Source organism: Lampetra fluviatilis, chromosome 60 (genome assembly GCF_964198595.1).
Source record: "Lampetra fluviatilis chromosome 60, kcLamFluv1.1, whole genome shotgun sequence".
Lineage (NCBI taxonomy): Eukaryota > Metazoa > Chordata > Hyperoartia > Petromyzontiformes > Petromyzontidae > Lampetra > Lampetra fluviatilis.
In genome coordinates, this window is record NC_136334.1 from 3277351 (window position 1) to 3349439 (window position 72089).

General features: G+C 48.5%; 1 protein-coding gene across 1 annotated transcript; it reads left to right on the plus strand.

The window, feature by feature from the left end:
* The first annotated feature begins 2609 nt into the window (after window positions 1-2609).
* On the plus strand, window positions 2610-37709 carry DIS3 (DIS3 exosome endoribonuclease and 3'-5' exoribonuclease). Its single transcript, XM_078881177.1, has 21 exons — window positions 2610-2928; window positions 8523-8680; window positions 9421-9635; window positions 10901-10971; window positions 11620-11784; window positions 15928-16089; window positions 17734-17844; window positions 18200-18337; window positions 19842-19988; window positions 21103-21219; window positions 22809-22910; window positions 23573-23637; window positions 24281-24365; window positions 25535-25662; window positions 27130-27216; window positions 27978-28134; window positions 29410-29627; window positions 30586-30754; window positions 31276-31431; window positions 32621-32743; window positions 34972-37709. The coding sequence occupies exons 1-21, from the start codon at window positions 2656-2658 to the stop codon at window positions 35047-35049; spliced, it is 2925 nt and encodes a 974-aa protein (XP_078737303.1). The 5' UTR covers window positions 2610-2655; the 3' UTR covers window positions 35050-37709.
* Window positions 37710-72089: the final 34380 nt, after the last annotated feature.

Here is a 72089-nt window from a genome sequence, read left to right on the forward strand (position 1 = left end):
GTCATCATTTTCCTCTTTACAGTGTATATGTCTTACTATGTTTCCTGTTGTACTTGGATGGGTTTAGGGATGCACCAACTCCATCGAGTTGTGAAAGGAGGTGCACAGAAAAAAGAGTGTGGCACGGCCCATGTCAGGGGGGCCTTGGCTGGAATCTACTGGTATATGGGGGGTCTTGTCATGGTAAAGTTTGGGAACCCCTGCTTTATAGTTCACTCTCTCCTGCACACCAGATTCCATGGTGCCTTGCTGCATCACACAGCAATTGCAGGTCTACTGCTGCCTCATTCATTGTTTAATTGTGATAGTTTATGTCTTCAGCGACAGTTCAGCTTAGTTGTGATTAACCAAAATTACATAAACGACCTCAATGAGGCAGCACACCAGCCACTCTGAAACTGAACGATTGAAAGAGTAAAACTGGAAGGCCTGTTTTTGTCTCATGTGTGTTGGAGAGACTGAGATATACATTTGTGTTTATCCGTCTAGCAGCAAGGTAGAAATGATACTTTAAAACGGACGTTGACATGATGTTGAAGAGGTTTTCCATCTGAGTGTGCTACACTCATGTACCTCATATAATCGGGGTTCAAAAATCCCTATTTTTGTAAGCATTAACCAGCAAGGGAGACGTGCGTTTACTGTCTCGTTGATACAGTAAATATGCAGCAGCTAGTAAGTTACGGTACATCCGATGAGGTGCTTAGCATTCGTTCAAAACTTACCTTTCTTTGTGCAACTTCAGGTGTCGAACAAAGTTAGACGTTGTGGCAGCACCGTCTGTAATCTTCGACCCGCATGTTTTGCAAATTGCAACTCGTTTTTTGTCGACTACATCGTAATTTTTATAGCCAAACGAAACTATCTTCGGTATCATTTTGCCAACTGGCGCGTTGTTGCTTGTTGCGCTTCATTGGTTGTCTTGCAATGTGCCTGCTTAGATGCTGTCCAATCAAAACAACGTGGGACTACAGTGATTGGATGTCGTGCAGGCAGCGCGCGTGCTCTCTGCATGCATACAGGTGGTGCACATTTTTTTCACAGATGCAGATAAACTGAGAGCGGCGCGGCCGTGTGAACATTTTTCCCCCCAGTTTTCATGGGAAGTAGCAAGTCTTCTCGAGTCAAAAGGCGCAAGTCCAAGTGAAGTCACGAGTCATTGATGTTAAAGTCCAAGTCGAGTTGCAAGTCTTTGTACATTTTGTCGAGTCGAGTCTGAAGTCATCAAATTCATGACTCGAGTCTGACTCGAGTCCAAGTCACATGACTCGAGTCCACACCTCTGGTACATACTACCACGGTGAGTAGCTACTAGAGTCAGTAGATACTATTATAGAGTGAGTAGATACTGCTATAGATTTTGTAGTTACTACTATAGTCAGTTGATACAACTATAGAGTCAGCAGATACTATACAGTTAGTCGTTACGAGTATATAGTCGGTAGATACTACTGTAGGCCCAGTAAATACTACTATGGTCAGTAGTTATTACAGTCACTAAATACTACTACACAGTCAGTAGCTACTACTGGCTCAGTAGATACTACGGTACAGTCAGTAGATACTACTACAGAGTCAATAGATACCACTTCCTCTGTTGTATGTAATATATACCTACGAGGGGTAAAGATATTTTTTGAGGGGGGGGGGGAGACCACAATTTTCGGAAACCTTTTGACATCAACTATTACCCCACACTTTCTAAAACTTTTTGGACTTGTGAAAGCCTCTTATATATTTGTTGGTGGAGAAATGTACAAACAGCCCACCGGGCTTTGACAATACCTTAGTATCTGTGTATATATATGTAAGGTTTTTAAGAAATATATTTTTCACCCGGGCAAAGCCGGGTACTTCCGCTAGTTGTCTATATTTATTTAAAGTTGCGCATTTTGATGTGACGTCACATTTCTCACCCCCCCCTCCCCGTCACACATCGTCACAAATGTATGACCCCCCCTCCCCCCCTAGGTGCGTGACGTCATTTATGGACGGCCCCTAAGCTGTGGCCACGACGGGAGGGCTTCAGGAGAGAATAATTTTTGTGATTGTATATCTGCTAGTTAATACGTTGTTATTATGATTACATACCTGTCAACCCATAGGGTTTACCCATATTATTGTACAGGGCGTACAGCCGTTTAAATACATGCGAAAATAAATATTATTTTTTGTCTATTCTAGATTTATTTTTGTCTATGCTAGATTTATTTTTTTCTATTCTAGATGTATTTTTGTCTATTCTAGATTTATTTTTGTCTATTCTAGATTTATTTTTGTCTATTTGTTTTTATTTCTCCCTTGTGATGGAAGTTGTAGGATGAACGTTGAGATTTATAAGGACACCGGGTGATCAATAATGTCTGAGTTGGTCTGTAATAAGGTAGGGCACTGATAGGGGCTTGACATGTATGTTATTATGGATTGATAAAGCAGACAAACAAATGTCAACATTTTTTTTCTAACTCATTAAATAAATAATTATTTTTGGTTATCAAATCGATTCCCCGAATCTACATGTGTTATTATATCTGCGCTTCGATTAGCGTAGGGCTCTGTAGCAGAATCGACGACGCTGCGATTCCTTCACGGAATCGATTCTTCCACCCACCACCACACACGAGGTCGTTTTGTGTGGCCCCGCAAAAAACCGCGATGCTCAAGTCCAGGACTTTCGTGAAGAAGAACCGCTCCGGCGGGGTCATGAAGGTGGTGAGGGAGCACTACCTGAGGGACGACATCGGCTGTGGCTGGGCCCTTTGCGTCGAGTGCGCGGCCTTAGCCGCTAAGACCGCGCCGCGGGCCCAGGAGCCGGCGGAAGGAGCAGGCCCCGCCGGGTTGTTGCAGGCCCGGCCCGGGGCGCGCAGCGGCCTCTGTGACGGTGGGGCCCACGTCGTGATTCCGGACAGCAACGTGGTGCTGCACCAGGTGAGGGCGAGGTGGCAGCGGGCGTTAAACGCTCACCCATTCACTCACGCGTTCACTCACCCATTCACTCACCCGTTCACTCACCCATTCACTCACCCATTCACTCAAACCACCAACTCACTCAAACCACCAACTCACTCAAACCACCATCTCACTCAAACCACCATCTCACTCAAACCACCAACTCACTCAAACCACCATCTCACTCAAACCACCATCTCACTCAAACCACCAACTCACTCAAACCACCATCTCACTCAAACCACCAACTCACTCAAACCACCATCTCACTCAAACCACCATCTCACTCAAACCACCAACTCACTCAAACCACCATCTCACTCAAACCACCAACTCACTCAAACCACCATCTCACTCAAACCACCAACTCACTCAAACCACCAACTCACTCAAACCACCATCTCACTCAAACCACCATCTCACTCAAACCACCAACTCACTCAAACCACCATCTCACTCAAACCACCAACTCACTCAAACCACCATCTCACTCAAACCACCATCTCACTCAAACCACCATCTCACTCAAACCACCATCTCACTCAAACCACCAACTAACTCAAACCACCATCTCACTCAAACCACCATCTCACTCAAACCACCATCTCACTCAAACCACCACCTCGCTCAAACCACCAACTCACTCAAACCACCAACTCACTCAAACCACCAACTCACTCAAACCACCATCTCACTCAAACCACCAACTCACCCAAACCACAATCTCACTCAAACCACCGACTCACTCAAACCACCAACTCACTCAAACCACCATCTCACTCAAACGACCAAATCACTCAAACCACCAACTCACTCAAACGACCAAATCACTCAAACCACCAACTCACCCAAACCACCATCTCACTCAAACCACCAACTCACTCAAACCACCAACTCACTCAAACCACCAACTCACTCAAACCACCAACTCACTCAAACCACCAACTCACTCAAACCACCAACTCACTCAAACCACCATCACTCAAACCACCAACTCACTCAAACCACCAACTCACTCAAACCACCATCTCACTCAAACCACCACTCACTCAAACCACCATCTCACTCAAACCACCAACTCACTCAAACCACCATCTCACTCAAACCACAAACTCACTCAAACCGCCAACTCACCCAAACCACCATCTCATTCAAACCACCAACTCACTCAAACCACCAACTCACTCAAACCACCATCACTCAAACCACCAACTCACTCAAACCACCATCTCACTCAAACCACCACTCACTCAAACCACCATCTCACTCAAACCACCACTCACTCAAACCACCAACTCACTCAAACCACCAACTCGCTCAAACCACCAACTCACTCAAACCACCAACTCACTCAAACCACCAACTCACCCAAACCACCATCTCACTCAAACCACCAACTCACTCAAACCACCATCTCACTCAAACCACCACTCACTCAAACCACCAACTCACTCAAACTACCAACTCGCTCAAACCACCAACTCACTCAAACCACCAACTCGCTCAAACCACCAACTCACTCAAACCACCAACTCGCTCAAACCACCAACTCACTCAAACCACCAACTCACTCAAAACACCAACTCACCCAAACCACCAACTCACTCAAACCACCAACTCACTCAAACCACCAACTCACTCAAACCACCATCTCACCCAAACCACCAACTCACTCAAACCACCAACTCACTCAAACCACCATCTCACCCAAACCACCAACTCACTCAAACCACCATCTCACTCAAATCACCATCTCACTCAAACCACCATCTCACTCAAACCACCATCTCACTCAAACCACCAACTCACTCAAACCACCATCTCACTCAAACCACCAACTCACTCAAACCACCATCTCACTCAAACCACCATCTCACTTAAACCACCAACTCACTCAAACCACCAACTCACTCAAACCACCATCTCACTCAAACCACCAACTCACTCAAACCACCAACTCACTCAAACCACCAACTCACTCAAACCACCAACTCACTCAAACCACCAACTCACTCAAACCACCATCTCACTCAAACCACCAACTCACTCAAACCACCAACTCACTCAAACCACCAACTCACTCAAACCACCATCTCACTCAAACCACCAACTCACTCAAACCACCAACTCGCTCAAACCACCAACTCACTCAAACCACCATCTCACTCAAACCACCAACTCACCCAAACCACCAACTCACTCAAACCACCATCTCACTCAAACCACCAACTCACTCAAACCACCAACTCACTCAAACCACCATCTCACCCAAACCACCAACTCACTCAAACCACCAACTCACTCAAACCACCATCTCACCGAAACCACCAACTCACTCAAACCACCAACTCACTCAAACCACTAACTCACTCAAACTACCAACTCACTCAAACCACCAACTCACTCAAACCACCAACTCACTCAAACCACCATCTCACCCAAACCACCAACTCACCCAAACCACCAACTCACTCAAACCACCATCTCACTCAAATCACCATCTCACTCAAACCACCAACTCTCTCAAACCACCATCTCACTCAAACCACCAACTCACTCAAACCACCATCTCACTCAAACCACCAACTCACTCAAACCACCATCTCACTTAAACCACCATCTCACTCAAACCACCATCTCACTTAAACCACCAACTCACTCAAACCACCATCTCACTCAAACCACCATCTCACTCAAACCACCAACTCACTCAAACCACCAACTCACTCAAACCACCAACTCACTCAAACCACCAACTCACTCAAACCACCATCTCACTTAAACCACCATCTCACTCAAACCACAACTCACTCAAACCACCAACTCACTCAAACCACCAACTCACTCAAACCACCAACTCACTCAAACCACCAACTCATTCAAACCACCATCTCACTCAAACCACCATCTCACTCAAACCACAACTCACTCAAACCACCAACTCACTCAAACCACCAACTCACTCAAACCACCATCTCACTCAAACCACCATCTCACTCAAACCACCATCTCACTCAAACCACCATCTCACTCAAACCACCAACTCACTCAAACCACCAACTCACTCAAACCACCATCTCACTCAAACCACCATCTCACTCAAACCACCAACTCACTCAAACCACCATCTCACTCAAACCACCATCTCACTCAAACCACCAACTCACTCAAACCACCAACTCACTCAAACCACCAACTCACTCAAACCACCAACTCACTCAAACCACCATCTCACTCAAACCACCATCTCACTCAAACCACCAACTCACTCAAACCACCAACTCACTCAAACCACCAACTCACTCAAACCACCAACTCACTCAAACCACCAACTCACTCAAACCACCAACTCACTCAAACCACCATCTCACTCAAACCACCAACTCACTCAAACCACCAACTCACTCAAACCACCATCTCACTCACACCACCATCTCACTCAAACCACCAACTCACTCAAACCACCATCTCACTCACACCACCATCTCACTCAAACCACCAACTCACTCAAACCACCAACTCGCTCAAACCACAAACTCGCTCAAACCACCATCTCACTGAAACCACCAACTCACTCAAACCACCATCTCACTCAAACCACCATCTCACTCAAACCACCATCTCACTCAAACCACAACTCACTCAAACCACCAACTCACTCAAACCACCAACTCACTCAAACCACCAACTCACTCAAACCATCAACTCACTCAAACCACCAACTCACTCAAACCACCATCTCACTCAAACCACAACTCACTCAAACCACCAACTCACTCAAACCACCAACTCACTCAAACCACCAACTCACTCAAACCACCAACTCACTCAATCCACCATCTCACTCAAACCACCATCTCACTCAAACAACCAAATCACTCAAACCACTATTTCACTCAAACCACCAACTCACTTAAACCACCATCTCACTCAAACCACCAACTCACTTAAACCACCATCACTCAAACCACCAACTCACTCACACCACCATCTCACTCAAACCACCAACTCACTTAAACCACCATCACTCAAACCACCAACTCACTCACACCACCATCTCACTCAAACCACCAACTCACTCACACCACCATCTCACTCAAACCACCATCTCACTCAAACCACCATCTCACTCAAACCACCATCTCACTCAAACCACCATCTCACTCAAACCACCATCTCACGCACTCACCCGATGAGCGACTCACTCGGCTGAGTGCACTTGCACGCTCACCAGGGGTTTGCTCATCAGATGTAAAAGGTTGAAGGTTAAGGTGCAGACAGCCCTGAAAATGTCTTGGCTCACGCCACTGCAAGTGGAAGGGACTCAAACTAGAGGGAAGCTCCCTTCTGGAGGATATGTTGTTGAGCCAGATGAATTGCCGATGGACTACCCATTGACACTGCTGAGTGAACAACGGCAGGGCCTGTGACGGGGGGATTTAAGAAACGGTTCAATCACCTGCCGCGCTTGGAGGACGAACCGGCGGCATTAGGGTTGCAAGCCCAGTGTTATAACCGTCACATTCTGGCAGCATCATAATCTGAATATTTTTCCTGGATCAATCCGATGAGCTATAAAGCTCTTTTTCACAGATGTCCAGCACCACTTAATTCATCATTTGGATGAGGGGTTCCTGAACCAGGTGAGAGACAGATTTGTCCTCTACCAGGTGAGGTCGGGCAATTTTACTTCTCACTTCACCTACCTCACCTCAACAGGTAAGGTAGGAAAATCATTGCTCCTGAACTAGGTGAGAGCCCAACCAGGTGTGACCTGTGGTGCATAAGGGGACCACACCAATGATAAAAAAGTACTAAACTATTTTGTATTTATTTACCAAGGCTACATCTATTATAGTAGCCACTATGCCTGACCAGTGTTACTCACTCATTTCCACTGTTACCTATTATTATGTTTATTGTGCGGACCCACCACAATGTGTTATACCCCTGCTACAACTTTATCACCTTAGTTCTCACCTGATCTCCGATGCTAAGCAGAGTTAAGCCTGGGCTTGCCTGAGCTACAGACGTGTGACTGTCAGGTGACCAGGGGATGGCAGTGCTGAGTGTTATCTTCAACTGCAAGCCGAATGTGACGAGTTGTCGACTGACAGGCAAAGCTGTTCCAGCTCAGCGCTCAGACCTCTTGAGACACACACCCACATTACGACCATATGATATAATAATGTTTAGTTTTAGGTGGAGCGACGTTCATGCAAATTGCATGAACAATGTCACTGCAGCCAAGCGGTGAGCCGGCACCAACAATTGCCCAAGCTCTATATACCAATATATTTCGGCCAATTTATGCGTGTTTATTCATGTAGGGGGGGCAACACTTTATCCCATACAGAAGGGACAGATAATATTAGTCCACATTTTGCTCTACTGCCTTCTGGCATAACTAGGGTATGGCACTTCCTGCATGCTCACGAGAAGGAAGTTTCGCAACATTTGTGTGATCCACGAACCCTCACCTCAACGGTACTGGATTACAGGTGTGCACCACCGCCGCCCGGCTAATGAATGCGCCCCTCGTGTGTACGTTTGCGTGTGTGCCTGCTTCTCAGATTGACCTGCTGGAGGACCCGTGCCTGCTTAACGTGGTGATTCTGCAGACCGTGTTGCAGGAGATCCGCCATCGCTCCGCTCCCGTCTACAAGAGACTCCGCGACATCATCTCAACTCCGCAGAAACACTTCTACGCCTTCACCAATGAGCACCATCGGTAGACGCAGCTCTCCCACCGGTCCTAGGCATCTCGCCAATCCAGTGTGCACGGCACACAAATTGACGCCTCCTTACTTCTGAACTGTGGCATATGGTGGCGGTTGGTGGCGCAAAATCTCGGTGGGACTGTTTCCCGGTGACACGAGGGCCAGCGGATTTGGTGGCATAGTGACGTTGTGCATAAGGCTGCCCCTGTCCAGATGGCCAAGGATTGGTAGCTGATTTTTTGGCCAGGGTTGAAATTAATTGCACTCCTTTCATTGAATTGTGGCACTCCCGTGGGTGGGGTTTGAATTGTATGTTTGTTGAACTTCCTTCACACAGTACATAGCCAACTGTGCTACGTACAGTTGAGATAGTAAACTGTGCATCTGATTTGGCTGGTTGGACTGAACACCCCCGTGGCTTGAATTACTGAGCGGAAAGGCGTTTTATAAATGTAATTTATAATTATTAAATACATTTCTTGTCATTAAAACTGGATTCCTGAAGGCGTTTCCAACACTCGGAGGGAAACCTCGGACATAATGCTTAACAACTCACGGATCTACATGCTTTACACTTCTCGCACAGCTGTGCTCATTTTACTGCCCCAGAAGAGGTACGATTTTCCTAGTCGACCTCTTAAGCGCCATTTCAACTCCACAATTTTGTTACTGTGACTCGCGTGCAATTGATTACACAGCAACGCCCAGTGTGATTGTCTAACAGCGCTGTAACTTGATTGTCGTGTCTCAGAGACACGTACGTGGAGCAGGAGAAGGGGGAGTCTTCCAATGACCGTAACGACCGAGCCATCCGCGTGGCCGCCCGCTGGTACAACCAGCACCTGGCCAAGGCATCGGAGGAGTCCGGGCGCGATGAAAATGGCGATCCGCCCACAGTGCTGCTCGTGACGAATGACCGCGAGAACCGGGAGAAGGCGCGTGCTGAGGGGTTGCAAGCGTACACCGGTATGTGAGCAGTTCCGGCGCCGCCGCTTTATACGATGGGAACATGCACTGGTTTTCTCAAGAGATGAGAGGGTTCATTTCGGGCCAAGTCAACCTAGAAGAGGGCCAAACTACAGTATCACCATTCATATCTTACTGGCCACCAATGCTAACTCTTGTCACTCTGCTTTGCACATGTAACAGCCCTCTTTGTCAATCCGCTGCTGGGCGTGGGCCTCGTTCTGTGCGAGGTTGTGCGAGGTTGTTTGACTGTACGAATGTGCGTTCACACTACGCGTTTTGGCCTTAACACGGTTTTACCTTTTTATGGAAAGTTTTTAGATTTTAACGTTCAACCGCGCTCGCTACCTTGCAAGTGTAGCGCGTGGTCACGGACTACTTTTCTGAGCGGCGTCGGTGTTAGCAGTGTTGTTGGATGATGCTTGAAGCTGTCGTACTGATGTATGCTGTGATACCCGGCATGCCTTCCTCTTCCTCGGTATTTGTTCCAGCAGGATCTTTGCGGGGAGCGTTATCTCACTCCCTTATCTTTTTCGCTCACCATATCTCTCACTTGAGATTTAAATAAGGGAGTGTCATACTTAGCATGTTGATAGAGATACTATATAAACACAACACATTTTTAAATAAACATGTAAAACAGTGTACTATACTATCAAAAACAATTAAATTACGGGCTGGAACGGCACCCCCACCTTTACCGTTATTTGTTATGGGAAAATTACTCCCACTGAACACGAATTAGTTTCACTTGACAATTGTCAGGAACGCAATCCCCGTGTTAAGCGAGGACTTGCTGTATTTCACCACTCTGGTCAGTGCGGGTTGGTGACAACGATAGCACGGAACAAAACAATGGATATTGCTTCACCGCCCTATGCTGCCCACCATAGCCTATAACAATCTGCTGCAGTTGACTTTACCAAAGGCTGCTTTATAATACTCCAATGGCATGACAACAATACGATGATAATATCCGAGTGGATGGGAGCCTCGGAAAGAACGATTTGCCCCCCACCTTCGCGATTGAATGAATACCACGGCTCGGGACCGTGATCCCATTTAAGGATCCCTCTCTTTAACAGTGGTAAATGTAGTGCCTCTTGTTAAACAGTGCTTCAGTTAAACAGGAAAATGAATAAATCCAGCAGGCGTGACTTGAAAAATAACAAATTTACATTTTGGGTGGCACTTTAAATCGTCCGGTAAATTGTGTCGCTGATTATAATTTCTGCGTTTATCTGCGTGTGTCTGTGTACCCCCAGTGGAGGAATACGTGCGGAGCTTGCTGGACAACCCTGAGTTGATTGACCGTCTGGCACTGGCCTCGGAGCAGGTGAGACTCCGTATGCGTGCATCAGCTCTGCCCCCCCTCATTTTTATGGTGCGGGCCTGTACCCTTGTCCAACCCCTCACTTCTGCGCTGCATCAAGCTGCCTCACTGAAGAAAGGGACACTTGTCTTGCGCCGAGTACGATGTTTCGCTGGTTGTAATCGCCAGCGAAACGGCATACTCGAATTGTAAGTGTTGTGGGTTTACTCTCCAATACACTGGCATGCTGCAGTAGTAACTAATTAACACGTTTTGTTTTACGTAACAAACCTTACTAATTGGCTGTACCGGGTTAACGACACACATTTACGCGATCTTACCCAAAAAACCTTTATTATGGATAATATTGGTCGCGAAAGAATACGTATTATACAGCTCCCTTTTAGAACGTCTCATCCTCACCAGCCATGGTCAATCAATCAAATAAATCCTAGATTTATAACGTGGCATATTTAGCAAAAAGCAGAGACGGAAGCGTGGAACTTTAGATGTAGCTCTATGATATCCGCTTTTGTGGAACGTTCTCTAACATGGATGGCCGTACTGCTCTGAGATAAATCAGACTGGATCCTTCGTCTCGTTACGTAATGGCGGTTGCAAAATTGCTGTTGACGCGTGCATGTGCCGTGCGTGTGCTGTGTACGCGCGCAGGATGTGGTGGAGTCCCGGGTAATCTTCCCCGAACATCTCCCGCTGTCCCAGCTGCAGCAAGGTGTGCGCTCCGGCCGGTTTGTCCAGGGAACCTTCCTTGCGAGTCGGGAGAATTACCTGGAGGGGACTTTGAGGGTGCGAGGGGACGGTGACAGTGATAAAGAGGTACGAGTTTCACAAGCGTGCGTCTGGTGGGAACAATGCTGTTCGATTGTATCTGTGTGAGTTTTAAAAACAAATTTATAATGAAGCAGTGGCATAGCGTTCTTGGCATGACCTTTACTGCAAGGCTGCAGTAAAGGTTAAGAGCTACTGGGCTAAAATATTTGTACAGTGGTACCTCGGTATACGTCGTTAATTTGTTCCAGAAGGTAGGACTTATACTGAAAATGACGTATACCAAAATACATTTTCCCATAAATAAAAGGAAAGGAAATAATCCGTTCCAGAATATAAGAAATGATATTTTATATGGCATATTTTACATTAATGGGGTTGTATAAAATAATTTAGACACTACTTATTACTAAAATGCATACATAAATTTAAATAAATGCATAAATTAATTAAATACATTGAAATCAAAATAACATTTAACATCACTTTACCTTGCTCAGAGGAGTTGAATGAATTCGCAAAAAATTCACGTTAAAATGACACAAAACTCGTGAATAATTCACAGAGAGTTATAGCAAGGATTGTGCACTGAACGAGATCTACAGGCAGACTGAGGAGCGGCGCTTTGTTTCAGTCGTGAACGGGATATACGTGGGTACGCGGTGACTCATCCCGACCCATACAAGTTCTAGCAAGCGTGTCGTATCCCAAGTGTAATAAACGACTGGACCACGATGTCTGGCTCAGTGTCCTTTATTCGGTTCGTGCTGTACACCCACACGGCTGTCTTTACTCTGTAGCTTCTCCACGGTGCTGACTCCAATGTCGGCCCGATCCACAACAGCAGCTCCGCTGCTGTTTCTCTCACACAGCCCCCCTTGGCTGTACTCGCTGCAACTCCTCTCCCTCCGCAGCTCTGACAGCCTCTTGCTGTCTCTCTCTCTCTCCGCAGCTCCTCCTGGCAGCCACACCGCTGCCTCTAACACGCAGCCCTCTCTCTCTCTCTCTCCGCAGCTCCTCCTGGCAGCCACACCGCTGCCTCTAACACGCAGCCCTTCTGGCTGTCTCCTCTGCAGCTGCACACCACTCCGCAGCTTCCTCTTATCTTCGGGGTTGGCTCCCGATGGCCGTCGGCGCCCCCCCCTCTCCACACTCGCCCGCGTGGCCTCACTCTTTTCCGCTCATACCCCGACTGCCTTCCCCTTCCGGTTTACCCGCTTAAGGACCCGAACCTTCCCCCCACGTCACATGACTCCACCCCCCGTGACGTCACATCCGGAAGGTCGCTTACGCCCGCATTACACCACCCTCCCCCGTAGAAAAATCCCAGCCGACCTCGGCTGACCAATAGCAAATCGTAATGCGGCGAACCGAGCTTCCCCCCCTAAAGGACACTAAGCATACAATGTAACAGCAAGAACAACAACAACAACGCAATTAACATCAACGAACGTACAAAAAGCATGCAATAAATACAACTGTAAGAAGAAAAATAACAAGACAACAACAATCAACGAAACGTAAGCGATTTGGAACGTGTGCGGGTCGCCGGCCCGTCCCGGACGGTCGGCGGCCCACTCGCAGAACGGGAACGCGATGAAAGTCGAGGAATGACAGGGGGTAATCCCCCTGTCGCAGCTGGAAGTCCACCGCCGTCCCGTGTCTCTAAAGAGTTAGTCTTGGGCTTGTCCTGTGACCGTGCCCGCAGCTGGGTCGGAAGGGCTGCAGGGCTCGAAGGTCCCGCAGACCTGGCAGGCGTCCTCCGAGCAGGGCCCCTCGTCCCCCGCAATGTCACGGCCGGCCTGTCTGTTTCGGAGGATCTTTAGCCGACTTGACCGGTGCCGAGGCCTCCTGCTGCGGCGGAGCCGGGAAGCGGGCCCAGCAGTCTCTGGCGTAGTGGCCCCTACGCCTGCAGCGGAAACATTCGGCCTCGTTGCGCCGAAGCGCAGGCCTCGCCTCCTGACGGCCCCGTTCTGGTAGCGCCGCGCGCGGTCTCGGCCCGCCGCGTCCCGTCCATGGAGCGGAGGCGGCCGTCAGTTGTTGAGGGCCCCGGTCATCCGGAACATAGACAGCCTGCGCAGGGTTCCACCCCAGCGCATCCCCTTCTTTGACGGGCCCCCCCGTCCACGCCGTCACTTGTTTCCAGCGACGGAGGTTGAATTGCGCATCGAGACACTTAGCAGCCGTCCGGGAAGTTAGCTTCTCATGCCCACACACAGGCATGGGGATCCCTAGATCCCGAGACAGCTCCAACATTTTCCCTAATATGAGAGGCTCGAGCAGGTCCTGTGGCGTCTCAGGATAAGCTGCCATGGCCAGCTCCAGCACCGCACCCCTGAACGCCACGGGCGACTCCTCTGGTGCTCGTTGTCGTTGAGCGAATCGCCGATGCGCATCATCTGGTGGCTCATAAGCATCGGCCATTTCTTGAAAAACACCACATAAAGTTGCCTTCTTATCGGTCGTTATGGAACGGAAGAATCGGACAGATTCGTCGTCCAGGAGAGTCGGCAACACCTCCAAAGCCTCCGCATCGGTCCATCTTGCTGTGCGTACCGCCGCCAAGAAGCGGCAGGCGAACGCGCTCCAGTCCCCACCGACGGAAAATTCTTTAACCGTTGTAAGGTGGCGACTCCGACTCCTCTTCCCGCCGTCTTCCAATGGTGGTGGTTGTGATGGCAAATTCAAAATGGCGTCGGCCCGCGGCGTGGCCAAGATGGCGGTTTGGCGCCACGGAGCGCGCAAAATGGCGGCCTCTTGCCGCGTGGGCAATGGCGGCGGCAGGACAGGCAACGTGGCGGCCCGCGGAGCACCACTTGCATCATCCATCGTCCCTGGCGCGACGAGATGGCATAGATGCGCCAGGACGTCCTTAAGTGCCTCCAGTTGTACCGCCATCGCTTGCCATCGTTGATCCGCGTCTGATGATGTCGACGGACCCGCCACCGCGCCAACATCCACCACTCCCGTTCCCGTGGTCGCCTCAGCCGGGCTCTCCTCCACCACCCCAACAGGATCCGTGGTTGGAGGGAGTTCGTCGTCGTCGGACGAAGAAGCCGATGCAGGCGCCGGATTAACTTTCTTCCTCACTTGTTTCGACATGCCGTTGCACTTCCGACACCAGTGTAATAAACGACTGGACCACGATGTCTGGCTCAGTGTCCTTTATTCGGTTCGTGCTGTACACCCACACGGCTGTCTTTACTCTGTAGCTTCTCCACGGTGCTGACTCCAATGTCGGCCCGATCCACAACAGCAGCTCCGCTGCTGTTTCTCTCACACAGCCCCCCTTGGCTGTACTCGCTGCAACTCCTCTCCCTCCGCAGCTCTGACAGCCTCTTGCTGTCTCTCTCTCTCTCCGCAGCTCCTCCTGGCAGCCACACCGCTGCCTCTAACACGCAGCCCTCTCTCTCTCTCTCTCCGCAGCTCCTCCTGGCAGCCACACCGCTGCCTCTAACACGCAGCCCTTCTGGCTGTCTCCTCTGCAGCTGCACACCACTCCGCAGCTTCCTCTTATCTTCGGGGTTGGCTCCCGATGGCCGTCGGCGCCCCCCCCTCTCCACACTCGCCCGCGTGGCCTCACTCTTTTCCGCTCATACCCCGACTGCCTTCCCCTTCCGGTTTACCCGCTTAAGGACCCGAACCTTCCCCCCACGTCACATGACTCCACCCCCCGTGACGTCACATCCGGAAGGTCGCTTACGCCCGCATTACACAAGCAAGACGTATCCCAAGACATTTTTTCTCTCGTCAAAACACGACATATACCAAATTCGACGTATTCCAAAGCGGTCGTATACCGAGGTATGACTTTATGTTGAACGTTTTTTGCACCCCACGTAGCCTACCGTGCTAATTGGGTCCTGGTGCAGTTGCACTGACTGCACACTCGATAGCTATGCCACCACAACCACAGTATATATGTGAATTGTGACTACTTTGTTAACAAAATTAATGGTCTATTTCCACCTCCAAATGTAACGTTAATTAACAATTAGGTACAGTCCAGAAATTGCCTGCTTGAACATGTTCCTAAAAAACATTGGTTTCAGAAGATTCATGGGCTCATAGTCCTACATTTATAATTGTTTATTCGTGGTATTAAAGCTCTTGTATATGTTGCTCTCTAACAGCACTTGGCCCGCAAGTCTGTTAAGGCTATACGGGGGATCTTTTTTTGTCTGCGTGCAGGTGTTGATCCAGGGGCTGCAGCATTTAAACCGCGCGATGCATGACGACATCGTTTGCGTGGAGATGTTCCCCGAGGAGCGCTGGGTGGCCCCCTCCTCGCTGGTCCTGCACGATGAGGGCATCTCAGGGGACGTTGCAGAAGAGAAAGAGGAGGATGTGGTGGTGAGTGGAGCGTCAACACTGCCGAACCAGAATCAAACCCTGACACCTGCAGTGTGCGTGTCTCTCTCCCCGTGGTCGCATGGATTTTTCTCCAGGTCCTCCGGTTTTTCCCTCCACAGTTACAATCGGACATGCATTTAGAGTATTTGGCTGCTATCAATTTCAAATGTGATAAGACACTTAATTGAACGATCATTTTGTGGCCAGGTCACTTAAAAAGAGCTATATAGCTCAGGGTCCTTACCTGGTAAAGTTAAAATAGTTTATAGTTTTTAAATAGTTTTGGTATAGTTTAAACAAAGAATAACAACAAAGACTCAACCACTTCAAGAGAGACCTTAAACATAATGAACACCGTGTGACCGGACCGCAATCCACATTAGAGATGCTGTTAGCTTGATTTTGCGTTTCTTAAATGACATTACATTACTTCAAAATCAAGTCAGGAGTGCTAATCATTTCGTACTATTTTTGTACATATGTGCGTAGGGGTTATTTGACCATACTTCGGTGCGGTATGGTGAGGGGGGCATAGAAGGACAGGACAACAGTTCATTTTTATGTACTGCGCTCTGCTGCCAGCCATTTTGGCGCAGAGCCTATACCACCTGTTATGCATATCCAGGCTCAAACACAGCTTCGCTTCCACGGTCTGAGCTCCCTTTTGATGTTTATTTTATTTGACTTAATGAGAACCCAAGAGATCAGGACACATTATTTGCGAGAGTGACCTGGGTCACAGAGTGGCCTCTATTGAAAACTCATTTCTTCAGAACTGCTTTTTGTATTTATATTGGTGTCCTTCCCTCGCACCTCGGATTAGCATGGTTGGCTGTGTACGGTGCGAAATAAGTTCTACATGCATACATACCACAGTGACAAAAAGCGAAACATAAATAAAGTGCAGCAATGAAGTTAATTGAAATTGGCACAAAAAACAACCGTGGTTTGTGAAAAGTCGACAATATTGCACAAACATAAACAAGTGTTAGATAATAAATCGCTTGTAGTGCAAGTTGGCTTGGGCAGATTATTTATAGACTGATCATTGCATAGTTATACTTATAAAAACGTTACGTAAACATTAAACACATATATGGTGACTGATGTGCTAAGTAGGTAAGAGAAAATGTCAATCACAATTGCAAGTGAAATCATAAAGAATCGACAGATTAAGCATCAAATTGTGAATTAGATGGGAGGGTAACCTTTTGTAGATAATATTGGTCGCGAAAGCCTCCGCGTTTTTTTTTTACGTGTGGTATCTGATGGGCGTGTTTCGGTTGATTCTATCAATCGCCAGAACTCTTTTAACTTATCAGTATTTACTGTGATCTTTTGTCATTTTAACAAAGTGTCAGTCTCATTATTGACACTCATGAGACACAGCATGAAACCACATCCGCAGGTTAAACGCTATTGTTTTGGATTGCTCCTTCCCCTTCAAGCCAAATTGTATTGTGTTACTCAGTGAGCTGGTAAAAAAATATTTCTTTCATTATTTCAGTGTGTGAGAGAGACGCTACTGTGGTGAGTGCTCATTTGAGTTTGAGTTGTCATCTCCCGGTGCTATCCCAGCTGCTGCTGTCGTTGCTCTTGCTTAGATTACGCAACACGATGTTTGTCCTTTGTTTTGGTCTCCAGCTGCAAGCCGAAAGTGGGAAGATGCGTCGGCCCACTGGCAAAGTGGTCGGCATCATCAAGCGGAACTCGAGGCCGCTGTGCGGCATGCTCATGCCCAGCCCAATCAAGGAGGTGGGCTTATCTGCACGTGTGTGTGTGTGTGTACGTGTGGGGAGCAGTGACGTAGCGGTTAGCGTGCTGCGCTGCGAATCCTGGGACCCGAGTTCGATTATATTTATCGCTCAACCAATAAAAAGTGGCAAATGTCTGAACCTGTCTTGGGGCCTACCCTAGGTCGACTCGGCCATAAATGAGTATCTGATGTGGCATGTTAACCTCAGCACTGTGGAGACAAAGGCGGTCGGGCATGGTGCTGGCCGTACCCACTCCGTCGTTTGCCGTACCAGCTTTAATAGGTGCGTGCTGACGGCAGTCGCCCAAACAGTTTGTTGAATGCCTTACTGGGGGCTCTTTGTGCGTTTTGCAGGCCACCCGCCACCTGTTCACGCCCGCGGACCGCCGCATGCCACGAGTGCGGGTGGAGACAAGACAAGCGGCGTCCCTGCAGGCCCACCGCATCGTGGTGGCCATCGATGGCTGGCTGCGACACTCCCGCTACCCGAACGTACGACTGCACGTGACGCCCCGCACTCCGTGACACCTCACCCGTCCGTCCCGTGGTCGGCATCTTGGGGCCCATCCCTCTGTCACTTGACGCGCGGCCACGTGGCTCTGTATGCAATACAGCCATCGAACCCAAAACACGAACGGTGACACTGTGAATTGGAAGTCAGGGTGGATGAGCTGGCACCACTGTGATTCTTAGTTTGAAAGCATGGCAAACTCACCTGTGATTCAACATCGGTTATTAAGGTCTTGTAAGTTGATAGTCTCAGCCCAGTCACCAATAACTGCACCAAAAACGATATTAAATTTGGTCGTGCACTTCGATTGTTTAATTTCCATCTCTGAGAAAACTACTGTTTTTGACTGCCATATGATGAACATTACTTTGATTGGCAGAGTGGTTGGAAAAGCACTGCCCTCCTACAATTTGGACCGCATTTCACTTCAATGGATCTTAGAAGTAGCTCTGTTGTGTCTGCTCCTGTTGGTCGTCCTTGACCACGAAGGGTGGTATAGATTGCGTGTCTTGTGTGATACCATTAACACAATGAGAAAAAAAACTGGGGAAAAGTAAAGTATATTCAATCTTGATTTGAAGCTTTTGTAACTGCAGGAATCCATACTCTTTGGTTCTTTCGGTAAAGTCACGTAGGTAGAAAATAAAATAAATCACGACGTTTCGATCGCAACACAAGCGGTCGTCATCAGGTGGAAAAGTATAATCCAGCAGTGGAACTGCTGAACTAACGAGAGAGCTGCTACAACAAGGCTATATATGTGGCAATGGGCAAGCAAGCGGGGTCTGAGCTGTTCCACTGCTGTATTATATTTTTTCCGCCTGAGGATGACCGCTTGTGTTGTGATCGAAACGTCGCGATTTATTTTATTTTATACCTATGTGACTTTACCGAAAGAACCAAAGAGTATGTAAATATATTGTTAAGATGTATTCTTTGGGTTGTATCTTTGTTTAAACAGATGCCGGTTAATATTCTACATCATGAACGTTAGGTACAAGGTTGGCATTGTGGTTGTGCTCTTCATACCTATTTGCCACTGCACAACCGAGCAGCACCATGGCTGGCACGGCTTAGTAGGCTGGAGGTTGTTTATCCACTGCAGAAGCGGATCCATGCCACGGACGTCAATGCTTTGAACAAGTCTAGGCACGTGCAGATGACGCTGTGGTGCCACGTATTCGTGGTGTACCGACTGCCGTCACACAATTAACGCGTCGTTAGCCCCGCCCCTGGCCCTGCTCGGCCCCCGGATAGATTTGAATGCCTTGTGGGGCCCATCATACCCTGGTTTGGTTCCGGTTCGACACAGCAAAAAGTCAGTGGGTGACCACAGACACCTCGAGAGCTCTGCGCTGTCTGGGCTCCAATGTACCAGTGGAAAAGGGATACCGGTGACCATTGGCCACGTATGTACATATGCATGTTGAACTTCTTTCGCACCTTACATAGACAACCGTACTAATCGTAGGTGTGCTTGTGCAGGGCCATTTTGTGCGCTCTCTGGGCGAATGTGGGGATAAGGAGACGGAGACCGAGGTGCTGCTGCTGGAGCACGACGTGCCACACCAGCCCTTCAGCCAGGCCGTACTTGCCTGCCTGCCCTCTCCCACATTCAGCATCGCAGCAGAGGTACGCATGAGACGTGTGACGATACGTCAATTCATCGATTGAGTTAAATTCTTACGCCTGCGGTGCGTTGGTGTGTTTGGTCGTGCATGTGAGAATCCTTTACTTCTTTATTACAAGGCCCGCGGGCCACTGATGGCCCCTGGTGGCCTTTGGTGTGGCCCGTGACGTGCGGCCCCCGACGTATAGGCCCCCGACAATAGACAAATGTGAAAACACCCCCCATCATCATCATCGTGCTGTCAAACCTCAATGGTTTCAAGATGTTTGGCCTGCGTAGAATACCTTCTAGAGGGCCTCTGGAGCTCCCTCCAGTCGAGGACCTTCCGCTGCACTGGCATGAACGAGAAGCCACAGGGCTCACCTTTACCGCAGACCGTATATAGAAAAGCTGTCGACCTGAAAGAAAGTCGATGGCTCGGACACATCATCGTAAGAAGAGAGGAAATTCACATCCGGAGGAAGGAAGGAGACGGACTTATGGAAGCACCAGGGCGGAGATCCGAGAGGCAGGCCTCGAGTGATGCGGATCAAAGTGGTGAGCCAGGATGTGGAGGACTCTGCAGTGGCCGTGGAGATGGTCCAGTACAGAAATGAATGGAGCAAGGGGACTACAGACTTTTCTCCTATAACGCTGTACTTGCGTTCCTGAAGAACACCAAATTGTGGAAAAATCGCATATTAAATAATATAGGGTAAAGCATAGTCCGCGATAACACGTGAGATGCGTACGCAGGTACGCGAGTAGCATCTAGAAGCATCCAGCATCCAGCAGCATCCCGCCTTTTGTGATGCTACACCGAGGCAACCGTACAACCGCTTATTCTGCCTCGCACAACGCAGTTCTGTTCACTCAACCGCCTTTTATCCAATTCGCATCCATGTTATGAAAAAAATGTGTTCCCTAATGCTTTCATCGCATTATATCTAATTCACGATATGAAAACACGCGGAGTTATAGGAGAACGGACTGTACTTTAAAAATATTCAGTCGCCTATTGAGAAGATAGAACGTCATTAGAATGAAGTTGGTTTATCCATGTATGGCTCACCCTGTGTTTTGTTTGTTGTAAGGCAGCGTTTTGTTGAACCTGGTGCTGTGTGTGTCCCGTACAAGGACCAGGCTGGCAGGGAGGACCTTCGTGCGTTGTCCATCTGCAGTGTGGATCCTCCAGGCTGCACAGACATCGACGATGCCCTACACTGCAGACCGCTCGACAATGGGAACACCGAGGTATTCCTTTGGTGGTGGTTATCGTGGTCGCAGTCGCGGTAATTCGTGCCTATTCCTTTCATGGTTTTGTCAATGCTAGCGGAGGTGACAAGGGGAGTTTAGTGGCACGATGATAAGTGCACTGCACATTCATCCTGTCAAGCTGGGTTAGATTCCCAGTCATGGCTAACACCGGTACAGAGTGATATCTAAAAAACTGCCCAAGTTCTCCCCTTCACCACCTGCATTGACCATCGTAATAAAGCAAGGTCAAATGACAGTCGCGACCCATTACGGCATGGAGAAGCCCTCATCCTGCAGTGGATTGACGAAGTGGTGGACAATATTCCTGTTATTAAGTTTCCAAAATTGTTGCCTTAGTGACCGTATTCTTGGTCTCGGCTCGGCTCAGGACTGACTTCAACACGGCTCTGTTCTGGCTTGATCTGCTCCGTTGCTTCCAAAGATGCATGAGTGGCACAGCTGTGCCATGACTCGGGCTCAGCTCGCGGAAATTCTGAGCGTGGCTGGGAGCATTCCGAGAGATACGAGGAGGCATATGTGACATACACGGAGGCTCAGGGCTGGAACCATGCTCGGAGGCTGCTCGAGTTTTAAGTGTTGCTTTGATGTGGCTTATTTAGAATTAGAATCAGAACATTTATACTGGAGGAATCCGATGAGCTATAAAGCTCTTTTTCACATGTCCAGTAGAGGCGGGTTATGAACGTTACAACAACAAACAGGACAAAAACATAATAGTGCAAAGTACAAGAAAGGTAAAGAATTACCCAAACACATACAAATAAATCTAAACCATCCCCATCCTACCAAGCAAAGCCCACTGAGGTATTAATTTATTTTTGAGAATTGACCTGGCCACAACAAAGTGACCCATAATTTGAACATTTATAGCTACCAAAATAATAGAAATAATCTCAATGCATGTTGCGCTAGAGCCAAACCTGAGCCAAGCCATGGCTAAGACCCCACTTCACTGGCCGAATGCCTGGCTCACAATGAATGCACCAGGTAGTAATGGGTGTGCATTTCATTTCACATTCTTGTGCTTTGGTTGGAGTGGCTATGGTGGAAGTTTTGCATGCATGCATGTGTAGTGAGCGACTTCCGACACGTCTATTTGAAGGCTTCTTATTTATTAAGTGCACACAGGGCGATACACTTTATAACTCGGCTACATCTAGGCTGTCCAAACACGCAGCCCATCTCCGTCCTGCGCTACGCTGGCTGGTTGACGATCGTAGCGGCGGCGACGGAACTGGTCTTGCAGAAGAACAGCCATGTTGTCGAAAACGAAGAGATGACGACGGTAGCGACGCAACCGGGACCCAGACCCCACACTAACAGCCCCGAAGCTCTGGTTTGGTGCTCCTTATATCTGCCTGGAGTGGCCAAGCTCCACCTCTGGCCACGACCCCTGTTCTAGACCCTTCGGGATGGTTCCCGGAGCTTCTCGACTGACTCCGCCCTTGACCTTTACCCCAGATACGCCCCTTCATAATAGGGCATTATGTAATGCAGCTATAACCGTAATTACCCTTACATGCATGCATGCGAGGGTGGTGACGGTGCATGAACGTGTGTTCTAGGTCGGGGTACACATCGCCGATGTGAGCTACTTTATCCGGCCGGGGAATGCCTTGGACGAGGAGGCATCTCTGCGTGGTACCACAGTTTACCTGTGTGAGAAGGTGAGATGTGGATTTCATCTTGCCACAATATCAAGTGTTTTACGATCCGCCGATTTAATCCTTTCATTGTTAACTTTATGACATGATATAAAATATTACGATGTAACGATTATCGCGGTACCAGTTTCCCCACAACTTTGTAATTGTATTTCACATTTTCACCACATTATTTTGCGTGCTTTTCAGTACTTCCCGTATGAATAAAGATAACTTAAAAATAAATAAGAATAAAAAAATGTGCAACAACAATGCAAAATATCTCTCATGTTTTAAACGAGGTGATTTTTGTGGATTTCTTATCATATGATGTACCGTGACATGAGCGGCAGGCTATCGGCACAGTGGTAACACTCGTGCCTCGCAGCAAGGAGACGCTGGGTTTGATTACTAAACTCGTGTGCCTTTTCGCTTGCAGTTTGTTTGTTCTCACCCCTGTTAGAGAATTGGTTTCCTCTGGATTCACCAGGTTTCCTCTAAATAAAAGCCATACAATCTTAACTGGAATTCGCGAAAACATCCCCTTGCTGAACAGTTACCTGCAGGTGACTTAATCATCTGTGGGTTTGGTTGCAAAATACTCGTTGAGTTGGTGCATATGTATTTGCCAGATTGTGTTTATTGACAGACAAGTGGTTGCATTTATGTGTTTGTGCGCCTTGCAGAGGATTGATATGGTGCCAGAGTTATTGAGCTCAAACCTGTGTTCCTTGAGATCCAACGTCGACCGGTGAGATGCACCAACAACTGTGAACACGCGAGTTCGCACATTTCAACCCATACGCAGCAGCTAACGTGCATTGTTGCCAGGTGCACATGTAATCCCATGATGTGTGGCGCCGTCAAAGTGTCATTGTACAGATCCACACAAGCATGTGTACATAAGCAGCCAAACCAGGATGGCGCAATGGTAACACTTGTGTCTCACAGCAAACATGGCCTAGGATTGATGCCCGACTCGGTTGCCTTTCCATGTAGATTTTGTATGTTCTCACCCTATTCTGCATGGGTTGACTCCAGGTTATCAGGTTTCCTCTCATCGCTAAGATAAACGAGTTATTATTACTATGATCCTTCACCAGGGAAAGCCTCACTGAATCTCATAACTTCTGGAGGGTACTGCAAAGCTTTTGCAGTCGGGAACAATGGTTGCTACGTATATATTCCAGTTGTAACAACCCAAACCGGTATTTGGCCAAACATCCCACTGCTGAAAGAATGACTTGACTACCAAAAACTTGGCAAGACCCTCCTGAAAAAGAGTCTCGAGACTTTGCGAGGCTTTCCTGAGTGAACACCCTGCACCGCGCCAATGTTGACGACTCCGCAACTCGACGGTGAATGGCGACGGTGCATGTGCTGTGCGCGTGCAGGCTGGCGTTCTCGTGCATATGGGAGATGACTCCAAAGGCTGAGATCGTGAGCACACGTTTTACCAAGAGCATCATCAATTCCAAGGTGATTTCCCCCCCCACAGAAGTTCAGTTTTTGTAAAACTCTCGTTTGCTGTGTATTGTATTGGTGCCTTGCTATGTTAGTGCAGTTGAGGTTTCCGGAAGGCTGAGAGGTCAGAGCATTGAGCTTTGACCTCTGGTTTCACAAATGTAGCGAGATGAACTGGGTTCACAAGTGGTAGTATGCATGTTGAACTTCTTTCGCACCATACGTAGCCAACAGTGCTAATCGGAGGTGCGAGAAAGGACATGAAAGTAGTGAGTTTATGGTCTCTGCCCAGTCAACAATCACTGCACAAAACACAGGTTTTTTGGGTTAGATCGTTTAAATATGTAAATGTGTCATTAAACCCACCCCCACCCGACAGCCAACTAGTAAGGGTTGTCACGTAAACATAACATGCCAATTCGTCACGAGTACAGCACACCGGTGTGTTTGAGAGCCAAGCCACAACATTTACAATTCGAGTATGACGTATTGTTTGTTGCGGTTGCATCCGAATCAAGAGCCGAATGGCTCACAGGGTTATTCCAAATAAATGAAACTGAAAACGTTTCGCGAGTTATTACAACTAGCTTCATCAGGCGACAGCCGGATTCATCAATCCTCCCCCAACTTTGCACAAGTGTTGTCATCACATCTATGCCTCTATATAAGGAACGAAACAGGTGGACTTCTCCACAAATCTGGCTGTCGCCTGAGGAAGCTAGTTGTAATTTCTGGCGAAACATCGCACTCCGATTGTAAATGTTGTGGCTTGGATCTCCAACACACCGGTGTGCTGTACCAGTGACGAATTGGCCTCGTTCTGTTTGTGACAACTCTTACTAATCGGCTGTGTCGGGTGGTGGCGGGTTTAACGACACAATTATATATTAACGTGATCAAACCCAAAAAAAACGATATTATCGATGATATTGGTCGCGAAAGCCTACGTGTTAAACTCGTTGCACAAAAGACCACCAAATTACATTGCACTAAATTTGGTTAAATTACAGCTTTGAGAATTAAAAATATTAATTCTACTGTCTGTGGGTGAGCGTAACCCTCTGGTCATCAGGAGACACATAGACATCTGTTGAGTTCTGGCTTGGGCTTGGATCAGGCGTGGGCATTGTGTGATTGCGAGGACCCCACGGTTCACCCATTGTCTGTTCATCGTATCCCCGCAGGCGTCTCTGACGTACGCAGAGGCCCAGCTGATGATGGACGACGCTGGGCGGAAGGACGCGGTCACCAGCAGCCTGCGTGGCCTCAACTCCCTTGCCAAGATCCTCAAGCAGAGGCGCATTCAAAACGGGTAACTCATTATAATAATAGGTTTTTTACCCTTTTTTCTGGCAACACAACTGACACCTTTTTACAAGGAATCATTTTTGCATTAACCACAATACCTGGGGTCAAAATGCAAAAAAAAACAACTCTGAAAATGTATGCACTGTCCTTGAAATTGATTGGTCCACACCAGAGACAGCTTTTCTTAGAGCCCAGTCTTACATGGTGTTGGACCAGATGATGCCAAAAGGCGCACAATTCAAAGACAACGCACCATCAGAGTATGAGGGCTCGGGGTAAGCATTTACATTACGAGGCCTCCTTTGCCAGTAGCAAAATATAATAATAGGTTTTTTACCCTTTTTTCTGGCAACAAAACTGACACCTTTTTACAAGGAATCATGTTTGCATTAACCACAATACCTGCGGTCAGAATGCAAACTCATTGTCAAGATCCTCATCCGCTCCACCGCCTCTGGAGCGCTGAGCAGTATTAACGGGTGCCCCACATTTAGTCAATCGGCAGGTCGCGTGTGGCGCGGTAAAGTGTGGTTACTCCCGTGTCATCTAAGACATCTGGCCAGCGTGGAAGAGTAGGGAAAATACATTGAGAGGGACTGTAGAAGGGTGTCTCTAGAGGGCCCCCTCTTATGGGAGCCCCCTTCTTCTAGCAGTGGCTTGAGCAAACAATCACAAGGCTGCACCTGTAGCTTTTTTTGACCCCATGATGCATGAGGCTTTTGGTGAATACCATGCACAAACAAGTGTTACAGGCATACTCTTTGGTTCTTTCGGTAAATTCACGTAGGTATAAATTAAACTAAATTAAATCACGACGTTTCGGGCCCAACACAAGCGTCCGTCATCAGGTGGGACAATCACAGCAAGAAACAATTGCTAATGTGGGCAAAAAGGGCTGCTGTAACAAGAGGCTATATAGTTAAGAGAGGGGGGAGGAGCAATGGGGGGAGAGATAGAGAGGGGGGGGGTGTGGGGTAGGGGGAGGGGATTGCTGCGAGCGAAAACGTTTAGAGGACGAGCAGGCAAAATGCCAGGGATGGGGGGGGGGTGGACGGGGCTGGGAGTGGGAGGCTGTAGAAACTGGAGATGCAGAAATGCAGGTAACACCATAAAGCAGTTAAGGTTTTACCTGGTTAATAACATCCTTCTAGATTGAAGTGTTACAGGCTGCTGCGGGGCTGCATTGTGGGCAAGAGAGGACAATGCAGTAACATCAATTGTCTTACTCTACATCATGCTCCCATGCGTGTGCTCCCCCACCTTTGCCAACGCGTACTGACCACCACGGTTAAGTACGGTAAAACCACCCCACAACCCGCATGACATGGGGCGGCCCTCATCCAGCAGTGGATTGACTAACGAACTGTACATGTACAACTCAAATATCTGAGTTTGTGAAGTGTCTTATATTAAGATTCTGTGTTTTTTGGCTGGACATGCATAATCGCTGATGTCCCTTCTCCACCCGTAGGGCGTTGACTCTGGCATCCCCTGAGGTCCGATTCCACATGGACAGCGAAACCCACGACCCGATCGACCTGCAGACCAAGGAACTCAAGTGAGTCTCGTCAACAAGACACCTCCCATGACTGCAATCCGACTGTTGTGCAGATCTCTCTATTAGAATCAGAATATATATTTCTACTGGAAGAATACGATGAGCTTTCGAGCTCTTTTTTTCACAGATGTCCAGTTGGGGCATGTCACAACGTTACAACAACAAACAATATAAGCACACGTTAGGATTGAAAAGTATTGGAAAGATAAAAAAATAACTTAAACAAATATACAAAAAAAAACTAAACTTTTTATTTACCAAGTAAAACCCTGACCACAAATGATAGCTGAACAAAGTGGCTTATCACGTGGGAAGTTTATTATCAGCAAAATAATATAAGATAAAGATACTTGACCCTTGTGGTTGATGTGCTGTGGTGGCGGAAACTGGTGCGTGTACACAGGGAGACCAACTCTCTATTAGAATCAGAATATATATTTCTACTGGAAGAATACGATGAGCTTTCGAGCTCTTTTTTTTCACAGATGTCCAGTTGGGGCATGTCACAACGTTACAACAACAAACAATACAAGCACACGTTAGGATTGAAAAGTATTGGAAAGTTAAAAAAATAACTTAAACAAATATACAAAAAAAAACTAAACTTTTTATTTACCAAGTAAAACCCTGACCACAAATGATAGCTGAACAAAGTGGCTTATCACGTGGGAAGTTTATTATCAGCAAAATAATATAAGATAAAGATACTTGACCCTTGTGGTTGATGTGCTGTGGTGGCGGAAACTGGTGCGTGTACACAGGGAGACCAACTCGATGGTGGAGGAGTTCATGTTGCTCGCCAACATCTCCGTGGCGGAGCGCATCGTAGACGAATTCCCCGAGTGTGCGCTGCTCCGACGCCACCCGGCGCCTCCGCCTTCCAACTACGACATCTTGGTGAAGGCGGCGAAATCAAAGGTAGAGTAGAACCCCTTTTAACAACCACCCCTGTTAATTAATTGCTTAACGACGGGCCTCCATAGAGCCCAATGTGTTGCGTATGGTTGTGTAGTGTCTCCATAGAGCCCAATGCGTTTTATATTATGTGTTTATAATGTCGTTAGTATTAATATCCATTGTTTAAATATTAGAAAGTACGTTTTTTGGGTGAAAAAGGGAAACTTTAGATGCTATCAGAACGAATTAAGCTTTTAACACGTATTTCCTTTCCTCGCTTAATGACCAAATCACTTAATGCTCGGTTTCGTGGAACCAATTACCGTCTTTAATAGCGGTTCTACTGTATCTAGATTGCTGTTAACCTTTCTTCAATATCATCCTCCTCGTAAGGAATTGGGAGGTCGCCGGGTGGATCAAATTTTTTTTCAGGTTTTTTGGTTTAACCGGGTGAGAAATCAAGAGACCATGATAGTCTCATTTGTAAGGGTCACCTGGGTCACCCTATGGCTCGAGATAACATCTGGGATCCTAGTTTCAAAATCCAGCATCCGCATTGAACAAAACTGCGTTATCAAGTGTATGGAGTTGAAGGACTCGGCTCGTTTCCCAGCCACTCCACAGAAATAGCAAAAAAAACATCACGATAAATGTAGTACTGTATTTAATTTTAGATAAATTCCAGCACTCACTAAAATGTTTAAATATCAGGTTGACTTATTGTGATGAACATTATACTCAAAATGGGTGGAAATGTGCTACCTCCTACTGTGAAACAGAGGTGTCTTGAAACGATTTCAGTATTGGTCTGAGCGAGCAATTGCAGGACTGCACCTTTACCTTTGTCTTGAGATGTTGCCGTATAGTTTTCACTCGCCCTTAGAGGCAGACCAACTCAAAGGTGTGATGAACCACAGACAAAGCTGGAAGACAGCCAGGCACTGTGCCAGCGTGAACATTTGCCCAAGCTCCACAGTGCTCTATGTATTAAGATATTTTCAGCCAATGAAAGAGCATTTATACATATGGGAGGAAACCAGAGCACTCTGAGAACATCCACACCAGGCGGGTGGGTGAGCAACCCACTGTCCCCGTACAGATGTAGATTAATCCACTTGCTGTACTGCCTTCTCCTGGCAAGCCAGGATATGGAAACCTTAATGCCCACAGGAAGTGCGCTGAATAACATTTTCTTTCCAATCCACCAAAACCCTTGCTGCTTCCCCAGCACTGAACTACAAGCCACGTGCGGGATAGTCACCTCACAAACAACGGTGTGCCCGATTTTTTGCGCAGGACATCGAGATCCAGGTGGACTCGGCGAAGGCGTTGGCCGAGTCCCTGGACCGGGCGGCGGTGCCGGGTGCGCCACCATACCTCAACACTCTGCTGCGCATCCTGGCCACGCGCTGCATGATGCAGGCCATCTACTTCTGCTCCGGCATGGAGCCCGACACCCACCACTACGGGCTCGCCACCGCCATCTACACCCACTTCACGTCGCCCATTCGCCGGTGACGTGCTCTGGCACCAGGCACACGCGTGAAATCGACCTTCGCGATTATTGAGGGGACGATGTTGTTGTCTTGGTTTGGTCTGGGACTGTGCTGCCTTTCCCAAGTTTAGGAATTTATTAATTGATGTACTTATGCAATGTTAACTTGTCATTATGGCACACCTCCGATTAGCATGGTTGGCTACGTACAGTGCGAATGAAGTTCAACATACAACTTATATATCTTTTTTCTATTATTTACTTTTAGTGATTTGTTTACCTTTCCTATTCTTAGCACTCCTTTCGTCTACCTACTGGACATCTGTCAAAAAGAGCTTTTATCGCGAATCGGATTTCTCCAGGATAAAGATTCCGATTTTGTCTTATTTTTCTAAATGGTCCTATAAACTGGAAGATTGGCCAATTCCTTAAATGGTTGTTTGGCTTGTGTTGGAGAAAAACTAAAGGATCCGGAGAACGCCTACAAGGAGGGTGACAGTGTTCACCGTACAGAATCAAGAATCCATTTCCGTGTTGCAGCGGCGGCCAAAAGTGAATCGCAATCCTGCCATGGATGGCTAACGATTTAATAAGAACACAGATATGAGCAGGCAGAAATTTGCGTTACATCTGATGACAAATAAAAAAAATCCTCAACAAATAATTCAATTCATGCATTAACAGAGATAACTTCCACCAACAGATGGTGCTAGAACGTGGTATGTCCAGAGTACTGTATTCTATGACAGCGTTAAATCCATCTGAGTCATTGTTTGCGTAGCTTTCTGGTGGATCGCGAAGCCCGCTGAGATCCATCAGAATGAATCTCTGTGCTTGGTGGATTAATACCGCTGCTCCGTTGGCATCTCGTGGCCGTACCGCAGCCTGTATCTACTGTAAACAATTTAATCTTCAGATTAAATAGAGGATACAACAAATGTGAATATTGTTGTTGTTGTCTCCCTGTACCGTTGCAGATATTCGGATGTGATTGTGCACCGGCTGCTGGCCGTGTGCGTGGGCGCCGACCCCACGTACCCGGCGCTCACCGACAAGCAGAAGCAGCAGCAGCTCTGCAACAACCTCAACTACCGCCACAAGATGGCGCAGTACGCCCAACGCTCGTCTGTGGCTTTCCACACGCAGGTGGGAGGCAGACCCCACGTACCCGTGGCGTGTGCTTAGGCACCTGACGATGTGTCCATTCGTCTCTTGAAAACCATTTTTTTAAGGTCACGAAAGCAGGCATCGTATTATGCGTGTAGTAAGAATCAATTGTTTTCTATTCGCACGCTTACGTGTGGTGGTGCCGTGGCTGTACTGGTTCGCTACACTTGACATTGCTTTTCAGCATTCTTCTGGGTTTGCTGAAAAACCTAGTCACTTGGCACATTTGCCCATGATGTGACAACTTTATTTGATTGGCTCCGTCAGGTGATGGAGGATTATAGTCAATACAATTGACATTGTACCTTCACGATTGATTCCAAAATAATCCCCATGACATGATGCCAATAACACAACTGGAATAAATTAGCGGGGGGATGCAGAAAAATACCTTAAATTTTGTTTAGTAATTATGGGCTTCGTAAGTGATGCACGTGTGCGCGTGTGTCTGCTCTCGGCCACGTAGCGGTGATTAACGGCTGTTGTTGTTGTGGTCTCAGTTGTTCTTCAAGAGCAAGGGAGTGGTGAGCGAAGAGGGCTTCGTGCTGTTTGTGCGCAAGAACGCCGTGGTGGTGCTCATTCCCAAGTACGGCTTGGAGGGGACGGTTTTCTTTGAATCCAAAGATCTCAAGCTCAACGTTACCTTCGACGAGGAGGTGGGGCACGTGTTCACTTAACCGGGAGGCATTGGCATTCCCCGAACGGCTGAATTCTGCATTTAAACCCAGGACTGCATGTGGTACTGGCTTAATGCACTGGGACCCAAGCCCCCTGAACATCTCTCTACGATCCCTCGGATCCCGAAAAATTTGAGAGAAAATCTAACACTGTAAACAATGAGAAACTGAAAGGGAAGAAAAGTACTTGCAGAATAAAAACAACTGAGGGAAATAGTAGTTGATGCAAAAAGTGATCTCTAGATGGCAAAAAGCACATTTGTGACCATTGGATCCGGTCCTTCCCAGCATGCCTTGCATGCCGCATGATGTTGTCACTCTGCGTGGATATATGCACACAGCCTAATTTGTACCAGAAGCTCAAAAGGGTCAACATTTGCAGCCATATTTTAGATATGTTCTTAACTGCAATTATACACTCCATATAACCTAATGGCGGTTGCATCTACTCCTTAACGACGGCCAAATAAGGCTTTAAAATTCCTTAGCTGGCCCGCACATCACGATCCCTCGGTTGGTTTGGTCATTGCAGCCATCGGTTTCTCACGCCTGGTTTTAAGGTCGCAGTGAGGTGGCCCAGCGGTATTACATTCGCCGTGTGTTGTGGAGGTTTGCGTTTCAAACTCGGTGGCCGCTCCGGTTAATACTGTGGTGTGTATTAAGCATAAACTATTTACAGGCCATCCGCTTTAACAGTGGACGTTAAAAGATCCTGTAACGTTATTGGTGTGCCAGCGTCATGGTCCAAGGTTGGCACGTAGCAGTGACCTTGAATGCAAACGTTTTGAGAATCAGTGAGGCTTTTCTGAGTGACCCATGTAATGCTATGAATAATAACGTTGGGTTTACGTCAATCCGTGCTTGTGTGCGTGTGCAGGGCACTTAGCAGAGAGCAGTCAGCGGTAGTGTAGCGGTTAGCACGGTCAACACCAGCGATGATTATCTGAACCGGTCCTGGGCCTCCCTTAGGTCGACTCGGAACTCAATTGAGTACCTGGTGTGGTGTGTAAACATCGCCACTGGGGAGACAAAGGCGGCCGGGCATGGCGCTGGCGACCCACCCCTTTGTGTGCCGTGCCGGCCTTCATCGGTGCTCCTCGCCAACAGCACTTGCCCCAACAGTCTGTTAAGGCTACACGGGAGATATTTGTCTTTGTGTTTTGTGTAGGGTCCCACGCTGTGCGTGCAGGGCATCGCGCTGAACATGTTCGACCGCGTGTGCGTGCGCGTGTCGCTGGATTCGTCCAACCTGCAGCACCAGCGGATCCGCATGCACCTCGTCCGCCCGGAGGTACTCGCCGTGCGGCGCGACACACAACCTCGGAATACCACACCATGCTGCTGTTGCTGCTGCTGCGGCAGCAATAGTGCACAAAAAACAAACGCTCGCCGCATCGGAACGTCAGCGGGCCGATACGCACGCTTCCTTCCTAAATGGAAAATTAATGACACAAGCCACAGCATTTCGATTGTTGCCATGCAACCCAAACTGTGGGACCGTATCGTAAACCCATAGAGACACATGAGAGATACATAGGCGATACAGAGAGACCCATTATGATGCCTAGAGATTCAGAGACTCATACAGATACATAGCGATGCATTAAAGCCAAGCTACTGTACGATTGTGGCCATGCAACACAAACTATGGACCACATTGTATACCACTAGTCTGCGCTCCTTCAATGGCAAGATGACACAAACTCTCTCCTGAGGCTCTCCCGTGGCTATCAGACCCATACATTGGCATTTAGCCCCTGAACGTAATACCCTTATAACACAGGAATAAAAAAGAACTCCGGTCATGGATGGAAAAAATATATGTATAGCTAGCATTTTGAGCTACAGTCTGTTGTCCTATAACTGGCATATTGGATATAACGCGACGATGATGAATGTATGAGGGAACACATTTTTTGTATAACGCGGATGCGAATTAGATATTACTCGGTTGGTTGAATGGAACTATGTCGCGCGAGCAGCAATAAGCGGTTGTAACGGCTGCCTCGGCGTAGCATCACACAAGGCTGGATGCTGCTGGATGCTTCTAGATGCTACCCACGTTCTTTAGTCTTTGTTCAGCCTGCGTTGCGCATCTCACTCGTTATCGTGGACTGCGCTTTACCCGATATATTATTTATTATAACGCGATTTTTCCAAAACGCGGTGTTCTTGAGGTACGCAACTACCGTATTATAGAACAGACTTTATATCCAAAGACTATGGGACACTATCCCTACCTATATCAGTTGTGACTGTTCGTGTGTTTAAATCCAGCTTGAAAACGTCGTTATTAATTGGCCTTTCCTGGATTCTGATTGGTTATTACTGTGAGGGGAATCATTATGATTAGCTTTTATTGCATTTTGCATGCTGTGTAAAGTGTCAGTATAGCTGACATTATTGTTATTATCGGCTTTTACTGTATTTCGATTGGCTTGTATCTATACTTCAGTATAGTTATTTATGTCCAGTGCTTTTTTGAGATTTCGATATGCAAGGTGCTGTATAAAATACAGATTTTTATTATGGCCCAAGTTCATTGCACAAGAAGGGCCATTATCTGACACGTGACTTATTTAAATTATCGTTTGGGGCGGTGTTATTGATGAATGCGAGTTCTCAAAATACCAAGCTAAGTCAGGGTGTGGTGCCTTGGTATATATCAGATTTCTTAACAAAATTCCATGAGTCTGTTCTGCGTGGATTTTCTCCGGATTCTCTGGTTTCCTCCCATATCTAAAAATAAGCATGCGTTGAAACTGGTATTGAGGTAGTTCACGTATCGACATGGGCGGCAGGGTGGGACATTGGTAACCCCTTACGCCTTGCAGCAAGAAAACTGGGTCTGATTCCTAACTAGGATGTGTTTCCGTGTGGAGTTGTCATCTTCTCTTCCCCTGTTCATCAAGAGTGCGAGTGCGATGGAATGTGTGAGTGAGTTAGTGTGAGTGTGTGAAGATTGTATGTTCTCCCCCTGTTCTGGGTCTCCTGCGCTTCCTCTAGTTTTTACAATTAAAAAAACCCAATGCAATGTATCTGGTATTGGGCAAAACATCCCAATACTGAAATATCACCTGCAAATTACTCAATTGGGACTACACAGCGCCGGCAAAAATTTCGCAAGACCCTTCTGAAGAAGAGTTTTGAGACTTGGCGAGGTTTTTCAGTGTTAATAAGTGTAATAATAACATATCACTTGTGTTGTAAATACTCGCATGTGTGTGTGAGAGCGGTGGTGTAGCGGTTAGCACGCTGCGCTATAAACCCGGCAATCCAATTCTCGCTCACCGCCAACACCAGTGAGGATTATCTGAACCGCTGTTTTGTCTACCCTAGGTCAACTCTTTCTTAAATGAGTACATGGTGCAGTGTGTAAACATCAGCACTGGGGAGAGGTGCTGGCCAACTTACCCCCACGTGGGCCATGCCGGCTAACAGCAGCACAGTCTGTTAAAGGCTTATTTGGGTGACCATATTTGTTGTCCGTTTGTGCCGTCTGTGTGTCCGTTGTCACAGATTCCAGGCTACAATCCTCCGGAGTCCACCCCATGGGGCTCGCCTTCTCCCCGGCCTAAAAAAGCCAGGCAGCACTAGTGCATCGTGGATGCGTGTGCACTGCGGTGTCAACAAGATGTAGGAGGAGGTGCATGAGTGGGCATACACTCTGGGTTTTACATCTGCAGAGTTAATTAAGTGTACATTGTGCTCGCAAGCAGAGGTGAACAATTGAAAAAAATCAGTGGCGGTTATGAGAAATGCTACCCTCAAGTAATGGACGATTTGCACTCTGAACTTGCAATCCAGAGGTCGCCGGTTCGTTCTCCTGTCGCAGCGGTTGAAATAATAGCGCAATTTTTATTTATTTACAATTTTTACCTTACCAACCAGTACAAACAGCCAATTCAGGTGTGTAAGCGTCAAGATGTATGAATAGTTTAGGACTGCTTATGCCCCACTTCTTTGCCAGCCAAGACACTGTGACCACCTTGTGATGAAGGTGATTTCACAAAAATATTGATTACTGAATCAGTGGTGTTTATTGACTAACGCAGCAGTGTCCGACCCACAAAGCACTGTGATCCATTCTGGTATATCTCAACATGTTCCGTGATCCACCAGCAAGATATGACCAACAGTTATCCGGATGGATTTTACCGACTAATAGAACACTATAGACATGCCAAGTGCTAGTGCGATCTATTGGTTTACAATATATTGTTAATCTATTAATTCTTAGACGGGGATTTTGTTTTGCCATCTGCTATAACAAGAATTGCTTCATATTAGAGGTGTTTATTCTTATTTCCCGAGATAAACAAAAAATGTTTTTGCGACCATCCACCCATGGATCGCGATTCACATATCGGCTACCACTGATCTAACAGTTGAAAGCCAGTTTAACACGTAGGCTTTCACGACCGATATCATCCATAACACAGGTTTTTTGGGTTAGATCGCGTAAATATATATGTCGGTAAACCCGCCACCACCCGACACAGCCAATTCGTAAGATTTGTCACATTAACAGAACATGGCAATTCGTTACTAGTGAAAAGGAGTCGGAGAATGGTTAAAGCACTTCTTTATTTCTCCAACGCACAGCAACACTCGTTCCAAAACCAACCCCGAACCCACATCTCACAGCCCCTTTTAACCCCTCCATCTCCGCCCTGGTTCCCAATACACATCCGCGTCGGGCACGCCTGGTCCGGGTGACGTCACTGCCCTTTAACTCCTGACCCCCGTCCAGCGCATTCCCGTGCGTGTTATAGTGAGAGCGGAGATGTCGTGTCTGCGTGGTGCGTGTCCGTGAGGGTGGCTCGCAGATCCCTTACACTAGTAACAGAGCAAAGCCACAACATTTACAATCTGAGTACGATGTTTCGCCAGTAATTACAACTAGCTTCATCAGGCGACAGCCAGATTCGTGGAGAATCTTTGTTCATTAATGCGCATGCATAATGTATGTTGATTAACATATAAATAACCCAATCGGCAATGGATACCCATAGTCTTATGCATTCATTAATTCCCCCCCCCCCCAATTCACGAAAGAAGTGCTCACAAGTGATGTCATCACATCTACCTCTCTTTAAGGAACGAAAAAAATCTGGCTGTCGCCTGATGAAGCTAGTTATTATTGGCGAAACGTCGTACTTTGATTGTAAATGTTGTGGCTTTGCTCTCCAACAAAACTGGTGTACTGTACTAGTAACGAATTGACATGTTACGTGACAAACCTTACTAATTGGCTGTTGGGAGGTAGTGGGTTTAACAACACATTTATATATTTAAACGATCTAACCCATAAAACCTGTATTATAGTTGAAAACCTACAATTGTGCCAGGTTTGGCCTGTCGGAGTGGGCCATTAGGGCGGCCACTCGGAGGGCAAAGCTCTGGAGAATCCGAGCAAGAGCTTCGAAGTATGATTGTGCATGGTGATACCCGCACGGGTCACGTGATGGATGGCAAATGGAATTTTTTTTTATCGCGAGAGGATTCCCTGCAAGGGATGTTAGGTTACTTATTCTTGTGAGGAGCCATTTACTGTATGAAGGGGCAGCGGTCAGCCGCATAGAACAGAGTATAAAATTCCCCGAGATGTTGCTGTTTAAATCGTCGGTTTAACGGAGAATTTCACTTCAGGTTTTTTACACAGCTGCCCCCCCCCCCAATTGGACTCTGTGCAACCACACAAGGAATGTTTTTGGAAAAAAAAATGTCGGTGTCAGAAAATGTAAAGGTTTAATCGTTTACAAATGCACATTTCGTTAGAGCTTTTATTGTCTTTTAGACATGCAAAGTTAATTTATGACAAAATATTGACACGTTTTCAGATTGTTTCATAAATGGTCGTAACCTTGCTCACGTATATACTTGGGCAATAATTCTGAGCTCCTGGAGTAGTTTCAGTTTTTTTCAGTTTCATTTATTTTGTATAGCCCTGTGAGCCATTCGGCTCTTGAATCGGGTGCAACCGCAACAAACAAAAACATGAACAAAAAAACATCTTGAAGCGACTATGTGCAAACAGAAAATCCAAGAAAAGACAGCAAAATATTGCAGAAAAATTACCGTACACCAACGCTGTGTGCAAAAATCCCTGTGGGATGCAAGTCAAACAACAACAACCACAAGACAACTTGATAAAGATTTAAGCGAGTTGATGTCTTGGCGACTGTGTAAATGTGTTTAACATTTTTTAGCTGAATCGTATATTTACAAGCATGTACACGTCATGAGTTATACGCGTTTATATACAAAATGAAACCGATTTATTTTCCATGCATCCTTTGTTGTTTTGGTTACTTTAAGTTACGTTTTCGACTGCTGGATGAACATCTTGCCACGTGTTGGACGTCAGGTTTAGTTTGACCATACTTCACCATGCTGGTCATTGTTGGATGAAACTAATAATATCCACTTGTAAGGCAGCACCAAGCCCAGGCGGTGAGCCAGCTCCAAAATCCCAAAGGCACTGAAGTTCTCGATTTATTACATAAAAAACTCGTTAGGTGAAACAACGTAAATCGAAACCAATTTTGCCATTCAATTAAGGGGCCGTCCATAAATGACGTCACACTATTTTTGACCCCTCGTCACACGGCGTCACAAAAAGTCAGACCTCTCCCCAAATACGACGTCACAAAGCTCTGCCCCCCCCCCCAAACCATATTGCCATTTTGAAAATAGAACATGCTTCAAATCGCTTTAAACTATTGTCATTGTGCGTATTTAATGTGGCGCTGCACTCTGATGTAGGAGTGTTACAACAATTTGTGTTATAAGAATTCAATATTTATTTAAAGTTGCGCATTTTGATGTGACGTCACATTTCTCAAACCCCCCCCCCCTTCCCTCGTCACATCGTCACAAATGTCTGACCCCCCCCAGGTGCGTGACATCATTTATGGACGGCCCCAAAACTACACCACCACTACCTACAATAACCCAATTTTTCATTTCAAAGTATCAAGGCTATGTACACATTTGTAATTGCTGTAAAATAAGATAAGATAGTACTCTTTAAAACGCGCATAGATCTTCCTGGTCTTGGTTACTGGTGGGTCCTTCCTGCAACGGATATATGCGATGAAGTAACGATGCCGACAGGATTTAATCATCCCAGTCAGCAATGTAGCGGTAGTAGAGGAAATATGGTGGAAGAGCAGCCAGGCTCTCCTGAATAACTGTCTAGCTTGGTCAATCAATAGCCTTTCTGGTTTCATTTTCACGCCGTCTATTTAGTAAAACAATCCTGAGGATTGCGAGGATTTAAACTTCTCATGAAGGTTAGCTAAGCTCCCCTCCAGCCCATGTTATTATGTGGGGGGGGGGGGGAGATCAGCGACGGAGTTAATCCGGATAAATTCCTCTATCTCTTTCCTCATCTCCTCAATCGTATATTCCACATCCAGAAGCTGCCTATCTAGGGACCAGAAGTTACTCACTCCCTCATTGGGGTTTAAGATGTGCCGAATTATTATTGGGGCACGGTAGAAAAGCTGCATGTCCAGGATCTTTACCTTCATGAGCTTAGAAATTAAGTCGATTATGGATAGCGTCCTGTGCACCTGAGAGATATGGGTAATGTACTTTTTCGTCGGGTTTAGGTGTTGGGACAATTTCAGCCAGGAGAAGTGCGTGCCGTTTTGATCCGAGGTAGTTGCATGTGATTTTTCAAAAGCAGGGTCCAGGACCAAATTCCAGTCCCCTCCCATAATAACCTCCCCTACTCTTCTCGATCAGGGCAATCGCAATTGCGGTGTTGATGGGGGTGGGTTATACACAATCAGTTGTGTGATAGCTCTGCCCTGTAATTTTTTCGCAAGAAAAACATTTAATGCTCTTATTTTACCAAGATGGCTACACCTCTGCTGCCCGAAGTATTTGTGGCGTGGAATACATCACTGGCCCTGGCCCCCCCCCCACCTCCGGGTTGTGGCCGGGACGCCTCACCAGCCTCTGCTGTGCGCGAGCGAACCTGGACAAGCCCTGTGTGCAACTATTCACCCCCCCCCCCCCCCAATAATGCGCATGACCGCAGTTCCGTGTTCATTCTGTGGTGAAGGGATGAGGAAGAGGGAAAAGCATCCAGCGTCGCCGCACGCAGGCAACGTGTTTTATCACACAGTGGTCAAAATATAAAAACCATGTATATGTAGTGGGTTCCACGGAGACTGGAGACGTATTTAGAGACAACACGGTTTATTTGTAACTACGAACATAACTCCCCTTAGCTCCCACTATCTATGGAGGTACAGCCTCTGGGCTAGCGTGCCCTCGCATTTGTCAAACCTGGCTCTCAGCCCTCCGGCTATCTGTGCCCTAGGGGAGGCTAACTGACCCGACCCAGCCAAGGTACGGGTCCTGACCACTGGTCCGAGCTCGGCCCGGCCCTGACTAGGACGTCGGGCTCGAGGTCCCAGGGTCCTAGATAGGGAGGCTACTCTGACCCGACCCAGCCAAGGTACGGGTCCTGACCACTGGTCCGCGCTCGGCCCCGGCCCTTATAAGGACGTCGGTCCGAGCTAGGCTGGTCTTCTGTTTTTTGTCTTCGGAGCACTGCCCTGAGTTGTCCCAGAGGTGCCCCTTTTATACACCTCTCGGGCGCTCTTTGCCCCAGGTACCGCCCCCTCTCTGGAACCTTCCAGGGGGCTCTGGAAGAACCCCCCAACCCCTTACCTGGGGTCTGGGGGGGAGAACCCGGCCGCTCAACGGTCCGGCTCTCTCTGTCCTTCCCCAGCTCAGGGTGGCACCCCCTGTGCCCGCAACTATAGGTAAGTATATATACCGACGGTATAATATGTGCATTGACGACGCTACATCTATGCCAGAGAGGTGGACAGGAGTCTGCTCTGCTTTGGTTTTGAAAAACGTGGGAAGCAAGCGTTGCCATACGAATGAGTTGAGCTCGCGTTCGATGCGGGCAGTCGTGAGGACGACCGTCGACAGGCACGCGTGGAGCCACGCCATGGTCACAGCACAGCACCGACTCTCGTGTAGGTGATGATGGCCCAGTTGTAGAAAGGAATGCCAGAGCTTCAAGCAGAGGTAGCCGAATGTAGGATAGAGCATCTTGAGGAGCGTTGCCCTCGACTCCCTCCGGGAGGCCGTATGGTTTACTTGGCACTCCCCTCCCTGAGAGTCCAGTCTGATGTAAGCCTCCTCTGGTTCCAGCATCCTGGCTTCGTGGATCTTCATTGCACCGCTCTGCTCGTCTAGCATAGTCTGAAGGGTCATATGTGGCTGCCTCCTGATTTTCCACCCTCCTGCAAACCTTACTCGACATCTCGTTGAGGACCCGAAGAAGGGCAGTATTCGCTTATTTTTTTTACAAAAGGGCTTGTAAGAGCTCTCATTCCTCCCACTGGGATCTCCGGTGTTAACTTTAACGGGGGGGGGGGGGGGGGGGGCGGGGGCAGCGGAGACGAAGCCATGGCTTTTTTCCTAGGGGATCTATCTTCCATGGAGCACAAAGATACAGGCGGAAAGTCCCCTTGGCCTAGCCATGAGGTCAGGCTCGAGTTGCTTACTGAGGACCCTACACCTAAGCAGGCTGCGGATCGCCCTAAGAAGCTCCAAAGTAGAAAACCAGCTTTCCAAAGCCCCCTATAAAGTTCCCGAGGCCAGGTAGAAAAATAAGAAAACTATCAAACAGGTAAGCGAGTGGTTATGTTGGGTCGAAAAAGGTAATTTTCTAATATAGGGGTTGGAGCGGTCATTGCTGCTGACTCGGCCATGGCGTCACTGGAACTCGTTTGATTAACACTTTTAAAATAAAAAATCACGACGCGTACTGAACATATTATTCCGAATGGGTTTTACCACCACAACCATGACACAGTGGCAAGGCTGGCAAATCGCAGTGCAGCTGCTGGCTGAATCATGAATAAATATAATCAAATCTTAAAATATCCTTTATGTACCCAGGAGAGTGTGAGGGTCGCTAGCCCCCGCGATCCCTCCCTCGGTACCCCTAACGGCCGGGTTAACCTCATTACTCGCCCCCTCGCTGCTAGGCGAACCGCTGCTGCGTTCTTCACCCATGGGGTGAGAGCCGTCGCTCCAGGATTCCCCTCCCCCGCGGGTCCGCGTAGTAGGCATGTTTAATTACGTACGCGCACACCCACACACAGCTCTGCGCGGCACTCACTCAACCCTGACCACTCACGCTAGGATCGCGCACCTGTATTATACACGTCGTGAACGTGCGCGCACACACGCATACAGCTCCACACGCGATACCCACTCTTGCGCCGCTCTGCGCCGCGCTCGCCGCTCACGTTATGATCGCGCACCTGGGGTACGCTGATTACGCACGCCGCGAGCTTACGCATACACAGTACCACACGCGTTCACACTTATAACACGAGATCACACGAGGCCACGATCAGCTATTAATGATTTATTGTCTGCTACGTGGGACTGGTTGTTGAGTCAGTATGAATCGACGAGGCTGCCTACTCTACTAACCCGGAACCTATTCCCTATTTATCGTTCACGAAACACTTTTACCTCCTTACTCACGGTTTGAGGCACTCGACGATCCGTGGGTTTTCCTCGCTGCTTGCCTCGACACGTCGCACGGACGTCCGGAGGGCAGAGCTGGGGCAGTCCTGGACGTTGGCTTCTCGGAGCAAGAGAGCCATTTCCCCTTTGCGCTCCCCATTTACCCTCCCTACCTCAAAGGGCATGCGACTCTGGACAATAGGCTCGCGACCCTCTCGCATGCGCACCGCCGTTCCGGGCGCTTTTGATATGCTACTTAATGCTCAACCTGCGCGGCGCAAATTCCAATCAATCCGCTTTTGATATGCTAATTAATGCTCAACCTGCGCGGCGCAAATTCCAATCAATCCCTTTCTCACGCAGGCCCCCCCCCCCCATTATCGCAGTTTATGCGGCGGCGTCCGTCACAAAGGTGCGCCGTGGGAATTTGTGCACGGCTCCCCGCGTGACCCCGCTCTCCCGATTACTCATACTAACAGCCTTATCCTTTAACTCCCCTAACAATGGTGCCTGCGTGTTTTCTAATGATGCTCCTCCATCACAATGCTTATTCCCTCTGCCTGCCCCGTCGATACTTGCGTGTGTGGGGTGTGTGAGATGCGTTTCCCCCGCGGTGGCCGAGTGGCCCCTCGCTGCGACCTTGCAACCTTAAGGCCGGTCGCAGCGCCGCGGTGCAAAGTAGCGTCGGGGGAGGTCGTCCAATTCCCTGGTCGCCGGAAACCGTGAAAGTTTAATCCCGATAAGGGCTTCTCGGATAAAAACCGGTCGGCCAGGTGACCTCCCCACGGAGCTCTATGGGGGGGGGGGGGAATGCGTGCGGGTGTGTTCGTGTGAGGTGAGGTGAGGGGGACGCGGGGTCGGCTCCGTCGCTTGGTGGTGGCGAGGTCTTAGATGGGGCGCCTGCTGAACGGCTTCGTGGCGGCGGCATGACATAGCCCCCTGAGGTGCTGGTCTCCGTCCCGGGTTGACTGGAGCACCTTGCTTGAGCCGCGCCCACGAGGAAACGCTGCGGGGTCCGGGGGGTCCGTCCGGCCCTCGTGGCTGGTCTCGAGGTGGGTGGCTCCGTCCTCTGCAGCTCCTGCGGCGGCCTCCTCCTCCACTCCAGCGGCTCTCCCTGTACCTCGGTACCTGCGGGCTGGGGTACAAACTCAGAAGCGGAGGGGTTTAGGGGCCGTCGTCCGCGCCGTCCCCTGGCGGGGTCGGGGCGTCTCGGGGGCCCGGCGGGGCCCATGTAGGGTGCGAGACCCCCCAACACGAGGGGTGCGGGTACTCCGGGATTACGGGGCCTTCGAGTGACGGGGTTCTCTCTCGCCGGGGCCGCTTTCCACGGTTTTAAGCGGCGGACGTTGACCACCGTCTCTCGATCCCTCTCCCTGCCATAAATTAGTACCGTCCAGGGGGAGATCTGTCGCACCACGGTCCAGGGTCCCCGCCAGTAGGTCGTCAGTTTCCCCACCTGCCCGGCCCCGACGCGAGGGGTGTGTAGCCACACCTTAGCGCCTGTCAGGAATAAGGGGGGTTCCATGCGGGGTCGGGTGCCCTGTTCCTGCCGCCGATGCGCGGCTTCCCCTTGCGGGTATGCTCGGCCTCGGGCTTCTCGCAGGGTCTCCAACAGGTGTTCCACGGGGCGGCTTCCCTCCTCCGGCTGGGGGGAAGGGACGCCGAATAGCAGATCTGCGGGTAAACGAGACTCACGGCCGAACATCATTAAAAACGGGGTTTGTCCCGTCGACGTGTGTACGGTGGTGGCGTAGGCGAAAAGGGCGTAGGGGAGGTGTTCGTCCCAATCCCGTTGATTTGCGGCCGCCATACGTTTGAGTTTCCCCGCTAGGGTCTGATTCATGCGCTCCACCATACCGTTCGCTTGGGGGTGGTACGCTGTGGTTCGGTCCTTCTGGATTCCGAACTCTCGGCACAGTGCCTGGAACAACTCGGCCTCGAACTCGCTACCCTGGTCGGTGAGGACTCGTTCTGGGATCCCGTGCTTAAGTACGTAGTGTTCCACGAATGCCCGGGCCACCACCAAGGCCGTTTTATCAGGGATGGCCACTGCCACGGGGTAGCGGGTGAAATACTCTACTGCGACTAGAATATACCGGTTGCCTCGATGGGATCGTGGGAATGGCCCCTGTAGATCGATCCCGACCAGCTGATTCGTGCGGCTGACGCGGAACGGCCTTAGGGGTACCTGGTATCGTGCCGGTTTCGGCCCGCACTGCTGACAGGCGCGGCAGCCCTGTACCCAGGCCGCCACGTCTTGTGCCAATTTGGGCCAGAGATACTGGCGACGCAGGGTCTCTCGCGTGCGTCGTTCCCCATCGTGGCCCCCGAGTGGGAGGTCATGCACCAGCCGTAGCAGCTGGGGTCGCACCTGGGCAGGAACACAGATGCACCCCGGCTGGCCGGCCTCGGTTAACTCCCGTACCACTCCGTTCTGCACACACAACCGGGCATACAAACCGCTCCAGGGTCCTGGTAGGGCGCTCTTTTCCTCCCGCAGGGCCGCCTCCACTGCCGCCAGATCGGGATCTCGCTGCTGGGTCTGTCTCAGCTGCTCGTCGTTCAGGCCCGGGAAGGCGCAGCCGACGTCCTCCTGGATCCGTCCGATCGGGTCCCGAGCCGCGGGTCCCGCGCTTGCCGGGCGGTCGACGGGATCCTCGGTGCCACCTGTGAGGGTCTCTGTGGCGCACACTGCACTCTCTCTCGCTGGGGGGGGGTCAGTGGCCGCGGCCGCTCGGGGGTCCGTTGCCTGCCGGCAGCGTCCCCCCGTGAAACACGGGCAGGCCTCCTCCGCCCTTGTCTCGGTGTACACCGTGGGTCGCCTCGACAAGGCGTCCGCGTTTGCATGCGTCCGGCCAGCCCGATACTCGATTTGCAGGTTGTACTCCTGCAACTGCGCCAACCACCGGGCCATCTGCCCCCGCGGCTCCTTGAATGTAAGAAGGAACTGCAAAGCATAATGGTCGGTGCGTACGCGACATCTCCTGCCGTACAAATACGGCCGGAACTGTTTGCATGCGAAAATCACGGCGTACAACTCTTGGCGGGTCACGCAATAGTTCAGCTCGGCCCCACTCAAGGTCCGGCTGGCGTACGCGATGACACGTTCTGTCCCATCCTGTACCTGTGACAACACCGCGCCCAGCCCGCTGCTGCAGGCGTCGGTGTCCAAAATAAAATCGGTGGTAAAATCGGGGAAAGCGAGGGTGGGGGCGTGGGTGAGGTGGTCTTTGAGAGTGGTGAAGGCCGTCTGGCAGGCCCCCGTCCACTGGTAGGGGTGCTTAGGGGAGGTGAGTTGGGTGAGGGGGCGTGCAATCTCGCTGAATCCCTTTACAAATCGACGATAATAGGTGGCGAGCCCCAAAAATGATCTGATCTCCGTCAGATTCCTTGGCCGTGGCCACTCCACTACGGCGCGTACCTTCTCCGGATCGGTGTGCACACCTGCCTCGCTGACGCGATGCCCGAGGTACCCCACCTCGCGTTGTGCGATGTAACACTTACGTGGCTTGAGCTTGAGATGAGCCGCTCGCAGTCGCTGGAACACCTCTCGAAGCCTGGACCAATGCTCAGACAAAGATCTACTGAACACTATCACATCGTCCAAGTAAATCAGGCACTGTTCCCATTGCAAGCCCCGCATCACCAACTCCATCAGCCGCTGGAACGTCGCGGGCGCATTGGTGAGTCCGAACGGGAGTACTCGAAACTCGAATAGCCCCATCCGGGTGGTGAATGCGGTTTTCGGCCGATCCTCCTCCGCCATCTCCACCTGCCAGTATCCGGACGCGAGATCGAGGGTGGAAAAATATCGCGCTCCAGCGAGGCTGTCGAAGGTGTCGTCGATGCGGGGTATGGGGAAGGCATCGCCGAGCGTGACTGCATTTAGTTTACGGTAATCGACGCAGAACCGGGTTGACCCATCCTTTTTCGTCACTAGTACCACTGGGGCTGACCAGGGGCTCGCCGAGGGCTGAATTATGTTATCGCGAAGCATGTCCCCAACTGCCTCTTTGATTTGGGCGCGTTCGGGTGCGCCCACTCGGTACGCAGGGAGTTTGATGGGTCGGGCTGCACCGGTGTCAATTTGGTGCTTAACAAGATCGGTCCGACCCACGTCCGAGTCGTGTTCACTGAATACGTCGGCGTACTCCCGCAGTAACTCGCGCAGCCGATCGGCCTCTCCCTTAGGTAAATCCGCCCATGGTACATGTAACGCGTCGAGCAGGGGAATGACCTCGGCTCGGGGAGTCGGGCCGACTCGCCAGGCCAGGTCCTGGTCACCCTCAGAACGACCGGGGTCCTCAGCCCAGAGTGCGAACACCGAGTCGTTAGAGTGGCGTGCGTGCAGGGGGTGTACGGTGGCTATCGGGGTGCGCCGCCGCAGTATCGCTGGGGTACTGTGGGGGTTAAACATCCGCATAAACAATCGGTCCCCATCTGCGTTTACCAACGTGGCGGATCCCACGACCCCATACCGTTTTGCCAACTCCGGGTGAGGAGTTAGCATTACCTCTCCTGATGGTCGGAGCGTGGGGTCGGTGGGGGATGTTGCCACCGGCACCAGCATCTCGGTGAGCGGGCCGATGGTGACTGCCGTCGCCAGGATAGCGGCCACAGGTGCGAAGCGGGGGCGCGTCGGTTCTCGTCCCAAGAACGGTATCCGCTCGCCGTTGCTCTCCATGGTGGCGCATCGCTGGCGGGGTTGCACGTTGAGTCCTAGCCGTTCTAAGAGGTCGGTACCTGCGATACACTCGTGAAACAACGCACTCGACACGTAGAACTCCTGGGTGCACACCTGACTGCCTATGCGGACCTCTAGGGTGGCTCTCCCCAGCAGCCCCATTCCGGCTCCGCTCGCCGTGTGCAGCGCGCGGTCCGGTGCCTGCAGGTGACGCACGTCGACCCCGATCGCGCTGCAGTGCGCTGCGCTCACGAGCGAGGCCACCGCCCCCGTGTCCAGCAGGATTCGGGTACACACTCCGTTTACCTCCCCTTCCACCAGCGACGTGGCCCCCGTGATCCCTGCCACCAGCTCCCGTAGCCAGTCGCCAGGAGTCACCGTTTCCGTGGGCGTTGTTGCTGGAACCTGTGTGGAGATCACTCGCTCGCCATTATTCTCATCATCGTCTATTTGTATCGGGACCGCGTCGATCGCACCCCTAGTTGGTCCGCTCTCTAGGGGGCGTTGGAGTTTTAACCCCCGCGTCTGCCTAGCTCGGGTGATTTCAGGACAGTCCCTCACTAGATGCCCTCGGCGATCGCACATATAACATGCCCGGGGAGGGGGGGCGGTTCCGTAGCGGGTCCCCTGTCCGCTCCCTCTCCCTCCCCCAGTACGCAGTTGCCCCACATCGGACTCTAATTGGGACACCCTCCCGGCTAGTCCCCCTACTGTCGAGCGTAGTTCACCCATCTCAGACTGGAGGGTCTTCACATTTTTATTTGCTTCCTCGCGTACTTGGTGTACCTGGCTAGCAATATCTCCCATGCCGGTCTGTAACCCAGCTACCCACCCCGGAGTTGTTTCGCTGGGTCTCTGGGGCTCCCTTGCCCGTCCCCTTACTGCAATGGCGAGCTCTTCCTCCTCGTCGGAGAGTAGGCTCGCTACGGCGCACTCTCGTCCCCTCCCTCGAGGCTGCGCGCGCTCACCCGAGAGTTTCTCGCATTTGCGCGCGCGCTCGACGAGGGTGTTAAAGGAGAGGCGTGCACCGTCTACATTTGGCTGCCACCACGGGGTGTGTGCCAAATATCGCTGGATTTTACCGGCGGCGAGGCTCTCAATTATTTTTGCCTCGTACTCTGGGTACGCGAGCTGGGTCAACATGCGCACATCCTCGGCGTAATCTCGTAGATCTTCGCCGGGTTGGCGGCGGCGTGCCTCTAAGGCCGTCTGCGCATCCTCCTCGTCATAGGCGCCGAAGCGTCGTTCGAGTTCGCACATTAATTTTTCCCACTGATTTTGTGCGCTTGCGGGCAAAGCTTCCACAAAGTCAGCTGCCCGCCCATCTAAATGTAGCTCTAACTGCTGCAACGCCTCCTCATCTGACCACCCATTAACTTTTTTAGCCCCTCTGATGCTGCGGGCAAACGATTTCCATGATGGAATTCCTTTGCCCGTAAATGTGCATTTGATTTTAATCTGGGTTGGGGGGCCTCTTTCCCTTGGGGGTGCGGGGGATCGTCCCGTTTCTGACACCAATATGTGCGGGTCGCTAGCCCCCGCGATCCCTCCCTCGGTACCCCTAACGGCCGGGTTAACCTCATTACTCGCCCCCTCGCTGCTAGGCGAACCGCTGCTGCGTTCTTCACCCATGGGGTGAGAGCCGTCGCTCCAGGATTCCCCTCCCCCGCGGGTCCGCGTAGTAGGCATGTTTAATTACGTACGCGCACACCCACACACAGCTCTGCGCGGCACTCACTCAACCCTGACCACTCACGCTAGGATCGCGCACCTGTATTATACACGTCGTGAACGTGCGCGCACACACGCATACAGCTCCACACGCGATACCCACTCTTGCGCCGCTCTGCGCCGCGCTCGCCGCTCACGTTATGATCGCGCACCTGGGGTACGCTGATTACGCACGCCGCGAGCTTACGCATACACAGTACCACACGCGTTCACACTTATAACACGAGATCACACGAGGCCACGATCAGCTATTAATGATTTATTGTCTGCTACGTGGGACTGGTTGTTGAGTCAGTATGAATCGACGAGGCTGCCTACTCTACTAACCCGGAACCTATTCCCTATTTATCGTTCACGAAACACTTTTACCTCCTTACTCACGGTTTGAGGCACTCGACGTTCCGTGGGTTTTCCTCGCTGCTTGCCTCGACACGTCGCACGGACGTCCGGAGGGCAGAGCTGGGGCAATCCTGGACGTTGGCTTCTCGGAGCAAGAGAGCCATTTCCCCTTTGCGCTCCCCATTTACCCTCCCTACCTCAAAGGGCATGCGACTCTGGACAATAGGCTCGCGACCCTCTCGCATGCGCACCGCCGTTCCGGGCGCTTTTGATATGCTACTTAATGCTCAACCTGCGCGGCGCAAATTCCAATCAATCCGCTTTTGATATGCTAATTAATGCTCAACCTGCGCGGCGCAAATTCCAATCAATCCCTTTCTCACGCAGGCCCCCCCCCCCCATTATCGCAGTTTATGCGGCGGCGTCCGTCACAAAGGTGCGCCGTGGGAATTTGTGCACGGCTCCCCGCGTGACCCCGCTCTCCCGATTACTCATACTAACAGCCTTATCCTTTAACTCCCCTAACAATGGTGCCTGCGTGTTTTCTAATGATGCTCCTCCATCACAATGCTTATTCCCTCTGCCTGCCCCGTCGATACTTGCGTGTGTGGGGTGTGTGAGATGCGTTTCCCCCGCGGTGGCCGAGTGGCCCCTCGATGCGACCTTGCAACCTTAAGGCCGGTCGCAGCGCCGCGGTGCAAAGTAGCGTCGGGGGAGGTCGTCCAATTCCCTGGTCGCCGGAAACCGTGAAAGTTTAATCCCGATAAGGGCTTCTCGGATAAAAACCGGTCGGCCAGGTGACCTCCCCACGGAGCTCTATGGGGGGGGGGGGGGGGGAATGTGTGCGGGTGTGTTCGTGTGAGGTGAGGTGAGGGGGACGCGGGGTCGGCTCCGTCGCTTGGTGGTGGCGAGGTCTTAGATGGGGCGCCTGCTGAACGGCTTCGTGGCGGCGGCATGACAAGAGCCATATTGAGTCTCGAGACTCTTATTAGCTCCGTGCTGCATTAAGATGTTTGGACAATTTCAAGCATCAGGGTTCGGCACGTAGGAGGAAACCGGAGAAACGCACACATATTGGGAAACTGGCTTGGCGGTAGAAGTCAGTACAGAAAATTTGGCCCCACACCTATCACTGTAACGAATCAGTGTTCTACGGGGGCATTCTAAGCGAGGACTGATTGTATTAAAATGTACTTTGATCTACGAATCGTAATGTATCAATAATGTTAACGTGTAACATGACCCACGGAGAGAACTGATGATCTGTGTGCTGATGATGGTAGTGATGATCTCGTAATGGCTGTTCACTTCGAGGAGTGGGAGAGTCTGATGGTGAACCTGGATTGTGCCAATGAGAGGTAGGGCCTTACCATTCGCCCTACCAAATCAAAGCAGTACCTGCCTTGATATTTTGTATATCTTCAAGTACTCCACCCCCCTCAACTCCGCATGATAGGTAGTTGTGGAAAGAGTGGAGGTGTTCTCATACCTGGGCAGTTGTTTATGACCAGCTCCGATTTCAGAGCGGAGGTCTTACTCTGAATTAGTTCAATTGGATAACCTTTTTTTCAGCTGCATAGCGCTGTATAGAAGTTACATGGCCTATCACGTCATACAAAGCTCTGGTTCTTTTCTGCCAAACTTGTCCTCTCCCTCCCAGCCATGCCCTCTCGAAAGCAACATGTGACCTTTGTTTTGGCGTGACAAACACCATTGAAAGCAAAACACCGAAAGTGTAATGAGTACACGTAATGCAAGAATCCCAATTATATTTCTCAACGGGTATTGACTATGAAGTCCCAGGAGTGGTGGAGGTGGATCAGCCTGCAGACCCACAGGTGGCAGCGGTGGATTGGCCTGCAGACGCAGGGGTGGTGGTGGTGGATCGGCCTGCAGAAGAAGGGGTGTCGGCGGTGGGTCGGCCTACTATAATGAGCCAAGCATGTCTGTGTCCCGCGTGTGACGTCACTCCACGTAGAGCTGCCCCCCTTATTAATAATCATGAACAGGCTAATCTCTCACAATACAAAGGCCACTACCCCAGCCTCTGTGGTTGGACCATCTCTAGCTCCACCCACCTACCTTGAAGCACTCATCTCAGGCCTATATAAGACCTTGTCTCGGCAGCTTTCTCTCTCACCTGAAGACGATTGCTTGTGTTGCGATTGAACGCCGTGATTTTTTTTTCTATCTCCGTAGCTTTACCGAAAGACCCATAAAATATAATCGTGAACAGGTTACGTCCTCTACATGAACCCCCCCCCCCTCATTAATAATCATGAGCAGGTGATGTCCTCCAAATGGACACCCCCCTCCATTGATAATAATTAGCAGGTGACGTCACTCCAAATAGGGGGGCGAGGTGCCTCCTCCCCCCTCCTCAGCGTCAACTTATAAACTCACTCCAAAGACAGAACCCTCACGTCACGCGATCTCCGTAACGCTTTTGAGACATCGAAGTAAAATGGATGTCATGATAAACAATAGATTATAACCTTTAAATGAAATAATTCTGTGTCACCACGGCCTTACAAATTTCACACGAATGGATGCAATGAATATCACTTCGCGGTCTGCTTTTCGCTTTCCAGTTTCAGATTTACTGCAATACACCTGTCCTTGGATGAGTAAAGGCTAGTAAGCAAATACTCATCAAAAGCGGGTGTGTGTTTTGTATGCAGGTTAGCGCGGTGTGCTATGAACCTGGCGAACCGAGTTCAATTCCCGTTCAATGCCTACACAAGTGACGATTATCCAAACTGGTCATGGGCCTTCCCTATGTCGATTCAGCCTAAAATGAGTACCTGATGCAATGTGTAGACATCGCCACTCGGGAGATAAAGGCACCCGGGCGTGGTGCTGGCCACCCACTCGTGCCGTGCCGGCATTCATAGGTGCTCGCAAACAGCAGTTGCCCCAAAAGTCTGTTGATAGGCTATACGGGAGGTCTATATCCGCGAGATGCTTGCCTTGTACAGTATATCCGCTAAAGGCCAAAACTAATCCCCATGATAGGCAAATTGATATACATAGAGCTTGCCGGCGATAGGTCCAAACCACGAACTATGAGCTCGCGATATTCAAGGGTCTCCCGTATTTGGAGTTTGCATGTTCTCCCCGTGGTCACGTATCCTTTTCTCCAGGTCCTCCGGTTTTTTTCTCCACATTTAAAAACATGCATTGAGATATTTACTGCTATAAGTTTTCAAATAAGCCACCTCGTTGAGCAATCATATGTGGCCAGGATGCTTCTGGATAAGAGCTATATAGCTCAGTGGGCCTTACCTGGTCAAATAATAAGTATAACCAGTAAAAACAAAGTTTTTCACTATAAATCCTTTATATGCGTGGCGGCGAGAGTCCTCTCGTCCTCTGGCTTGAGATGGCTGCCACCTATGGGTCAGATGATTGTCGGCCAGTATTAAGCAATTGGTAATTAAATATTTAATTTGTTTTCCCTAAACAGTGTAAAATTTTTGAAAAAAATTTTCACGAACATTAATTGTCTCGCACAACGAGTCTGTGTGCAAAATGTCAGCTCGATTGGATCACGGGAAGTGGGTTAAAAAACGACCGAAAGATTTGCACGGTTGTAAGCAAGCAAGCAAGCACGCAATCACGCAAGCAAGCAAGCAAGCGAACTTAATATAAAGTATTTAAAAAAAATATATTCGCCTGTGGAGGACGCGGGGATCGATCCCGCGACCTTTGGCATGGGAAGCGAGGGCACTACCAACTGCGCTACTCCGCCACGGCCTGTGGAGGGGTTACGCTCTGGGCTCTTACACTCTGACGTTCAGCCAAAGCCATGAATGCGTTCTATTTGAATATATGTAAAATATTTTTTTTTTGCCTAAAAAGTGTAACATTTTGGGAATTTTTTTTCACGAACAATAATTGTCTGGCACAACGAGTCTGTGTGGAAAATGTCAGCTCGATTGGATCACGGGAAGTGGGTTAAAACACGACCGAAAGATTTGCACGGTCGTAAGCAAGCAAGCACGCAAGCAAGCACGCAAGCAAGCAAGCGAACTTAATATAAAGGATTTAAAAAATTAACCCGTAAAAACAAAGTTTTTCACTATAAATCCTTTATATGTGTGGCGGCTAGAGTCCTCTCGTCCTCTGGCTTGAGATGGCTGCCACCTATGGGTCAGATGATTGCCTGCCACAATTAAGCAATTGGTAATTAAATATATATATATTTTTTACCTAATAAGTGTAAAATTTTGGAAAAAAAATTTCACGAAAAGAAATTGTCACGCACAACGAGTCTGTGTGCAAAATGTCAGCTCGATTGGATCACGGGAAGTGGGTTAAAAAAACGACCGAAAAATTTGCACGGTCGTAAGCAAGCAAGCACGCAAGCACGCAAGCAAGCAAGTGAACTTAATATAAAGGATTAAAAAATAGGTCGCTTACAGGAGCTAAATGGATTGCCACATCACAAGGACGCGAGGAATCGCAGCATGGAGAGCGCTTCATCCAGCAGTGGATTTATCCTGGTTTATGTTTTGCAAATAGTGCACTTTAGCATGCACTTCCAAATGAAGGTGTTTAAAGTGTCTGTTTAGTTAAGTACACTTTTTTACATACAAGAGACAAAAATGTGCGTACTAGTATGTCGCCAAGTACGTCTCTTACTCCTCAAATGCATAAAAATGTTATAAAAAGCCCATTTGAGCAATTTTGTATCCACAGCTGGACGAAGGCCTTTCCATATCATGTCGTCCGTAGGTGTTTTATAACCATGTATCACCACGCTGCTCAGTGCAGATTAGTGGAGCGAAGGGAGGACAATATATCACTGATGTTAGCCATGGCTTGGAACAGCCATCCCTGGTAATGGTGAATCGGGGCAACTTCGCCGGGCCTCAGGCTGTGGGTGGACTCTGTGCTTTGACGTTGCGGTGTCAAATATAATACTTCCGGTTTAAATCTTGACTTAAAGCTTTTGTGACTGTAGGAATTCATATTATTTGGGTCTTTCGGTAAAGTCACATTGATAGGTTCAAAGAAAATAACAAAAAACTACGACCTTTCGATCACAACACAAGCGATCGTCATCAGGAGGAAAGAGGAGGAAAGCTGCTGAATGCAGACTGTTTTAAAGGGTGTAGTGCTAGGGTCATAAACGAAGTGGGCGGGGCTAGGGGTGTTAATGTGAGAAATTAGCATGTTAATGTAAGATCGCAGAGCCACCACGATGTAAAGGTCGGCATCCATAGTTGGCCACGTTGGTGCGAGAAATTCAACCTGTTAATGTGAAATCGGAGAGCCGAAGCCACGGGAAAAAATAAAATTGACATCTAAAGGTGGCAGGAAGCATCACAGCCAGTTATGACTTAAGCTGGTTGATAACGTCCTTCCAATGATTGCTAAGTTTGTACCCATCTTCTCGGTTGAAATTGTATCCATCTGTATATATGGATGGCTTCATGAACAAATCTTTGTTGATAGCCAGTGGGTTTGTAAGTACCTTCGTCTTAGAGAAATCTATTTCGTGAGCCCACCGCATTAAAATAATGATCAGCCATGACCGAGGTATTCGTCCTTCCGTGTTTCAGATCTGCCTCATGTTCACAAACACGGTTCGAGACATGTCGTTTAGTTTCCCCAATGTAACTACTGCCACAGACACAGATTAGTTTGTAGACGCCAGGGTATTGCATATCAGGGATCACATCCTTCACAGATTGGATCAGATCACGAATTTTACGTACTGTGTTAAATAGAACCTGGATCTTGTGTTTGATCATGATTTTGGAAATATTTTTGGTGACCCCTGCTATGTATGAACCTATCTACGTGACTTCCAGTTTAGTTTGAAGGCTTCAGGAAGCCCACAAGGTGAGATTTACCCCAGGCCCCACACTCCCTATGGATGGCTGACTGGTTTATAGTACAGTGCACCAAATCAACGTTCCACCACCGTGGACGACATCGTTTTGTGTCTAGAGCTGCCGTGACGTCACCTGTATAGCTGAACACGAATGGGAACTGAGCTATGACTTCACGTACGACTTGATTCATGGAAGGAGACTGAGAGAAGCGATAAATTATTTTCTGAATTAATGAATATATGAGTAAATGGATTAAGTGCCTAATTAATGAATTAATTGACAAATAAATAATTTTACTAACCTATAAATTGATAAACAGACGAAAGACGAAATGAACGAACCAGTGAGTTACTGAATGCTGGTGACGCGCTCCCTTTTGCGCTGTCGCTATCTGCTGGAAGTGCACAGACTGCGTGAGTTTCAGGTTCAATATGAGACTGGGGACCATGGTGCATTGTCATCATCAATACATCGATTACTGAATAGCTCCATAAGAGGGTCTTTTTTGGGTTAGATCGCGTAAATATATAAATGTCGTTAAAACCCGGTACCACTTGACAGCCTACTAGTAAGGGTTGTCACATAAACAGAACATGCCAATTCGTCACTAGTACAGCACACTGGTGTGTTGCAGAGCCAAGCCACAACATTTACAATCTGAGTACGACGTTTCACCAGTAATTACAACTAGCTTCATCAGGTGACAGCCAGATTTGTGTAGAAGTCCACGTGTTTCGTTCCTTACAAAGAGGCATAGATGTGGTGACCACACTTCTGCGCTCTTGCGCTAAGTGGGGGGGTGAGGGATTAATGAGCCAACGTACATTATGCATGCACATTATGCGAGCCCTTTGATCGTATCCTTCCTGTCCATTGTATTAAAATAGCAGTACCAACAGTAATCCCTATTGAAGTATGGTACCCTGTATAGGCAGGCATTTAAACAATATATTATTTGACGATTTGCTTCCACACAGCACTAAGTCGGTAGCTATCCAAACGGTTAAAATTATTTTTATTTCTTTAAATTTCGATAGATTATCTAATTAGTATTGGCCAGTAGTAGCTAGTTTTGCACAGAACTTCAACATTATCAAAATCAATTGAGTGTTGTTGTTGGCACGCGTGTATTTAATATTTCTCTGATGTTCTTTTAGTCTCGTGCTGATCATTCGTCCTGTTTGCCCAACATATCATTTGCCACAAGTGCAGTTAATCCTGTAGACACCTTCTGTTGATCGCTTTGATAATACATATTTTGTACCAGAAGTCAAGTTCAACAAACATAAGTACGTTTTTATTACAACTTAAAATATATATACATATATAGATATACATGTCCATCCAACCACGTCTCAATGTCTATGTCTGGGAGAACACGCTAGTTTCTCCCTCTGCGGAGTCTCCACCACTTTTCTTTCTTCTTGTTTCTCAGCTCCTGGTCTTGGCGCTCCTTCCCTCTGTCTCCTCCTCGTTCATTCTCCTCTTCCTCATCGTTCTCCAGCTGCCGTGTGCAGCCCAGGAAGCTCCAAATTGCCCAACGCCAGAAACTGTTCTTTCTCTCTCCCTTAGAAGATGGGATGTGCTTAATCTCTTTCCTCTCTTCCTGAACAATGTCTGCCCTCCAAGGTTGCTCGCATCTCCCTTCCTCATTCACCACTTCCTGCTTTGTATCGTCTTCAATCATGTCGACCTCCTTCAGCTCTATCTCATTTGCCTCTAACTCAATAGCTCCTACTTCTTTTGCCTCTAGCTCTATTCCCTCTACACCATTCGCCTCTACCAAAATCGCCTCACTCTCCTCCACCTCAATAGCACCTACCTCCACTTCTACCTCAATCACTTCTACGTCATTCGCCTCCAACTCATTTGGCTCTACCTCCATAACCACCTCCTGCTTGGCCTCTCCCTCAATCTCTTCTACCTCTTTTGCCACTTCCTGGATGGCATCTACTACATATGCCTCAACCTCCTTTGCCCCTTCCTGTTTTATCTCCTCCACCACGTTCTCAACTTTTTTTGACATTTCCTGTTTGGCCTTTACCTCATTCGTATCTACCTCATTGATCGAGACCTGCAAGGCCTTTTCTTCAATCGTGTCGACCTGAATTGCCTCTACCTGTTTCACCAATTCCTGCTTTGTATCTCTCTCAATCCCTTCTACGACATTGGCCACTACCTCTTTCACCACATCCTTCTTGGCCTCTCCATCATTCCCCTCTCCCTCAATCTCGTTTTCCTTCATCTCTTCTACTTCCCAAACTTTCATCTCAGTCCTTCGTAGCTTCCTATTCCTACGTTTCCTATGAACACCATCCTCTCCCTCTTTCTTTGACTCCACAACATTATCAACTTTCTTAGCCACTTCCTGTTTGGCTATTCCCTCATTCCCATCTACCTCACTTGCCTCTACCTCTTTCCCTAAGTCCTCCTTGGCATCTCTCTCAATCCCTTCTACGACATTGGCCACTACCTCTTTCACAAATTCCTGCTTGGCCATTACTTCTACATCAATCACTGCTATCTCTGCCTCATTAGCTAATTCCCGCTTGCCATCTCCTTCTAACACCTCTACCTTCTCGAACTCTACCTCCTTCATCACATCCTCCAAAGCCACTGCCTCAATCATGTCTACCTCAATCGTCCCAACCTCCACCACTTCCTGCATGGGCTCTCCCTCACTCCCCTCTCTCTCAGCCACCTCTTCTTTCACCGTCTCCTCCAGAACTTTCTTCTTGTTCTTATGTTTCTTCCTACTCCCACGTTTTCTCTTCATACCATTTCTCTCCCCCACTTTCTCCATCTCCTCCATCTCGTTCTCAACCTTCTTGCTATTTTGACATGTCTGCTGCACATCCTCATTATTAGCGTTGACTTCCGCCTGCTGCTGCTCTTCTGCCTTTTGCTGCTGGTGGTGGATGATGAAGCTCTTCAGCTCGGTGCTGTTCTGGAATTCCAGCAGCTCTTGCTGATACTTGGCCTGCTGCTGTGCACAACGATCCAGCAGGATCATCTCAAGCTCCCGTATCTGGCGCTCAGCTTCTAGTCTTATGGCACAGAGCATCCTCTTGCGCTGCCCCTTCGAGCCAGGGTCTGAGGAGTCACATGAGGAGGGGAGAGCAGCACCACAATTGATTCGTTAATGGGTGTTTGAGTATTTCCTGTATGCTAATATTTTTTTCCCCTTTTTTCTGGCAACAAAACAGGTGTTAAGATGTTAAAACACCAAACTGAAACCTTTTACAAGGAATCATGTCTGCATTAACCACAATGCTTGTGGTCAGAATGCAAACAAAAAAATACTCTGATAATATATGCATTGTCCTTGAAACTGATTGGTCCACACCAGAGACAGCTTTCTTTTGAGCCTCGTCTCAAACGGCGTTAGACCAGAAGACGCCAAAAGGCGCATTTCCTGTATGTTATTTTGGTAAAGAAACTTGGCACCATTGACAGGAATCTAACTTAACTTGAGACCGATGTAACACTAATAACACTGTAGGGAGGTCTGGAGGTTGACTCATGTGCCGGAGACACCTCCTCCTCCAAAGCACTTCATTAGATTGATGGGCTGGCTGGGGAGGCTCTATTAAGTTTGCGAGGTCTGAAACTCCAGGCCAAACATAAATAAACTTCCCTTATCTCCGAAAAAGTAAGATGGATTGATGACCAAGCTGTGGAGGTCTGGCTAAATTTATAAGATGTATATTGTTTCACAAGAGAGAGCATGAATCGGATAAGAAATACACTATGAATTCTCATACACTGGTCCATTCATACAATTAGTATATAAGTGGGCTACGTTAGATGAGGATAAGATAAAGGGAGGAGAGGAGAAGAGGAGGGCTGGGGTGCCTGGAGCCCAGAGAGTGCACAGAGGGGCCAGAGAGCCAGGGGCAACCCTGAAGTTTGTTAGCTGGATAGCATGTGCCCCCGTGCATGTGAGGTTGCTCTCAACAGAAGTCGTTCCTTGCACGAGAATAGCTGAAACGCTGAGTCACCACTGAGAGGTATAGTGGTTAAGCAGTGGAGACGGTATAGTGGTAAAACAGTGGAGATTTTAAAAGCAAAGTTTAAGATTTGCAGTTGTCAATTTATATTGAGCCGATACATATGGCAAGTGAAATTAAAAAGACTTAAAGTGAATGTTGCAGAATAAATCTTGGAGAAAAGAGAGGATACATGTGTGCCTCTTGGAGAAGGAAAGGCATTTCTCAAAACTGAGCTGCAAGGTCACCTGCCATCAATCACATGAGTTTAAAATAAGTGACTGTAAACCAACAAGCCTGTGAATAATTATCATGGTGAAGACACCTCTATACGTTGGATACTGAAGGAAAACAATCGTGCTACACATCGTCAAAGCCCGACAACACCTGACATTCGAGAAAGAAGTACAATTTCATTGTTCTACACATTGTCAATACCTCACCACACCTGGCAAGTCACCAGCTGCATCAAGCACCTGACTGTTGTGTTGTTCGAAAGACACTGTGTGACGACTTTACATTCACGGCACAGCAGGTTTCTAAACGCCTGCCATGTCACCTTCTCAACACTAGCGTCAGAGACCGTCTGAAACAGACGGAAAGCTGATTTTCTTTGTTGCACTGTCTTTTCATGAATGTCATATTGTGCACTGCCTTATGCCTTATTAACCTAAATTCTGAATTTAGCCGTTCATGTATTTCTATTACAGTATCATGCATTCTTTGGACCAAGTGTCAATTGCCTATTTGATGACTGGTACTCTTGATTTTATTTTTTACAAATAAGGGACTTGTTTTAATCAAAATGTGTCTGTGTGTGGTTGAACAGTGTAACAAATTCATGCGTTACATGTGTAGTGTTGCAGCGCCGACTGGCGTCCAGAAGTAGCAATTGCGCGTGTTCTCACCCAAGGGGAAGAACTGGGGCAAGGGTCATGGAAGGGATACGAACTGAGCTAAGGGTCATGGAAGGGATCCATCTGTGAGCTCTCAGAACCTGCTAGAAGGGTCGAGAAAGGGGGCGTGGCCAGGGCAGGGCCAGGCCCCGCTGGAAGCATAAAAGGGGGCAAGAGAGGGAGCTCGGGGCTGTTCGTGGGAATCAGGGTCGTCTCGCTGTGGAAGTCGTCGCCTTCGTCGCTGCCGTCCTTGTCATCGCCCGATGTCACCACTGCTGAATAGTCAGCCAGCTATCCAGTCAGGTAGCGCCGTCGAGCTTGACGGTCAGTGTTACTTTATATGCTTAGTGAGTCGTCTAGTGAGTACGAGTAATATAAATAAAGGTGCTTCTACAGTTACTGTCTCGAGAATCCTACATTACACATGTAATATATCTAAGACTCTGGACAATAACCTTGGCTTCTGTGATTGTAGTTAACGAAGCAATCATACAAAAACAAACACAAAATTTCAATCAATTATAAATACCTGCCAGAACTACATCTCCATGTATATTTGTCTGACTCCCCGTCTTTGTTTCCCCATGCCTCTCTCCCCTGTTTTTGCCTCATGGTGGTGTTTTTTATTTATTTAGATAATGGAGTCAGCCTCAAGTGGGTGAAGGAAGTGATGGCAAGAGGAAAAGGTGGAAAAAAGAGATGAGTTGTTTTATAGACTTGCTCGTGGTTACTGTGCATCTGCTGTTGGCCGCCATTACATGGTAAACGAGTCAACAGTCAGATTTATGAAGAAAAAATTCGAAGGCAATTAAGGAAAGTGTGGCAGCACTTCCACCAATGTGGACGACCCCCGAGAGGACACTTTGACTTTCTATTCTTGTTTCATTCGTGTTATCTACGTGTATTATTTTACAATTTAATTACAATTTAGTTGTTATTTAAGTGTACAGTACAGAATTAATGTTTTGATTATTTTTTACTCTCCAATATGTTCAGTCGGACACGGGACCCGAAACCTCATTTTTCCCCCATATAAACATAGTATCTGCATTCACGAAATCTACTTTCACGCAAATTTTCAAGAATCTAACCCTCGCGAACGTCGAGGCATTAGCATACCTATATATCATTATCAGTGTGTTTGTGTGTGTTATCTGAACACCAAGTCCTTATAGAATTGCTTTACAAACCTGCAGACGAGAAAAACATTATGGGGCAAGGTGGGGACGACCCTGCTGGGGCTGCGTTGCCTCAAATATTGGTATAAGTAGCCTCCCTTCGTGAGTGGCTGGCTGAGGTGCCATCTGTCCGAGACCAGGAAAAGCGCCGGGAAAAGGTAATTTCCTAATCAAACTGCTGCGGGAGGGTGGCGCCTGTGTGCAGAATGCCCTACATGTCTTCATCACAACTGTCTGGACCACAAGATGGGTTCCACAGGATTGGAAGGATTCCCTGGTGGTCCCACTCTTTAAGAACGAGGACCGCACACATTGCAACAAGCATCGGGCATCTCCCACCCCGGTGTATTTAGGAAGGTCCTGGCAAGGATTATTCAACATTCCCTTGCTAGGCAAGCTGAGGAGAGGCTTGCGGACCCCTAATGTGGTTTCAGGCCAAGGGCATCCTGCACGGATGCCATATTCTCTCTCCGTGTGCTACAGCAGATGTGTAATGAATGTCAAAGAGACCTACATCTCTGCTTTATTGACCTGGTCAAGGCCTATGATATAGTCAATAGGCCAGGGCTCTGGATTGTTATTCGTGCTTTCGGAGTCTCGAACCCTCTGCTCACAATCATTAAGGACCTTCATGATGGTGGGCAGGCACGGATAAAGTTGCGTGCTCGGGAGTCAGAGCAATTCCCTGTTTACATTGGGGTGCGACAGGGATCTACTCTGGCTGACACATTATTCTGCATCATCTTCGACCACATAGTTCTAGAAGCTTTTTATGACTGTACCGGTGGATTTTTTATATTTGGTACAGATAGAATGGGAGGCTGATTGATGCCTGAGTGAGGTCAAGGGATGGCTCCCTACTGGTCAATCATGTTACGTACACTGATAATTTGGTAGTTGATGCTCACACTGAAAAATAGTTGGAGGTTCTGCTGCTAAGCCTATAGCATGCGACAAATAGGTGGGGCCTTACCATCAGCCCCACTAAAACTAAGCACCCGCCTCAGTATTTAGTATAATTTAATACTCCGCCCCCTCAACTACTCATGAGTGATGGGGTAGTTGTAGAGAGACAGGAGAAGTTTACGTACCTGGGTAGTGTGCTTATGCAAAAATTCCGGTTTGGCAGCAGAGGTCTCACTCCAAATCGGTCAAGTGGCATATTTTCATCAGCTTCGTAACACTGTGGGGTATCTACCTGGCCTGTCACTCGACACAAAGCGCTGGGTCTTCTTGGCCAATGATGAAATAAATGAAAACTCTGAACCAGCTTTAAACATTCAGACGGGCCTGCCTACGATCCACCCTGGGTTTAACTAGGCTGGAATGTGTGAAGAGCTCACAAATCCTTGAAAGATCTGGACACATTCCCATCAGTGAGCTCCACTGGTGGGCAGGGCTGCATTGCCTGGGTCATGTAGCCCGCATGCTCAGCCAACGCATGCCCAAGCAGCTTCTGTTTTTCCAGATAGAGAGGGCTAAATGGGCGTGGCACGACCTGGGGAAGAGATGGACTGATGCAGTACAGGAGGATACGGAGCTGAGTGGACTTGCCGAAGACTGGTAGCAATGGTGTCAAGTATGGTATCACTGGTGTCAAGTATGGTACCATTGGTGTCAAGATCGGCCTCTATGGAGGAAGCTAGTGAAGGATGCTTATGGGCAGTTGGTGGCAGTTTCCCTCCAGCAAAAAAGGAGGGCAGAAGAGCGACGCTCACAACAACAGGCACTGGATGACTAAAACGCAGCAAGTTGGCACAATTGGATGCAAAGGTGGTGCGTCTGCCAGTCATCTCAGTCAGTCAACCTATCGCACTGGGGTCTATCCCCTGATCTCCTGTCGGCAAGCCTTCGACACTTCAAGTGGCCTCGGAGTGCACCAGGCCTGGCACAAGCGCCATGGTGACGTCTCCATCACTTAGTGGCGAATGAGGGCTGTTGTTGTTATCTGAGCCGGTTAGGGGCCTCCCCTAGGTCCACTCAGCCTCAAATAGGTATCTAATGCGGTGTGTAAACATCGCCACTTGGGAGACAAAGACGGCCAAGTTTGGTGCTGGCAACCTACGCCTCGTGTGCGGTGCCGGCCGTCATAGGTGCTCACTAACAACACTTGCTCCTACAGTGTTTCAAGGCTATACACAAGATTTCTGTCTTTGTGTCTATGTGCAGTGTCTATATGAGTGGTTGGGAGCAGTAGTGTCTGTGGGGATCGACCTGAGTTCGATTCCCATTCACAACCATCAGTGACTAATAAATCAAACCGGTCGTGTGCCTCCCCTACATCTCCTCAGACTTAAATTAGTACCTTGTGCAACGTATAAACATCAACACTGGGGAGACAAAGGCATACGGGTGCTGTGCTGACCACCCACCCCATCATAGGTGCTAACTCGCTAACAGCGCTTGCCTCAATAGTCTGTTAAGGCTATACGGGGATCTGTCTTTGTATACAGGTGCATGTGTCTGTGTGTATGTCTGTGTGTGGAATTACAGTACTCACTTCCCCTCGGCTTGCTCTTCTCTCCACCCTGCAACAAAATCACAGCAGCGCACGTGAGACTCTAATCACATCACAGCTTACAACCACCACCATCATTACCGTCTTCATCATCACCACCATAACGATCACCATGGTAACCATCATCTTATTTCTCACTCCCTGGGTCCCTCCCCACGTGTGTTACTCCCCACATCTAACTTCACGCGTGTGGATACCGCTTCGACCAATTATTGCAAAGTATTGCAAGTCTACGGAAAAAAAGCACAACGGGACGCCCCCCACTTGCCCTCTGCACCCCCACATGGTTCCCACATCCCCTCCCGTGCCCTCACCCCTATCCCGCCCAGGCAGGGGGGGCTGTAGGGGGCCACTCGGGGGTGAGGGAATAGGGAAAGGTCGACTAAGCTTTCACTGATGACCCAGTGCAGTGTATAAACATCAACACTAGGGAGGGAAAGGCAGCATGGTGCGGACCAAAAGGATCACTCGTTTTCTGCCTTAGTCTTAATAGAAGCGCACTAACAACGCTGTCCCCAGCCATCCATACGAATCTAGGGTGACATTCGTCTGTCTGTTTGTGTGTGTGAAGGCGACATGGGGGTGTGTGTAACATATGTGCATGTGTGTCGACGAATGCAAAAGGGACAAATGTACTCACGGAAGACATAGTCTTGACGGTACAAAGAGATGTCGTGGATGTTCACTTTGTCAACGACTTTGTTAACGATGTTACTGACGTGTTCAACCTCGCTGATGTTAGTCAACGAAGTTTACTAAGTCAGTTAACTGTGTTAACAATAGTTCTTGGCGATGTTGATGAAGTGGCGATGTTGATGAAGTGTAGTCCCGGATGCGATGCTCAACCGCACGGCAAGAACTCCCAAACCCCACGGAGAACCGAAGTCCCCACTTGTTGGAGCCGCTTGGGAGACCGCGTACCCACAGCACCTAGACGCCAGATGATGAAGCCGAGTGAGCTCGGGTCAAATGTTGCTAACTGACTCCACAACTCACAATTTGGGGCACATACACATGATGTCCACCATGTACGGATCAGTTGTGTCGAGCTATGACATTTTGAATACATATTATCTAATTGTTTGAGGACTGAGAGAGCTATGTGACAGTTTTAATAAATGTGTGTACGTGATCAATCAGTGATTAAGCAAAGGTGATTTTTTTTTTATCGGTAAAGTGACTCCTGTAAGACAATTTATGTATCGTAAAAAAGAGGATTTATGGAACAAAAAAGTCCAATGGTGGATTTTTTTGGCTGTCAGCCCTCCCATTGTACCTGATTGGCTTCCCTAAGCATGAACATAATGTATCATTATTTTGTCGCAGGTAAATTTAATCCTGTTACAGCACGCATCTGGACGAATGCGAGGGGCGAATGTACTCACGGAAGATATCGCCTTGACGGTACAAGAGATGTCGTGGATGTTCGCGTTTGTCAACAACTTTGTTAACTGTTACTGACGTGTTCAACCTCGTTGATGTTAGTCAACGAAGTTTACTAAGTCAGTTAACTGTGTTAACAATAGTTTTTGGCGATGTTGATGAAGCGGCGATGTTGATGAAGTGTTGTCCCGGATGCGATGCTCAACCGCACGGCAAGAACTCTCGAACCCCACGGAGAACCGAAGTCACCACTTGTTGGAGCCACTGGGGAGACCGCGTACCCACAGCACCTAGACGCCACAGATGATGAAGCAGAGTGAGCTCGGGTCAAATGTTGCTGACTCCACAACTCACAATTTGTGGCACATACACATGATGTCCACGATGTACGGATCAGTTGTATCGAGCTATGACATTTTGAATACACATTATATAATTGTTTGAGGACTGAGAGAGCTATGTGACATTTTTAAAAAATGTGTGTACGTGATCAATCAGTGATTGAGCAAAGGTGATTTTTTTTTATCGGTAAAGTTATTCCTGCAAGACAATTTACGTATTGTAAAAAAGACGATTTGTGGATCAAAAAAGCCCAATGGTGGATTTTTGTGGCTGGCATCCCTGCCATTGATGCTGATTGGCTTTCCTGAGCATGAACATAATTTATCATTAATTTTGGCGTAGATTAATTTAATTCTGTTAGAGTGCACGTGCACACGAATGCGAGGGGCGAATGTACTCACGGAAGATATCGCCTTGAGGGTACAAGAGATGTCGTGGATCTATCGGTCAGTCGTGAACGAGCTATGCCATTTTGGATTACATCTGTCTATGTGTTCAAGTAGTGATTGACCTATGCCATTTTGAATACATCTGTCTATTAGATCGTGCATTGATTAAGCAGGTATTGAGTATGTGTATATTTGATCGAGCAGTGATCGAGCTATGACATTTCAAATACACGTGTCTATATGATTGAGCAATGATTGAGCAGTGATCGAGCATGTGTCTATTTGTTCGAGCAGTGATCGACCTATGTATGACATTTTGAATACGTGTCTATGTGATCGAGCATTGATTGAGCAGTGATCACGGTGTGACATTTTGAATACATGCGTATATGTGATCGAGCAGTGATTGAGCAATAAAATGTTGAATATTTGTTTCTATGTGATCGAGCATTGTTCCAGCATTGACAAATTAGATAATAAATTTAAAAAAGAACTATGAATTGTTCTTATTTTACCAGGTAAGGCCCACTGAACAACATAGCTCTTTATCAGACGTGTCCTGGCCACAAATGATAGCTCATTAAAGTGGCTTATCACATGGAAATTGGTCTCAGCCAGGCGTCAGGGTCGGGGTCGAACCCACAACCTCCTGTACACCAGGCGAGGTAGTTAACATCTCGCCACCATGGCACCACATTACATGTGTCTATGTGATCGAGCATTGATCGAGCAGTGATCGAACTATGATTCTTAATACTTGTGTTTACGTGACCAAGCAGTGATCAAGCAGAGGCATTTTCTTTTAATCAGCAGTGATTCCTGTCACACGATTTGTAGATCAAAAAAGACGATTTGTGAATCGAAAAAGCACACTGGTGAAATTCCTTGTATGTTAGCCCTCCCATTGATGCTGATTGGCTTCACTGAGGATTAACATAATTTATCAGAAACTAGCTTTACTACCCGGCTTCGCTCAGGACTTGGATTCTTGTCTTGGATTAATACAACGCCTACGCGAGGGTGGGGGAAGGTGCGTGACGTCAGCAGACACATTGCGTAATACTGCCGCATGCGGATGACATCACAGATGTGACGTCAACGCTCACTTGTCGTGCAATGTCAGATCCATTGTTTCCCCCCCCCCCCAAATATATATACTTTTTACATTGTGTACAGTATGGAAGCTAGCCACATGCCAAATTTAAAGTTTGTAGTCTAGTATAGATCCATTATTTCCCGCCGCCCCAGCCGCGCATTTGTGCGGGATACACGGCCTACGCGGAGGGTTGGTGGGGGGATGCGTGACGTCAATAGGAACACTGCGTAACACTGCTGAATGCGGGTGACGTCACATATGTGACGTCACAGACGTCACATGTGAAATATTGCACGGCAAGTGAGCGGTGACGTCACAAAGGTGACGTCACAGACCTGATATATATTTCACGGCAAGTGAGCTGTGACGTCACAGAGGTGACGTCACCGCTCACTTGCGTGCAATATATTAAATCCATTATTGCGCCCCCTCCCCCCACAAATACAAACGTCTATTTTAATACTTTTGCATTGTATACAGTCAAGAATACAGCGCCGCGTGGGGATGTACTCACGGACGATATCGCCTTGAAGGCCGAAAGAGAAGTCACGGATGGTCACGTTTGTCAATAGATTTGGTCCACTATGTTAATGAAGCGTTCAACCTCACTGATGTTTGTCAATGAGGTTTACCAAGTAATTTAACGGCGTTAACGATGTTTATTGACGACGTGGGCGAAGAGTGCTCCCGAATGCGATCTTCAAGCACACGGAGAGCGCGTCCACCTCCCACGAAGAAGAGTCCGTAATGGTCGACCGTTGCTAGGGAAGTGACGTCACTTGTTGCTAAGGTAACAAACCTGAAGCCCACGTGGTCCACTGCATCCTCCAGGCCTGAGTTGTTGCGACTGTCAATTTTGACTTTAAACTTTCGTGACTTGCAGAAATTAATATTTTTTTGTTCTTTCGGTAAAGTCACGTAGATAGAAAATAACATTTTAAGTTAAAGCAAAAACCCCACGACGTTTCGATCGCAACATAAGCGATCTTCATCACGTGTTGCGATCGAAACGTCGCGGGTTTTTTGCTTTTATTTTAATTTATTTTAATTTCATTGTTATTTTCTATCTACGTGACTTTACCTGAAAGAACCATGAATATAGTTACGACTGTACTCTGGTCGCCACGGATGAAGAGGCCGAGTGGGCTCGGTTCAACTGTTGCCAGGTACCTCCCCCACTCAGCTCGCAGCACACACACACAGTGTCCACTATGTACGGCGTGAAAGAAGTTTTTAACATGCTGTAAACACGTACGGGCCAGTAGTAGACCCTGTGTGTGTGTGCGAGTTGCACGCGGTGAGGTGGAGGGGCCGTGAGGGCCGCGCGGGGGATGGGAGCGGTGTAGAGGGGGGCGCTCTGCTACTTTGCTGTAGAACCCCGTGGCAACTTGCTACCGTCACTACGTAGTGCTCAACCAGCCAAGTTCATTCACGCTCACGGCCAAAAGCAGTAGCAGCGAATAACTGAACCTGTCCCGAGCCTCCCTCAAGGTCGACTCAGCCTTAACCGAGTAGAGTTGTGTAAACGTCAACACTGGCGAGACGAAGGCGGCCGGGCGTGGTGCGGACCGCATGGACTGCTCGTGTGCCATTGTCTGTTGATTAACTGTGAATAACCCAACCAATAACAGATATCCATTGTAATTTACATGGATACATGAACACCCCCCCGCCACCTCTAGTCTTCGTATCCGATATGCTTACAAGTGACGACATCACATTTATCCCCCGTCTATTTAAGACCGAGACAGGGGGAGGATTTCACCACAACTCTGTCTGTCGCCTGACGAGGCAGGTTGTTGTTGTAGTTACAGGCGAAACGTCACGGTACTTGAATTGTAAATGTTGTGGGTTTACTCTCCAACACACCGGTGTGCTGAACTAGTAACTAATTGGCATGTTTTGTTTACGTGACAAACCTTACAAATATTTACGCGATATAACCCAAACAAACAAAAACACCCTCTAATAAGTATATATTTGTATTAATTCCATGGATGGACCTTGGCCTGGGACTGTGGAGATTGGGAAGTTATGGATGCAGCTTCTGTTTGTGCTGCCATCGGAATGACCAACAAATAAATAATGCACACGGATTGGTGACTACAGTACTAGGCCCACAGTGGTTTTATATTAAATTTAAAAGTGTATGTGCTTTGTGGTTGCTTTATTGCGCGTGCGTATGTACTGTGTAACACTTGTTTGAACGCAGGTGATGGGGTCGTCCATGTTGGGTGTCATTGCGGCCAAAAACAAGCTGGAGTACAAAGACCAGGACGCCCTGGTTTACCATGAGGAAGGAAATTGGCCTCGCCCGGTCACAAAGTACGACAGCAGTACAGGTTTCCCACCACACATGCACACACCTACGAGTTTCCCACTACAAAGACGAAGATCCCCCATATAGCCTTAACAGACTGTTGTGGCAAGTGCTGTTGGCAAGCACCTATGAAGGTCGGCACGGTCTACCAGCGGGTGGGTGGCCAACACCACACCCGGCCGCCTTTGTCTACCAAGTGTTGACATATACACACCGCTCCAGGTATTCATTTGAGGTTGAGGTGACACAGGACCGGTTCAGATAAATAATCGTCACTGGTGTTGGCTATGAGCGGGAATCCAACTCGAATGTTTGTGGGGTTCGGAGTGTAGCTTACTATCCACTGCGCCACTGCTACCCTCTTAACGCACACAGAAAAAAACACACACACATGGACCCGCACGCACGGACACACAGGGACCTGCTCAACATTGAAATGTGCAGCCCTTGTGTGGCGGCCTGCGTTGAATTTGGGCGTTCATCTCGTTACCCATGCAAAAAGTCTCGACACAATCAATGTCAGTCCCCCTTGCCATGCCCAGCACGCACATCGGGCTAGTCACCCCACGCACAGCGCACAAAACGTGCGTCTCGCGTATGCCAAATCAAGAGCCCTCCCCTAGTATACTGCAAATTCGGCCGACCGCTTTTGGGGAAGCCCCGCGTGTAGACATCAGTGTCACATGTAATGCTTCCGGTTTAGTTTGAAGGCATCGGGGGGCCCACGCACCCCTCTATTGACGGCTCTGGCCAAAGCACACGGCAGCGCGGAGCACGCGTCACGCGCACGGGCCACGTGCGTCATGTGTACGTGACATACGAGGCAAACACCTGCATCGCGTGTTCATCACTTGAATGGCATGCCCTTTGTGCACGTGACATGCGTGGTGTGTGCAACACGTGGGACATGTATGTCACACATGCGCATCGCAATGTGATGTCATGTGTATATGGACATTTGAATCGCATGTAGCTCTCTGGTGGGCAGGACGGATCTTTGCGTGGGCAACTAAGGGGGTGGCTGAATAATACTGATACGGAGACACGTCAAGCCACACACTCGCCAACACACTCACACACTGGCACTCACTGCACACTCGCACACACTCACCGCACACTCACCAGCACACTCACCACGCACTCACCACGCACTCACTTACAAGCACACTGACTGCACATCCACACACACTCACTGCACACACCGCACACTCGCACTCACCCACCGGCACACACACTCACCGCACACTCACCGCACACTCGCACACACCGCACTCACACACACTCATCGGCACACTCATGTGCTTGCACACTAGTGAGCTTCCACAAAAATGTGCTGCACATTAGTGAGGCCACACACCAAAGAGCACACACCAGCAGGTTGACACATCAGTGAGCTTGCACACTCGTGGGCGCACACACACAGTAGTGAGCTTACAGATTAAACAGCGTACACACCAGCTCACCGATGAGGTGAGCTCCACACTGGTGAGTTCACACACCCACCAGTTTTGTATGCAAAGCTCTTAACCCTAAACCTAATAGATCCCAATTGTCATGGCTAAAGTTATTTTCCACACACGCACGTGCAGACACGTGCAGACACGCGCATACACACGCACGCGCATTTGAAGGCACGCATACACACATACGTGCACACAAACACATATGCTTGGTCATGTGTCAACATATACAATTCCATGGCGTTGTAATTGACACTCCCAGAAGTGGAATCAGGACTCCCGAGCGTGCGATATAGCTCAGTGGGCCTTACCTGGTAAAATACATATAATTAGTTTAGTTTCAGGATGTAGAGTTCTGAAGATATTTCATCTTTCAGTCCTTTCTGACAATTTGAGTGTGGGTGAGTGTGAGTGACAACTACTTGTGAATTGTGTATTACAAATACAAGCATTTCCAGATATTGACATGAAATATATTAACTCTGGAAGATGATGGTGATACAGGTGGTGGGTAGGGGTAGCGTAGCGTTTAGCACACTGTGCTATGAACCCGGCGACCCGAGGTAAATTCTCGCTCATGCCCAATGCAGGAAACGACTATCTGAAACGGTCATGGGCCTCCTAGGTCGACTCAGCCTTAAATAAGTACCTGGTGTGGTGTAAACACTGCTGGGGAGACAAAGGCGGCCGGGCGTGGTGTTGACCTCGTGTGCCAAGCTGGTCTTCATAGGTGCTCGCTAACAGCACTTGCCCCAACAGTCTATTCGGGCTATATGGGGAGTATTTGTCTTTGGTGGTAATGATACAGATTGTGATTGATTATACAGATGGTTAGGATGATAATGATGATACATTTGGTGATGATGGTGTTTATGAAGATGGTGGTAAATGATGGGACTGTAAGAGTTGTCCTTGAAGATTATATTTACTGTGTAACATTGCGAAGACACACTAATATAAAATGTATTCATTAAAGCACAATAATGATTTGAAGCTTTCATGACTGCAGGAATCCATACTCTTTGGTTCTTTTGGTAAAGTCACGTAGGTAGAAAAATAAAATAAACCAAATAATATATCACGACGTTTCGATCGCAACACAAGCGGTCATCCTCAGGCGGAAAAAATAATCCAGCAGTGGAACTGCTGAACCAGCGAGTTAGCTGTTACAACACGGTTATTTACGTGGCGATGGGCAAGCAAGCAGGGTCTGAGTTGGAAAGGAATTCCATCCCCGGATGCAAGTACGTCAGTTGTGTTAATGGGGAGATTAGGGAGAGAGAGATTAGGGAGAGAGATTTGCATGAAATGAGCTACTGTCGCTGCATAAGAGTATTGTCGCAGATGCGCACAACAGCAGTGTTAATGGGAGATTAGCAGGGAGATTAGGGGATTAGCAAGTTAATGTCATGTCTATGTGTAGCACAAGCTGCGGCGCTGCCAACTGCACTGTGAGGCAAGCGCGTCCACGCAAGAGAACCACCGCAACGGTGGTCGCGCCAGTGAGACACAAAGCCCATCACACAGCTAGAACCATCGATACATCAAGGCTAAGGGAGCAGAGGTGGCCATGTTAGTGAGACTACAGCCCGTTAATGCAGAGGCACCTAACAGGGCAATGCAGTCAGAGATAACAACCGTGTTTCAAATCTGCCTTGTGTTCGCGAAACATGGTCCGAGACATGTCGTTTCGTTTCCCCAATGTAACTGCTGCCGCAGACACAACTTAGTTTGTAGATACCAGGGTATTGCATGTCAGGAATGACATCCTTCACAGATGGGATCAAATCATGGATTTTGTGTACCGTATTGAATCGGACCTGGATCTTGTGTTTGTTTAAGATTTTGGAAATATTTTTGGTAACACCTGCTATGTATGGCAAGGTGATGGTTTTGATTGGGTCCTCAGACGGATGTCTCCCCATGGTTGGGGATACAGCTTTGCGGATTG

Excerpts from the sequence above, each read along its gene's own strand:
- DIS3 (XM_078881177.1), top strand. The coding sequence starts at position 2,656 with ATGCTCAAGTCCAGGACTTTCGTGAAGAAGAACCGCTCCGGCGGGGTC. Across the intron at positions 2,929-8,522 it reads GCAACGTGGTGCTGCACCAG|ATTGACCTGCTGGAGGACCC; the intron begins GTGAGGGCGAGG and ends CCTGCTTCTCAG. Across the intron at positions 22,911-23,572 it reads CAGTTTACCTGTGTGAGAAG|AGGATTGATATGGTGCCAGA; the intron begins GTGAGATGTGGA and ends TGCGCCTTGCAG.